The sequence below is a fragment of the Solanum dulcamara genome, chromosome 12 (assembly GCF_947179165.1).
Source record: "Solanum dulcamara chromosome 12, daSolDulc1.2, whole genome shotgun sequence".
Classification (NCBI taxonomy): domain Eukaryota; kingdom Viridiplantae; phylum Streptophyta; class Magnoliopsida; order Solanales; family Solanaceae; genus Solanum; species Solanum dulcamara.
Genome location: NC_077248.1, coordinates 25,442,025 through 25,514,113, shown reverse-complemented (window position 1 = coordinate 25,514,113; position 72,089 = coordinate 25,442,025). Strand labels below are relative to the sequence as shown.

General features: G+C 35.7%; 1 protein-coding gene across 3 annotated transcripts; it reads right to left on the bottom strand.

Moving 5' to 3' along the window:
- Positions 1–28,631: 28,631 nt before the first annotated feature.
- Positions 28,632–55,223, bottom strand: LOC129877355 (uncharacterized). Of its 3 annotated transcripts, none has more exons than XM_055952853.1 (8): positions 54,862–55,223; positions 51,204–51,283; positions 49,660–49,720; positions 49,441–49,498; positions 49,290–49,347; positions 44,524–44,596; positions 44,189–44,303; positions 28,632–29,085 (listed from the first exon to the last, which is right to left on the bottom strand). In XM_055952853.1, exons 1-7 carry the CDS (start codon positions 55,150–55,152, stop codon positions 44,211–44,213), a joined length of 714 nt encoding a protein of 237 aa, XP_055808828.1. In that variant the 5' UTR covers positions 55,153–55,223; the 3' UTR covers positions 28,632–29,085; positions 44,189–44,210. The 3 variants fall into 3 exon arrangements, with proteins under 3 accessions (XP_055808828.1, XP_055808829.1, XP_055808827.1); XM_055952854.1 differs by having other exon boundaries at positions 28,632–29,074; XM_055952852.1 differs by lacking the exon at positions 28,632–29,085 and having other exon boundaries at positions 43,940–44,303; positions 54,862–55,222.
- Between the last annotated feature and the right edge of the window lie 16,866 nt (positions 55,224–72,089).

The following is a 72,089-nucleotide window of genomic DNA, read 5'->3' as shown; positions in this document are numbered from 1 at the left end:
ATTTCTTGCCCTTGATTCATGTTGTGTTTAAATTCTAGCATTTAATATTACTTTTACTTTCCTGCTCAGTCGGCCTATGATACCTAGTGAGTACTTATTTCGGTACTCATACTACTCTTTATATCTATTTTCATGATGCAGGTGTAAGCACTAGTTTCCAACATTGAGATCGAGCCTGCAATAGTCTGATTTGGAGACTAAGGTGAGCACATGGCAATCTAGAATTCGTCTATCTAATTCTATATAAATGGAGTAATCTTTTTCTTTTTGATATAAGTATTTGTTTATATTATCTACTTTTGGGACTTGTTTTTATTTTGTAGCAACTCTGTACATATAACTTCTATGTTCTGGGAGGTATCTTTATTTGTATATATATATTTTTCTTGTTTTCTCTTATTCTCCGGTAATTTCTTAAAATTGATTATTTTGATTTAGCTTCTACACTTTATCTCATAACTTGTAGTTCCGAGATACGTGTAGTATTACCTACTAGTAGATTATAGTTGGTGTCATCATGACTCGATAAATCAGATCGTGTCAACCTAGTATTAGAGCCTCAGGTTCACCAGTCTTACTTGTACATAGCTAATGTCTACTAGAATCTTGTGGATTAGTGAGGAGATGTCTATAACTTATCTTTAGGAGACTATAGGATGTCGTTAGAAAGAGTTTCTCTTTTGTATCACTTTCATGCAGTGTGTTTGAGTTATTTTATAGAATCTCACTTATTTTATTCTATCATAGGATGCCTCACACACGCGGTTTAGTAGAAAAGGGTGATGTACTCATGCCCATGGGTAGAGCCACAACTAGGGGTAAAGGCTGACCCTGAGGTCACATGAGAGCTATATCACTAGCCTATGATAGAGAGAGGAATTCGGAGCTGGAGGCAGAGCCTCAGGCATCTTATGTACCTCCATAATCGGTGGGACTGGGACCAACCTAGCTATCACCCAGACTAGCTATATACCCTGATCTTCAGGCTGCAACTACTCCACTTTTGACTGTACTAGGGGGTATAAAATTGGACCGAGCTCCAACTATAGCTATGCCAGCACTGCAGGGTCAACCTATACTAGTGTTTCTAAAGTTTCAACCAACACCGACACACGCTACCTCCCAACCAGATATTATGGATGGATTCATGCCTTTACTAGAGCAAAAAATGCTTGTGTTGTTTATGAGATTGTCACCTCTGAGGTTTTCTAGGATGATTAGAGAGGATGCCCATGAGTTTCTCACTATTTTTTAAAAGAGGCTACATGCATTGGGTTTAATGGAGCCAAGAGTATTTGAATTCATCACGTATTAGCTTAATTTACTAGCCATATAGTAGTGGTGTTCATATTTAAAGACCATGCTAGTTGGGTCTCCACTAGTGTCATAGATAGAGTATTCAGAGGCCCTCTTAGCCAAATTTATCTCATTGAGCATTAGAGACTAGCTCCATGATCATTTTTTGATGTTGGAGTAGTGCTCTATAAATGTGTATGAGTATGAGGCTCGATTCTATGAGTTCTCCTATCATGCCACTATGATTCTACCTACTGAGGAGGAAAGAGTTTGATGTTTTGCTCGAGGTTTGAGACACCAACTTCAAGTAAGACTTAGTCTATAGTTTTGGTGAGCCATTTCTTCTGTATATAGTTGACCATGCTCGTACACTTGATTATCTCTATCGTGAGGCCAATAGGGGAAGTAAAAAAAAGGGCTCGACATGAGGGTAGCTATTGTGGGTTCCTTCTTAGGCTTAGGGATGTATACTATAAGCCTCGCCAGAGGTTTAAGCAGATTTAGTCTAGTAGTCTAGCCGTGTAGTTTAGGCCTTATTAAATGCTTTAGAAGGTAATCAACACCATCAAAGTGGTTCAAATATTGGCTCAAGTAAACGCTGAGGGGGTTCACATTCGGGTGCTTCAACCTGTAGTGGTCATTTATTTGTTGTGGACCAATGTTCACCAAATTGCTATGATTGTGGTGGGTTGGACCATTGGTCTAGAGAGTTCCCTATCCGTAGGATGTCTGCACAAGCTCTACAGGAAGCTTGACCAGCTCCAACAGTATCATCTCTAGCTAGAAGTGGAGGCCAGGGTCAAGACAGTCAAAGTGGTCATTAGGGTGCACAAGGTGGTCCTTAATAGGCAGGTCAGTTGGTAGGGTTGATGCTAGAGGTAAAGGCGCACAAGTCCATTTTGTTGCAGTTATAGTGAAGGCGAAGCATGGTGCATCACAGTATGTGATCACAATATGCCACCTTGTCTTTATTTGATCCAGACTCTACTTTTTCATATGTATATATTTATTGTGATCCTTGGCAGGGTATGTGTTCATGTAATGATCATCTAGGTCATTTCCTTTATATTTTTGTCTTTTCAGTATTTAGAGATTTCTTGTAGCGATCCTAAGTCATTTATATTTTGTTGGCATCGATAAATTTGTCGCCTGGTAATTCAATTGGTATTCATGCCAGTTTCTGTGTTTTGGAGCTCTTAGAGTTTGAATGATTCACTTCAGCCAAAACTCTAGGAAAATGGCCTCAAAATGAAATTATAATGATTCCATTAGCTTCAAAATGGTTATTTTAGGCTATATCATCGATGGCTTGAGTCTCGAGGCTTTTTGTATGAGTTTGAACCATTAATCATTTTAGTGTTCAAGCTTTGGCCTAAGTTTGACCTTGATCAATATTCTTTGAAAATGTTCTCGAATAAAAATTCCATCATCGTGGTTAACTCCAAAACGCCGATTTTGGTTTAAAACAACCTTTCATGTGTGTCATGAGTCTTCGAAAGCCCCCTTGTAGAATTTGGCTTAAAGTCGTACTTGGGCATAGGACCCATATTTTTTTCAAGATGACCTTCTATTGAAATTTTCACTGCACTATTGAGTCTGGAATGTCAAATTTAGTGAGGTAGCATAGTTCTTCTGTATTCACGAGGTTTCGAATGAATTCCAAGATCCCTTAGGGACGTTTCCTCAACTTTAAGGTGTATTGATGCACAATTGCTGGTGCAGACCAAATTTATTCTTTGCATTCACCGAGGGTTGCTGATTTTTTCTCCGTGTTCGCGGAGGGGTGCTGTGTTCGCAGAGGTTTGCTACTATGTTCTCTGTGCTCGTAGAGAGGTTTCGTGTTTGCGGAGGGTTGCTGGTTAGTTCTCCGCATTTGCGGGAGATTGCTGTGTGTGTTCTCTGCGTTTATGGGAGATGCTCCGATTTCACATAGGGTTAATTTTATATCAACTTAAAGTCTTAATAGACCTATTTTTATATTTTTTCTCCAAACTTCAAACTTAAATATCTCAGGTTCTAGAGCTTAATTTTGGGTGATTGAAAGTCTAGAGTGTTGGGAAGTTCGTGGCTATGTATTTGAGTTCTTGGGGATTGTTTGGGGGCCTCTGTTTGATGTAATTTTTACGTTTTTGGTGTTGCCATGGATCTTTTTTGTCAAGCTTTTGTTGAGTTTTTGTATGATGTAATTTTGGACTATTTTGAGCCCTAAATCGTGTTCTGTTATTGGACATAAGTTTGGGAAGGTAAAATGAATCTTTTCACGAAGTTAATTTTGGGATTTTTGATGTGAGTCCCAATATATCATTTTAGACCCAATTTTGGCTTCAATTAATGCAATATTGGTATTAAAAAGTCTCTATTGACATTATAATCAATGTTTTGTTAGTATGACAGATATTGAAGGTGATTCGGAGATGAAAAACTTTAAAATTGATAAATTCAGAGCGCTCATGATTGTCTTTGAGGTAGGCTACGATTTCCCACTTTGACTGAGTTTTATTAGACATTTTTAGTGTAAATTACATGTGATATGAGTATGTTTTGGTATTTGTTAAGTGGTGGGACATAACCCTATATTGTCTTCTACGGATGGGGATATGAGTCAGGAGTTTGTCAAGAGGTTATCTTTGCCAATTGGTTGGCATTAGAGCATTTGATTGCAGCTGGATATATGTATCCCTAGGTTGTTATCCATATTAGGGTCGTGGATCTGGCATGCTTTGAGGTATACATATATATAGTGGTAAGAGGCCTCGCCATCACTATAATGGTGACATTATTTGACTTCGAGGGGAGTATTAGTTTAGGAAGGGTCAACTTTCCTCTCGACCTATCAGGCCTATGGTGGTAGCACTGCATGTTTCACGAGGTTCTGAGACAGGTCATGGAGCCTACGATAAATAGAGTTCAGGTCATACTTTTTAGGGTGAACATATTGAGCCTGCAGGTGCTAGAGCTCATTCTATTCAAGCTAGGTCCTTCCAGCAAGTTAATATTAGTGACATTTTCTATAAGGGTGGTGAGGTAGACCACTTTCTAAGAGAGTGTCACTGGAGCCTAGTACCACCAACTACGGGTGGATCTCAAGGTATTAAAGATGGTCTATAGTTATTTAGGGAAAGCCTGGGGAGTTAGTCTCATTCTTCATGCCGATCTTCAAACTATAGAGGTTGCTATATTTGTGGATAGTTTTATCACTAGTCTAAGTGATGCCCCAGGTGGGAGATGATCTTCCAAACATTGTAGACTTCTCCTATTCCCCAAGCTAGAGATGTTGGACCTTATTGCATATATGGGGAGCTTGGTCACCGGTCTAGAGAGTGCCCCTAGTGTAGGACCATTGTATGGTTTTCTTAGCCAGATCAGTCTCATAGGTTTATATAGCCTCCAGTTAGAGGTAGTGCTCAGAGTGTTGTGGGTGGTACTTTAGGTGTTGAGGCCTAGGTCGGTCAGGATCTGTTCTATACTTTTATAAGCCAGTTAGAGTCCAAGGGTCTAGATATCAATTGTATTTGAGTAAATTTATTTTTTTGTTCTTCATTGTTTATATTTGGTGGTTTTTGGGGTTTATATACCTATATATGCCTATTTGACTTGTCTTTTATCTCATGACTGTGGTAGAAACCTTACTTAGACATGTGTATATGTGTTTTAATGTCGTAGGTGATTTCTTTTAGTAGTGGATCGACTAGGTAGAGTTTCTATATCTGGAGGTGGTGGTTGAGAAACTCTTCGTTCCTTTGCCTTGGTTGTTTGTTATGCATTTGTGGCTAAGATAGTTAGCTTTTTGTTATTTTTTCTCCCTTACCATTTGTTGTTGTTGTGATGCCTATCCTTGTTAAATAAGTTGCTAGTCCATTTTGTTTAGTTCTAGAAGTTGTTATGTTGGTTGATCGAGTCGGCTTAAAAGGTCGCCTTAGTTGTGTGCCTGTCTTTTAGTTTAGTGGTAGTTCGTAGATTTCATGTTGTTGGAGTTATGAGAAGGGTAATATATCCTTCTATAGTTTTGTGGTAGGTAGGGTTGTTGTTTCCTTCCCTTGCCTTAGTTTTGTTCTCTGCTCCCGAGGTGGTGTAGTGGTGGTTTTCTCGTTTCGTATGTCTATTTTGCCATTTCATGACGGATATGATGTTTGATATGATTCCCTCATTTGGTTATTTTGAACTGTATCTTTCGAGGGTTATAGTGCTTTAGTATCGTTATTTGGGATTTGAAAGTGTGGTTCCTTGATGTACCTTGTTATCATTGTGTTTATTTCTCCCCGCTTGTGTTGGTGGTTCTCAAAGTTTTGTAGTGATTTGGTGTTGGAGTAGTAATCTTTGTTTTTGGCTTCAGGTATAGCCTAAAGGTGGATAATGGGAAGTTTCTTAGAAGGATAATCTTCAGTATGCGATCAAAGTAATTCATGGAAGCTATACTTGATTCTTATTTAGAATGTGAGGTATGCATCCAGTTCATTCATTGGATTTTCACCACTATTTTTAGATGGCACATTCTTACAATTTTACTATTTTTAATCCTGTTTTAATGGGAGTCATACTACCAAGATCACCTTGATATACTTGTTTTTGAGACAGTAGTCATCGAGGATGTGCTCCTTTGCTACTGGCAGCATTAGAGGCATCTGGGATGTGCTTATCTTTTACTTGATTATCCAACGCGGCCTTTCCCTTTTATACATCATCTACATCCGCAATGCACTCAACCTTTACTTGACTATTCGGTGTGGTATTGCTTTTTTCTACATTGGCTTGGCTACTCACTCTCTAGTACCAGACATGGATATTGTATGTTATGTCTAAGACCTTGTTCGGTCCTTGGCAATGTATATAGACTTCCTATGTCCCCTATGAGCCCCTTTGGCCTTGAGTACTACTATACTAGATAAGGGACTTGCAGGTCCTACCTAACAGGCCAAGGGCCGGGGAGGGTCTATACACTTTGTTGTTGATGATTTCTGAGAGCTACCGATGATGCTACTTGTTTTTACTAGACACTTGCATTTGTACGTATCGCCGATCACTAGTATACTTGTTTGTTATTTGTTCACCTAGATTTTTGGGGGTCGGGGTTATATTTGTTATTGTTTATACCTTCTGAGGTTATGGGTGTCAAGTCGATTATTATTTGATTATTACTATGCTTATCTTATATTGTATTTGTAGTGGGTTAATAGGAGGTCCTAGTCTGGATTTGTTGTTGGTACTCCCTCCTAGGCTAAGTTGGATTAGTCCTTAGGTGATTAGGTGGATTGCGGTGATCGTTGACATTCTGTCCTTGATTAGTTGACTTCTATAGTGCTTCCATGTTATAAATAGGTTGTTGGCTTGTTCTTTAAGGTATGTTCCTTTACACTGTTTCCTATCCTCTGGCATCCTATTATTCCCTCTTATTTCCTATTCTATCTTGTACTATCTTCGGTATAGTTACTGTAACACCTCCTAAAAATGTTATATATAGTATTTCAATTCTCGATGAAAATGATATTTCTTCTGTATATTGGGCATAATATTTAATAGGATGGTCTAATTTAGGTGATTCAAATTTTCAAATAACCCTAACATCATTACCTACAACTTTTGTGAGACCATAGTTTAAGATTTAGAGGCTAACTAAATCAAATAAATTAATCTTTGCAAGACCTGGTTTAGTGATGAAATAGAGTATTTGTAGAAGAAAAATAATATCTCACTCTATGGTGATCCCATTAAATTTATTCATGAACGACATTAAAGGAGACTTCTAGATCTACATTTCATATGAGATACCAAATCGTAATTAGGAAGTTATCTTTTTCAAACTGTAGCTCCAAAAAAGGGTATTCCATAAAAAAAAGATTCATCTCACCAACTATAAAAGATCTAGATCCATTTGACATCACCAATGACATCAATAGCCCTCCATTTGACATCACCCATGACATCACAATCCTCCATTAAATTTTCATACTTTTCCTTTTAATTATTTTAATTATTGATAGGTCCCTCCTTCACACCTATAAATACCCACCTTATTTCATTATTTTGTTCATCAAGCTTTCTCACACAACTCTTTTCTCTATACACTTCTTTACTAATTCTCGAAATATAATTTTGGTTCTTAGTAGTGTAGAAATATTATTCTGGTAACTCATATACTTTGGTTAGTAAACAAAATGCTCCGGCGAGGAGAAAAGTCTAGAATTCAAGAATGTTCATTAAATCTTTCAATTCTTAGTAAAGATTCAGATTCCAGGTATGTAAAGCTTCAATGAGAGTATTCCTTCCATTCTCATTTCTAAAGTATTTTGATTATATGATGAATTATGTTTAATTTTTTTAAGCTTTACTCTAAGGTATGTGGGTGTTTATCCATGGGTTCTTCCACCCATGGAGTCCAAAACTCTTTCAACTAAATCTCTTGCTTTCAAATAAGATTTTCTAATGGGTAATTCTTATTTCTACATAATAGCATGAATCATGGTTAAACTATTGATTATTGGTCTATTTTGATGCAAAATCATTTCATATGTATGAATTGATGGTTTGCAAGTATTTTCTATATTCAGCTCTTTAAAGGTTCTTGAAATTCATGGTGAGCTATTTAAAGGATGATTTTTAATTGATGGATTTCAAAGTATTTATGCATAATTTCACGTACACTCATGTTTGAAAGTTGAAGTTATTTGAAACCACCTAGTAATGCTATATTTTCAATAAAGTTTGACTTGAAAGCTTTAACTCCAAATGAATATTTATGAAAGCAATGTATATGATCAAAAGGGAGTCTTATGAAATAAAAGAATGATGAAATGATATGAATGATGGATAATTTATGAAATAAGGATAATTCTTGCATATTTGAATTATCAAAGGTTTTAATGAGGTATTCTCCGAATATGATGTTTTGAATTCTCAAGGTATATGCTATGACTATTTTCAGTACTAAATTATTCCGTGGGATTGACTTAGCACTGAAGGTGTCATTGAGGTGGGATTTGGTAAGGGAATCCTAGTAGAAACCCCATGTCTCATTAACTATGTGCCAACTTAGGAGCCTTTGTAGGCTTAGTCTAATGGATCCACAAAAGCCCTTAAAGTTAAAGTTAAAATGTAAAGTTAACAAATTTCTACCCTAGGCAAGTAAACTTCCCAGCCAACATAGGGGGTTATTTTGGATTCCATGTAATAGCTCAAATGATCTTAATGTCGATTATAGTCAGCTTTCCATAAATGAACGTTTCAAATGTTATTTACATGATTACTCATGCATGTATATATCCACATATGTATGACTTAAATGATATCTACTTGATTGCTTATGCATGCACTCATTTATGTAGTTTACCTTATAAATGTCCTAAATGTTTTACTTTGTAATGCATGCCTACATACTTAGTATATTCAAAGTACTAACACATACTCTTTTGCCTACATGATATCACCATGTAGGAACCGGTGCCTCTCCTCGTTCTCCTCCACGTGGTTAGTTGAAATTTCATTTGAAGGCTACTTTTGGTGAGTTCCCATATTCCAGGAATAATACTCCTTTATCTTTCTAGTTTATGATATGTTGAGATCTTTAGACACTTACTATGACATTTATTTCTATTATAATTGAGGGTGAGCTAGGGGCTTGTCTTTTCTCATTTAAATCTAAAAGTTAGAGGTATAGTTGGACATATGTAAGATGAAGATTTACTATTATGATTTTTGCTTATTTATTTATTGTCATTACCTATGATAGGCTAAAAGAATGCTAAGAATCTTATTTGAGGTACTTTTTAGTTCCTCATTCTCCGTGTCACGTCTAGGCCATTGGCTTGGATCGTGATAAACTTGGTATTAGAGTCTGAGGTTTTGAATGGTCCTCAAAGTCCAACATACCGAATCAAATAAGATCTTGTTCATGGTTGTGAAACGTTCCATAACTATGAATAGGAGACTATGGGACATTTAGGAAAGTTTTCACTTCTTTCAAATTAATGTCATAGTTTAGAGTGTCCTAAGCTTTCCTCTAACTAACGACCCCTTTTGTGTTCTCTAGATAATTACTCATGGAAGAGCACCTCTAACAAGCGCAAAAAGGTGGCCAATGCACCAACCGCTTTTATGACTTGCATAGGAGACAATAGTTTGAGGATACACCCAATGTCGTTACCGGTATGTTAAAGGTCTTTGCTTTTGATGTGTATGCATTATTAGATCCAGGTGCAAATTTATAATTTGTTACTCCATTCCTTGCTAATAGGTTTGATGTGTCACCCAAAATTTTATTAGAGCTATATTTGGTGTCAACCCCCGTTGGTGAGTCGGTTGTTCCTAGAAAGGTCTGTAGGGATTATCCCGTGTCTATTTTTTTTATCTCATTGAGCTTGAAATGGTAGATTTCGATGTCATTCTTGGGATGGATTGGTTACATGCATCTTATGCTTCCATAGATTGTAGGACTTATCAATTCAAGTTATAATTTTCAAATGAGACCGTTATTAAATAGGAGGGTCGTGATTCGGTAGTGAAAGGTAAATTCATTTCTTGTCTTAAGGCCCAAACATTGATTGCTAAGGGTTGTACTTACCATATTGTGAGGATTAGGGATGTCGACTTTGAAAGTCCTCCCATTGAGTTAGTTCCCGTAGTCAATGAGTTCCCTGATGTCTTTCTCGATGACCTTCCTGATGTCCCTCCCAAAAGAGAAGTTGATTTTGGTATCAAACTTGTCCTTGATACCCAACCTATCTCTATTGATCCTTACTAGATGGCCCTGGTAGAATTAAAAGTGTTGAAGGAATAATTAAAGGACTTGTTAGAAAAGGGGTTGGGTCGCTTTGAATGTTCATAGACTACCGATAATTAAATAAGATGACCATTAAGAATAAGTACCCAATCCCTAGAATAGATGACTTATTTGATCAATTGCAAGGGGAAAGTCACTTCTCTAGTAGAAGCTCTAACTCATAGGCAACATTGCCAACAATCTTGATAATCTGGCAAGGACCAATGTAACAAGGACTCAACTTCCCTTTCTTCCCAAACCCAATAACTCCCTTCATAGGCTTAACTTTTAGATACACCCAATCAATTAGCTCAAACTCCAGTGTCTCCCCCTAACATCAGTATAGGATTTCTGATGACTTTGTGCAATCTTTAGCCTTTCTTGGATACTCTTTACTTTCTCTGTTGCTTAATTAACCTAGTCTGGCCTTATCAACTCAGCTTCACCAACCTCAAACCAACTAATTGACAATCTACATCATATCCCTTAAAGAGCCTTATATGGAGCCATTTGAATGCTAGAATGAAAGTTGTTATTATAGGCAAACTCAATAAGCGGTAGGTGGTCATCCCAATTACATTTGAAGTTGATAACATAGGCTCTCAATATATCTTCAAGAGTCTGAATTGTATCATCTACCTGTTCATCTATCAGAGGATGGAACACAATACTAAGATTCACCTTTGAACCCAAACCTTTCTAAAATAACTTTTTAAATAATATAGTGAATTGGGTACCTCTATATGAAATAATGGACAAAGGAACTCCATGATATCTGACTATCTCTTGAATATAAAACCTTGCATAATACTCAACAAAATCTGTAGTCTTAATAGGAAAGAAATAAGCTGATTTGGTCATTATATCCATAATCAAACAAATTGAATCATGTTGTCTTTGAAACGGCGGTAAACCTGTAATAAAATCCATATTAATAATCTCCCATTCCACTCTAGCAACTATATATTCTGAGCTACACTACTAGGCCTTTGATGCGCAACTTTGACTTGTCAGCAACTCGAGCACTTGGAAACAAACTATGTTATATCTCTTTTCATTCCATTTTACCAATAAATTTCTCTCAAGTCATGGTTCATCTTCATAGAACCTAGATGAATTGAATATCTTGGCTATGGAAACCTCATCCATAATTCAATCTTGAAGACCATCAATACTCAAAAAACATAGTCTACCTTGATACCTCAACACTCTATCCTCCCCTTTGGCAAAATCCATCACTTTAATCTTATGAACATAGTCTTTGAATTGAAGGAGGATATGATCTTGATCTTGCTTTTCTTTAACCTCGATAACTAATAAGGACTTAGCCCCATTTTGATCAGTACACCTCCTCGTCAGAGTCCATAGGATCGACAACTAAACGTGCAACCCTATGCACTTTTATTTCCCAGTCCTTTTTCTCTTCTTTATTCTGAGCGGTACTCCCCATGGATAAACTGCGAAGAGCATCAGCAACAATATTAGTTTTACCTGGATGATAGAGAATACTATGTCATAATCCCTGAGCAACTCAAGCCATATTCTCTGCCTCAATTACAAATCCTTCTGACTAAATATATATTGCAGGCTCTTATGATCATTGAATACATCCATGTCAAAGCTATATAGATAAGGACACCAAATCTTGAGAGAAAATACTACAGGTACCAATTCTAGATCATGAGTCTGATAATTACTCTTGTTGATCTTAAGTTGTCTGGAAACATAATCTATAACTTTGCCTTTCTGCATCAAGACACAACCCAATCAAAATCTAGACGCATCACGATAAATTTGTAGAAGTACTCAACCTCATTTTCAACTCTTGAAAACGTTTCTCACAAGTATCGGGGCCCTTTTTGAGTCAACATAGTCAATGGCGACAACATGGATGAAAATCCCTCAACAAGTCTTCTATAATAACAAGCCAAACCTAATAAACTTCTTATATCGGTCTGGGATGTGGGTCTGGGTCAGTTCATAACAACTTCAATTCTTTATGAATCTACTCAAATACAATCACCAGAAATAATATGGACTAACAATACTACACCTCCAAGCCATAACTCACCCTTTTAAACATAGTGTATAACTCCTTTTCCTTGAGAGTTTGGAGAACAATTTTGAGATGGTTGGCATGCTTCTCCTCATTCCTCGAATAGATTAGAATATCATTAATAAACAGGATAAAAAAATATGTCTAAATACTATTTGGATGCTCTATTCATGAAGTCCATAAATGATCCTGGAGTGTTAGTCAAACTAGAGGACATACCTAGAAACTCATAGTGACCATATGTGGTTCTGAGGTTGTCTTCGGGATATCACTTTCCCTTACATTAAACTATTTATAGCCTGATCTGAGTTCTATCTTAGAGAAAGAAGTGGCATCTTGAAGTTGGTCAAAAGGATCATCGATTCTCAAAAGAGGGTACTGATTCATTATGGTAACCTTATTGAAGTGATGGTAATCGATGCACGTTCTCAAGGAAAAATCCATCTTACACATGAATAGGAAAAGAATGACCCAAGGTGAGACATTCAGCCTAATGAACCCCTTATCTAGTGTCACGATCCAACCCCATAGGCTGCGACTGGGGTCTGACCTGGACCCCCGTATATATATCTATCAGCTGTGGTCAAGTCAAATTATAGACACGTAATGCATATAAATTAACTGTAGTCAAACCGGACTATAACAAACATGATACGTACATAAAAACCCCCATGGGTCATAGCATTTGACATATCTATAGCCTCTTTCATTTTTATCACAATATGAAAGGGCATGCAAGCCTACAAGGCTACCATAACACAATAACACATACAATTCATAATCTAGACCCAGCTGAACCATACTGACATATACAACCCACATATACAGGTTTGCAGACCTCTAAAAATATTAATGAAAATATTGGTGGGACAGGGTCCCCGTCGTACCCCTGAATAAATAAAAAAATGATATACATCAACGGCCAGTGCCAAAAACTAGGCTCCGATACAATGGAGCCTCTTTCAGCTAAGCATAACCGAATCCTAAGCTAGCGGACTCCCAAACATGTATTTGTCCTTGTGGGCATAAAACGCAGCCCTCCCCCCTCCCTCGAGAAAAGGGAGTCAGTACGACATATGTATTGAGTATGTAAAACATAACATAATACAACTGGAAGTATCTCTGAAATAGAGAAGAACGGGATAAAATATCAAATCAGAAACCTGTACATGTACTCAGTGAATCATAAAAGTATGAATGCTCAAATTATACAATATAGACGGCCCCATCAGGGATCCAGTGAATCATATCTGTAGGACCATCATAGGCCCGACTCCATCACCACCTTATTACAACACATCATCATATATATACTTACGTACCCGGCCCTCTAGCGAGAGACTCGGTGAGTTTTTCATATCATTGCATTATCATGTCCTTGTATAGTGTACCCAGTCCTTTAGTGAGGGACTCGATAGATAAAGCAGTGAACTGTGCACAAGAACATACCCTGGCCTAGGACTCAGTGATAGAAGGGTTACAGTATTCACGAGTAGAGTAGTGAGTAACTATATGCAGTTTAAATCATTATCAGAGACTCGATAAAATAAGAAAGTTATGTTTTTGCCCGAGGACCCGAGTAGTAGTGTATTCATCTCGTGCCATTATGGGCTATATCAATTATAATCTCGGGAACCCTAGACATGTATTAACGCAAAGTCAAATCGCTTATGGAACAAGAAAAACTTGTTAACATATAGTCTTTAAGACTTGGAGCATGTACATTTGTTACCTCTTTAACATATAGAAGTTTCCAGGGAAATAGTTCAATTATTATAGGAGTTAAATATTCAGAATTAAATAAGGGATGCTTAAGAATGGAATTACCCGGAGCTCATATCATATTTAACTTACAACTAAGACATGCCAAAAAGGGAAAGAGAATAAGCTCTATATAGTCTGTACTTCCCTTCATGTGGTCATCATATATATATTTCGTACCCGGCCTATCCTGGGGCTCAGTAAACAACCATGGCATCATAATCTTATTTCCATACCAAGTACATATCAAGAGAAAGGAGAGATAGCTTTCCACACACTACTTTTTAACACGTAGAAGCCCTAACAGGCAATACTCAATTCTTGGAGGAGTTCCAATACCAAGCAGTGGATAGGGATTATGATGCGTACTTGGAGTTCTTGGAATGGATTTACCCCCAAATTTCACACAATTCACTTATGGCTAAGACATGCCAAAAGGAAAGAAAGATAGCTTTACATACCTTTTACGAGTTACTCTTTGTCACGTTCATCTCGTCGTCCTTTAAACCTATTCAATCATGGATGAAATACGATTATCAACAACCCTTGACCTTTCAGCATCTTAAGTTGCATCCAAGTATTCACAGAACTCATTTTCTCGCTTGTCTTCTCGACTAGTTCTTTAGTTAGTTAAGGGGTTACCAAAAATCGGGCAGCACCTCCCCTATAACACGCCTTATCCGAATTTATAATTAGATCCCTAATCACTACAGCCAACCAACAACAACAAACTGCAGCTCATATACAAATAAAACATGGCAACATTACACAATACAAACCCCAATCAACTCGCTTAAAATTACGATACCAAAATAGGGTCTTTAATCTTTATTTCGTAAAACCTTTAACTATACGAAGCGGAGGGTCGCGTGGCTGCAACCAGCAGCTCCCAAACCTTTATTAGAACACTTTTAGGTCCTGCAACAAACAACCACACACATGCAGCAGCATCCCACACGCACAATGCCTCATTTCGACTACAATTTAACTATAACGACTCCAATTTACTTTGTTTCGAACGTTAAGCATCCGTATGACATTTTCATATTTCCAGACACCTATAAGGCATATAATACACTCCATAACCATCCCATAAAGTCCAAATTGAAAGGATAAATTTTACCTTACCCAAAATTGGCTAAAACTTGCCAAATTGTTCCTCGGAACTTCTCTGAACGTGCTGAAATTGAGCGGACTATTCGTATCACTTCCTTGCTGCCCCGAAATGGAATCTTATGTTATCAAACACCATTATACAACCGTGGGACACCTTAAATAATTTATTTACGGAATGAAGCTCGGAAGCTTAGCTTGGCAGCCCCTAGGGCATAGCCCTTCCACTTGGCTCTCTAGGTTCTTCTTTCGACTTTCTCTTATTTTTTACAAGTGTAAAGCTGAAGGCATGGTTCCGTAGGCATCATAATATACATATATACACCTTCATGTGGTTGAGGATCACTGTAGATAATTAATTTACGGAGAAAAAATTGAAAGCTCACCTTAAACTTAGCCAAAGCCATAACTAGTTTTTCTATAGCTTTCACGTTTCCTCTCTTTGTTCTTGGCTGAACTTTTTTTGGATAAAGAACTGAAATAAGAGTCATACATATACATATATGGGATGCCTTGGAGGTGACACGTGTCATCCCCATAGGGTGACACGTGTCCAACCCTTATTGGACGAACGTAACCATACAACCAATTAGAGACTGTCACATGTCCTTAGTGGGGCCCAACCCCAAGTAGCTGGGTCACCTACTTGACCCCAAGAAGGTGGGTCACCTGCTTCCACGTGACACCTTCCCATGTTGCCACATGGCGCCTCCTCTTGCTGCCACGTGTCATTCTCCCCTCTTCCTCGTGGGTTCGTAATCTTGTCTCATTTTAAGAACCTATGTAATCCTTGCCACGTAAGCTTGGTATGTACTGAAGTAACTTAAGTATGTAAGACTCCTATGTTAGTAGCTTACGTAGGTAAATCAATTCCTACGACTTATTACTTGGCCTTCAACTCCTTCCGACTTCTCATGACCCTAGTTCTAACCTTCCTTACCATGGGGTATCACATTCTCCCTTCCTTAGAGTCGTTTGATAGTATCGTCGCTTATGCGACTCACATGATAACTTCTAAGAGTCTTAAGAGACCTTCCGAGCCCAAGAGTGTGGGATGTAACATCCTTCCCCCCTTTAGAACATTCATCCCCAAACGTTAAACAAAACTTCCTTCAAGACGTTATACAGATTGTAGGGAGATTCCTTTCTATTGCAATTACACATACTTTCATCCAAGTAATTAATATACAAGTTTCAGGAGTTAGGGTTACCTGTATACATCGGGAATAGGTACGAATAGTTGTGTTTCATTTCCTCTTCATCTTCCTAAGTCATGTCTTCACGATTCCTATTTCGTCGTAACACTTCAACAGAAGCTACGTCCTTAGTCTGCAATCTTCTAATCTGTCGATCCCGGATGGAGATAGGTTGTTCTTCATAGGATAACTCTTTTATGACATTGACATCATTTATAGGACATACTCTGAGTTGATTACTAATACCCGTACGAAGCATCCCTATCTGATGGACTAGGTGTATCATTTCCCAATCAGGTGGTAATTCCAACTTATAGGCAATGTTGTCCATCTCATGAGCAACTTAATAAGGTCTAATGCATTTTGGGATAAGTTTCCTTTTCTTGCGAATCTTATTACTCCCTTTCTGGGTGACCCTGTTCCAAACACCCAATCATCAATTTGAACTCTGAATATCGATGTCAATTATCTACATATCATTTCTGCCGTCTCTAGACTACTATTCCATAGCTTGCTCAATCATGCCTGGGCCTATTGGCTTAGTCTTTTTAACATCGACCCAACCAATAGGGGATTTACACGTCCTGCCCTACTAGTCTTGTACGGGGTCATTGGGATACTAGAGTGGTAGTTATTATTGTAGGCAACTTGATAGGTGATAGATGACCATCCCAGCTACCTTCAAGGTTAACAACAGCAGGTTGCGACACATTTGCTAGCATTTAAGTGGTACACTTAGCCTGTTTATCTATTTTGAAGGTGAAAGGTGGTATTAAGACCTGCCTGTGTTCCCGATCTCTTCTTGGACCGATCTCCAGATGTTAATTATAATTGAAGTCCCTCTATCTGAGATAATAGCTGGGGGAACCTCATGGAGTTTAACTACCTCCTTGACCTATAACTTCACCTAGTTTCAACCGCATAAGTGGTCTTGATTAAAAGCAAATGGGCTGATTCATTTGCCTACTCACAATAACCCATATAGAACCCTACTCTCGTAGAGTATAAAATAGGTTCGTAATGATATTGATAATTTGGGAATCCTTAGCCTCATATAGTCCTTCTCGGCTCTTTTCAAAACCTTAACTGGCACTCTACCCTTTGGGTTTGGATTTTCAAACCTTAAAGTTGGCTTTCATAGTCGTTTTGTGCTACGTCTATCATTACCTAATATAATTCTGAAGAAATTTGGCATATAAGTTCGCCATCTTTTGGTAACCCGTTAGTTCTGTTCCCCTTGGTTAAACCAGTTCATAATTTTCTTATCCCAGCTTGTAACACTTTAAATACATTATCTCATGTCATCCTTTACTTTTACGAGAATATAAGAAGGTGCTCAACTTAATTTGAGAAATATCTTAGCGTTGTCTCACTAGGTCTCGTGTGTTACCTTGTCATTTTCTCCCTTATCCCACAATTGATGTCAGGGTAGATTTTTGGTCCAATCGTGGCCATGTCTTACTTTGCCCGTAGTACTAATTCCATCTCAGTAGTTTGGCTTAACCTATCTTCATATCTCTCGATAGGGTATTCAAAATATCATAACTGTATTGCCATTATTGAACCACTATTCCCTTTATCATGTACTTACTCACTTAGCCTGATGCTTATATATACATATCCGTAGGTTGCACAACCATTCGAACGCAACTTATAAGAGGTAGACGTAGTCTTTCCGTCTCCTTGTTCATTCTACTATACACATCTCACTCACATTTAGAACTTGCTTGTCCCATTTTGTTATACTTCTTTCTTTTCCCTTATTCACTCTTTGCTCTTCTCATCTCCTACCATAGGAGGTTTTCTATTCCTTTTCCTTGGTTATTTATCTATTGCAACACCACTTGCGACCAACTCTATAGCCAACATTTTGGCTTTTGGTCTAGCATGATGTCATTCAATGTCTTGTTAAAAACTTCTTAACACTGCCTTACATAGCATTCTGACTTTTATCCAATTATTGGCGGCTTCTAGACCTTTCTAACTTGGTTCAGCAAGGGATCATATTGAAGTGTGAATATCCATCTTAATTATGGTTCCATATCAATTGCCTCTACCTTACCCTTGCAATTTTCTCATTGGCTTCCCCCATTTAGAGGGTACTTATACATTTATCTACTTATGCCTTGCTCTATGTCTCTATGTCCAACCTCAATTTCGTCTAATCTCTTTCCCCCAATCTACTTGGTACTGTATCATGTCCCCGTCTTGTTGTATATTGAATAACCTGATTATCCGCGTAAGGAACCTTGGCTAAATCACGAAGCGACGAGAACCTTTCCATACCTAATGTGATATCTCATCCACTAATCTGTACTTGTAATGGTGTGACCCAGGGAACAACTCATCCAAGGACACATTCTACTTATCTTCATCAAAAATTAATTAGCACTTGTAGTCGTTCTAATTCGATTTGGAAGTACTAGTATTCCGATGATAATTTCCCAGGGTTCTCTTAGTGTAGTATCTTTATCCCAACCTATATCCTTTGCTTCTTGGGGTAAATGGAAGTTGTGCCATTTATTCCTTAAGTTTGCTGTCTTTGTCCCATAAGGATTCCATTATTTTTGGGATGTCATTATATACTTGTATCATTCCTTTATATCTTATGCCTCTTGCCCTTACTGTGTTCCCAACACAAGCTTTTAACTTAGTTAACACCTACCAAGCATGCCTTACTAGTGGTCCTACCTTATCCCCGTATTGTTGTACCTCACCTTTAAATTCATACTTACATATCCCCCCTTCAAATTCATACTCATGTTTAGTTCATGACCTCTCTCAGGGTGCTTCTGTTAGAACTTCTTTCTCCAATTAGTCGGTGGACACTAATAAACTACTATCATAGAACACTTTCCAGCCACCGTTAGAAGAAAACTAGGATCCTTTAAACATCATAGTATTCCTTAACACTTGACCCACATGGTCTCCCTCTAATTTATCCTCGAGTCATGAACAACTTATCTAATTTACAACTAGGAGTTGGGGGATTGGTACTTTTCAACGAGAGTAAAACTCAATTGATGGACATCTTACCCTTCAACCTGAGTTTTTTTTTCCTATAGCACAAATACGGCTGGAGATACCGTAGTCTGAACTGTACTGCTCAGATAGGCTTTTGTTTCTCTGAAATAAAATTCCCCAAGAAAAAAAGGTGCCCTTTATCGACGACATGAAGAGTACCTCTTACAGCTTTAGTTTAGCATAATATGGGTACTCGGTATCAACTTCTAGGACATTTTATGAAGCTATGTTTCATTCCCTTTTTCTTGCTCTAGGAAAATTTCGGCAGAGTTTCCTCTATACCCCTTACTATCCCACAACCTGCACGCAGAAAATACCAATAATGCCTCACAAGGCCAATATATATATATTCATATCATATCACAGCCGCATAGGTCTTTCAATATCATCTCATACCACAACCACACAGGGCTTTCAATACCAGCAATAATATAGAAATAATGGACTTACCTCGTGTGTCTATCTTCAAACTGCATTTGTTGCGCTTTTTTGTCTATTTTTCCCTTCAGTTTTCAACTTTGCATTTCAATTTTACTTCAATACCTTACCCAACAGATATGTTTCATGCCTTTACTTTACTTACCTGCGTGCTTTGTAACTTCCTATGTCGTCAATCACTTCCTTCTATTGATGTCGTCCTCCTGCTAAGGTCCAAGGTTAGTATAAAGAATTGTCATATGACTCGGATCTATAGCACGATCTCTGATATGAAAGAAAGGTAACATCCTAACTATCTTGTAGCTTCCTGTTTATAGATGTGGCGTGCAACACATCAATAATCAAGACTCTACCAGACATGGTCTGCACACAATCCAAGGATGAACTTCTCTGATACCACTTCTGTCACGACCCAACCCCCGTAGGCCGCGACTGGGGTCTGACTTGGACCCCCGTATATATATCTATCAGCTTTGGTCAAGTCAAATTATAGACACGTAATGCATATAAATCAAGTGTAGTGAAACCGGACTATAACCAACATGATACGTACATAAGAACCCCCATGGGTCATAGCATTTGACATATCTATAGCCTCTTTCATTTTTATCATAACATGAAAGGGCACGCAAGCTTACAAGGCTGCCATAACACAATAACACATAGAATACATCATCTAGACCTAGCTGAACCATACTGAGATACACAACCCATATATACAGGTCTGCAGACCTCTAAAAATATTAATGACAACATATGGTGGGACAGGGCCCCCACTGTACCCCTGAATAAACAAAACAATGATATACACCAGCGGCCAGTGCCAAAAACTAGGCTCCGATACAATGGAGCCTCTTTCAGCTGAGCTGAACGGAATCCTAAGCTGACAGACTCCCAAACCTGTATTTGTACTTGCGGGCATGAAACGCAGCCCCCTCCCCCTCCGAGAAAAGTAAGTCAGTACGACATATGTACTGAGTATGTAAAACATAACATAATACAACTGAAAGTATCTCTGAAATAGAGAAGAACGGGATAAAATATCAAATCAGAAACCTGTACTTGTACTCAGTGAATCATAAAAGTATCTATGCTCAAATTATACAATATAGACGGCCCCATCAGGGATCCGGTGAATCATATTTGTAGGACCATCATAGGCCTGGCGCCATCACCACCTTATTACAATACATCATCATATATATACATATATACCCATCCCTCTAGCGAAGGACTCGGTGAGTTTTTTATATCATTGCATTATCATGTCCTCGTATAGTATACCCAGTCCTTTAGTGATGGACTCAGTAAATAATGTAGTGAACTGTGCACGAGAACATACCCTGGCCTGAGACTCAGTGATAAAAGGGTTACAGTATTCACGAGTAGAGTAGTGAGTTATTAGAGACTCGACACAATAAGAAAGTTAAGCTTTTGCCTGAGGACCCGAGTAGTAGTGTAGTCATCTCGAGTGCCCTCTAAATGCCATTATAGGCTATATCAATTGTAATCTCGGGGACCCTAGACATGTATTAACGCAAAGCCAAATCGCTTATGGAACCAGAAACACTTGTTAACATATAGTCTTTAAGAATTGGAGCCTGTACATTTGTTAACTCTTTAACATATAGAAGTTTCCAGGGAAATAGTTCAACTATAGGAGTTCAATATTCAAAAGTAAATAAGAGATGCTTAAGAATGGAATTACCCTGGAGCTCATATCATATTTAACTTACAACTAAGACATGCCAAAAAAGGAAAGAGAATAAGCTCTATATAGTGTGTACTTCCCTTCATGTGGTCATCATGTACATATTTCGTACCCGGCCTATCCTGGGGCTCGGTGAACAATCATGGCATCATAATCTCATTTCCATACCAAGTACATATCAAGAGAAATGAGAGATATCTTTCCACACACTACTTTTTAACACGTAGAAGCTTTAACAGGCAATACTCAATTCTTGCAGGAGTTCCAATACCAAGCAGTGGATAGGGATTATGAGGCGTACTTGGAGTTTTGGGAATGGATTTAGCCCCACATTTCACATACAATTCACTTATGGCTAAGACATGCCAAAAAAAAAAAAGATAGCTTTACATACCTTTTACGGGTTACTCTTTGTCACATTCGCCTCGTCGTCCTTTAAACCTATTCAATCACGGAACTAATATGAATATCAAAAACCCTTGTCCTTTCAACATCTTAAGTTTCATCAAAGTATTCAAAAATCTCATTTTCTCGCTCGTCTTCTCGACTAGTTCTTTAGTTAGTTAAGGCGTTACCAGAAATCGGGCAGCACCTCCCCTATAACACGCCCTATCCGAATTTTCAATTAGATCCCTAATCACTAAAACCAACCAACAACAACAACCTGCAGCTCATATACAAATAAAACATGGCAACATTACACAATACAAACCCCAATCAACTCGCTTAAAATTATGATACCAAAATAGGCTCTTTAATCTTTATTTCGTAAAACCTTTAAATATACGAAGCGGAGGGTCGTGTGGCTGCAAACAGAAGCTCCCACACCTTTATTAGAACACTTTTAGGCCCTGCAAGACATCACCACACACCTGCAGTAGCATCCCACACGCACAACGCCTCATTTCGACTATAATTTAACTTTAATGACTCCAATTTAGTTTGTTTCGAACGTTAAGCATCCCTATGACATTTTCATATTTCCAGCCCTATATAAGGCACATAATACACTCCATAACCATCCCATAAAGTCCAAATTGAAAGGAGAAACCTTACCTTACTCAAAATTGGCTAAAACTTGCCAAATTGGGCCTCAGAACTTCTCTAAACGTGCTGAAATTGAGCGGACTATTCGTATCACTTCCTTGCTTCCCCAAAATGGAATCCTATGTTATCAAACACCATTATACAACAGTGGGAGACCTTAAATAATTTATTCACGTTTCCTCTCTTTTTTCTTGGCTGAACTTTTTTTGGATAAAGAACAGAAATAAGAGTCATACATATACATATATGGGATGCCTTGGAGGTGACATGTGTCATCTCCATAGGATGACACGTGTCCAATCCTTATTGGACCAACGTAATCATGCAACCAATTAAAGACTATCACGTGTCCTTAGTGGGGCCCACCCCCAAGTAGGTGGGTCACTACTTGACCCCAAGAAGGTGGGTCACCTTCTGCCACGTGGAATCTTCCCATGCTGCCATATGGCGCCTCCTCTTGTTGCCACGTGTCATTCTCCCTTCTTCCTCGTGGGTTCGTAATTTTGTCTCTTTGTAAGAACCTATGTAATCCTTGCCACATAAGTTTGGTATGTACTCAAATAACTTAAGTATGTAAGACTTCTAAGTTAGTAGGTTACGTAGGTAAATCGAGTCCTACGACTCATTACTTGGCCTCCAACTCCTTCCGACTTCTCATGACCCTAGTTCCAACCTTCCCTACCATGGGGTATCACATTCTCCCTTCCTTAGAGTCGTTTGATAGTGTAGTAGATTATGTGGCTCACATGATAACTTCTAAGAGGCTTAAGAGACTTTCTGATCCCAAGAGTGTGGGGTGTAACATCTAGAAGGTCTATCAACTACTCTTTTAGCTGTTTTGACTTTATGGGAGCCATTCTATGTGATAGAACAGAAATAGACTGAGTATCGGGCAGAATATTTATTCCAAAGTCTATCTCCCTATTGAGAGGGCTATAGGTAAATTTTCAATAAATACTTCAGGAAACTTAATCACTACAGAAACTGACTAAAGGGATAGTATCTCTACATTATCATCTCTAACTCAGACAATTTGGTGGTTACACCCCTTGAAGACTAACTTTTTATCCTAAAGGTATGAAATAAATCGACCCATAGGCAAAGCTGGACTACCTTCCACTCAATAAATGGCTTGCTCGGAAACTAAAACTTAACAATTCAGATTCTGCAATCAATTAATCATAACAAGCATAAAGTCACTCCATGCCAAGAATGACATAGAAGTCTACCATGTCTAAACCAACTAAGTTTTTAGAAGTATCTTAATGATAGATAGAGACTATATAGTCATTATAGAATATCTTAGATAGAATCGACTTACAAAGTGGAGTAGAAACACTTAATGGTTATAAGAGTCATTTAGGAAGAATTCTAAACTTAACCGCTACATAAGGAGTCCAAAAAGTGAAAGTAGAACCAAGATATAGTAATGCGTAAACACCATAAGAAAAGACTTGAAGCATACATGTGACAACACCTGGTGAATTCTCTAGGTCATGTAACCATAGCATAGATATGGTTTGTACCTACACCTGTTCCTGATGTAACCCCCCAACCCCTCTTATTACCTCTGTTGGGTGGTGCTACAAATTTTTTTTTAACTTTGTTGCCCTTATTACCCTTCCTATCTAAAGGACAATATCTCATGAAGTGACCCATTTGGACACACTTTTAACAACCACTAGTGTCATCTCGACACTCTTCCAAGTAGAGTCTACCACTCATACCACAAGGCGAGTTGCGTGAAGAAATTTGAACCATACTCCCCTATGACTGAGAGCCTCGAACTCTTAAATTTTGGTTAACTTGAGACCTCTGGTCATTCTTGTTATTAGTTGCAGGTGCACTACCTAAATATGGTGCATACCCGTAAGACCTCTTCTAAAAAAATGAGCAATTTCCATCTCCACCCTTTTGATGGTTGTCTGTGTTTCTCTTTTTCTTTCTTGTTATTCTCCTCAAATTGTTGGGCATACACTATGAGTCTTGAGGTGTCCATATCTTAGATCAATAAAGGTACCTGACACTCCCTCTTCATATGTCTGCCATGCCTGAAACAAACTTTCTAATTTTTGCTCTCATATCGAGAACCATCTTTGGAGCGTACCTGGACAAGTAAATGAATTTGAGGCTATACTCCTTGATATTCATCCCTTCCTTCTTTAAGTGCACAAACTCTTCCACATTTTCCTGCCTCAACTCTTGCGGAGAGAAATGGTCTCGGAGTGCATTCTCGAACTCATCCCTGATTGTAAGTTTATCATATTGTAATGACCTGCAAGGTCATTTCATTTCTTTTGCTTATTTTTAATGATTTTCCCCTCCTCATATCTTCTTTATATCCCTTGTGTGATGTTTGGATGAGTTGCATGCTCCTCGAGGTGGTTGGGTGAGATTGGTATGAGTTTTTCTCTTTATAGAGGTTTAAAGTGAAAAGAGTTGACTTAAGTCAACATCTGGATATTCGGTCATCATATGGAATATTTGATGGTTCTATCAGCTCTAAAAGGTCTATTTTGGTATTGAAGGAAGGTTAGTTTGGGTTTTGGAGTCATCATTTTGAGTTTATGTGATTTTTTTGTTTTAACTTTAAATTTTTAACCAAGTTTGACTTCGGGCAACATTTTGAGTTAACATGCTCGGATGAAAATTTTGTAAACATGGTTAGCTAGGAAACACCGATTTTGATCTAGAATGACCTTTGGTTCGATTCTTGAGGTGCTCAAAATGAATATTTTGGCATTTTGGGCATTTTCAGTATTTTCCTTAGAAGTGTTGACTTTGCCCAACATTTCGATGAGCTGACCTCCGTAGGTCATTTTGTCAATTCTGACGAGTAAACAATACTGTTTCCAATTTGTTAGCATGGTTTGTTTGCATTGATAGGATTCCAAATGAGTTTCGAGCCCTCGTCGGGGAAGTTTTTCCTCTTGGTGAAATGCTGATGCAGTCAACAGCTCTTGGTTGTTCTAGGTCGCGATTGTGGAGACATGCTGCATATTCCCCGTGTTCGTGGGCCTTTGGATGCCTTCACAGAGGGTTTTCTGTCCCTTCTTCACATTCACGGAAGAATCTCTTCATTCAAGGAGAAGACTCATCTACTTCTACGCTTTCGCAGAGCTAGCCTCTACATTCGAGAAGGCAAAATAGGCCTGTCACTTTAGTCCCTTTAAGACCTTTTTCAGCCTCATATTTTTCATTTCCTCCATATACAAAGCTTGATTTCTATAGATCCTCTTGACTAGTTTCAATAATTCTTGTTGCCTTGCATCGTGAATTCTTGTAGGGGCGTTCTAGAACCCTTCCTCATTCTAAAACCCTCATAAGTCTTGTTTAAATCTATTGTTTTCTTGCACTTTTGACCATCAGAGGGCTTGATTTTGGTGGGACTTATTTGAGACCTTCTAGTACTCAAATTATGCCTATATTTTGGGCAGAAGTTCCTTGAGCTATTTGGGACCTTGTGACGGAGTTGGTTTTCAATTTCATGCATTGGCCCCAATGCCAAATTTTGACTTGATTTTGATTCTATTTTTAATTATGGTAATATGGGTATCGTTGGTCTTGTTTTGATGTGTTCTCTGATAATTTGATAGAGTGGAATCATTCGAAAGTGGACCAAAAGGGAAAAGCTCTGGTTTAGCGGTTCGTGTGTGGTTTTGGCCTTGAGGTAGGTTATGGTTTCTTCCTTTTACACTTGACTCAGTTAGAATTGTATATATGAATAGTATCATTTGATTAAGTTGGTTTCTAGGTGTTGATAGACTTTTGGGCAAATTTGGAGTTAACGTCCATCGTTATTAATTAGCTTGGAGTTAGCCATTGAAGCATTCATTTAGGTTCCTTCTCATCTCATTTGTACCGTTTAGTATCCTTAGAAATTTCTCCTAGGTTACTTGAAACTTAGGATGCTGCTTGGTTGACTTGGTTGATTACATTTTCCCTTTTGGTGTGCTGGCGTTCCAGGTTAGTAATTTGATGCCCTTGGCAGGTGTTTCCCTCGGTTGTGAGTGACACTTGACCATTTTATGTGCTACTTGTTGTGTTTTCTCCACCATTGATTAAAATTGGGAAATTTTTCCCTTTAAATTGATAATTTTTTGAAAAGGCTATGTTTGGTTGATGGATGAGTATAAGGATTCGGAAATATTTGTAATCTTATTGCTTATAGTGTTTCCAACTATTGATGAGCTCGAGGTAGGATTTCGAGTGGCCTTTCTATTGACTTCGTGCTATACTAATATATTAATCGTTGATAAGCTTGAGGTGTGAATTCTGGGTGGCCTATTGATATATATTTTGGGTTAGTTACTTGATATTGTTAAGCTCGAAGGCTATTCCAAGCAGTCCATGATATTTTCCGATATATTTGTTTCATCATTTCTAGACTCCTTTAGTGTTCATACTTATATAGTGGGATTGTGTCAATTGTTGTGGCTATTTAATTGTTGTTAAGATGTTTTGGCTGCTGTATTTTGTTCCGATACAGCGTTAATTATTGTTTATGACTCACTCATGTTATTATTATTATTATTATCGTGATGCTTATATCTATATTCATTCTTTCTGAGATCGGTCAGCCTATGATTCCTACTGGGTATGCCTTGTTTTGGTATTATGTTGCACTTCTGCATCTGTTGATACAAATTTTAGTTTGAGTCAACCCCAGCGCGTGCCTGATCATCCGTACGTGTGCTAGATTTGGATAGTGGTAAGATCCCGACGTTTAGAGACTTCCTGCTTTCCATATTTTGTACAGACTTACACTTGTATATTTGGACAGTCAGCTCCGTATTGTATATAAATAATGTTAGCTTTTGTACTTATTAGCTCCTGTATAGGTGACACCGGGTCCGGGGATCGTTCTAGTGTTAGGTCATCATTTTGGTCACTTTCGAGCCTTTTGTATATTTTTTTATATCGTATTTACACATCGATACCATGGCTCAATCTCTTTGCTATATTATTCTTACTTCCTCCTTCTTATGTTATTACTTATTAATTTAAATTGATGTTTGAATTATACTTTTGAGTTGGTTTTGGCTTTTCTACTCAGGGGTTATAGTAGGCGCAATCATGGCATAGATTCGGGTCGTGATAGAGTGGTATCAAAGTTTAGGTTCACCAATCTCACCAGTACAAGAGCAGGTATCTAGTATATTCCCATGGATTAGTACGATGATGTCAGTATCCATTATTCGAGTGGCTATAGGGCATTGTTAGGAATTAAGTCACTATTCTTGTTTCTGACCGTGAACTAAAGATGATAGAAACCTATAAATCATGTTTGTTTCACTCTTTCTCAGATGACGAGGATGAGAACTACCATGGGAAGACGAGGACCTCCTGCGCCTGAAGAAAGAGCCCCAACTCAGGCAGAGGTCGACGTCGGGGTAGAGCCCAGGCCACAACACCGGTGTCGCAACAAAATATAGAGGTTGAGTAGTTTGAGTGTTGCTACCAAAGCACACACTAGTTTACGGTGTCTCACAAGTAGTGAAATGACTCTTTTTAGAGCCAAATTTTCAAACGCAAAAGACCTTTATTAGGCTTTTAATTTATTTTCAATGAATTAAAATAAATTTTGTATGTTGTAAAGAGTCAAGATGTTTTGTGACTTCTAATTTCAAACAATGGTAAAAACTACTACAAAATACTATTAAATGATTTCACTGGAGATTTAATTAGGTTAAAATGAATTCCAGGGCTGGAGCATTGATAGATGTCAGGCATAATATTCCTTACTTCAGTATCCAATAGGTCATTAAATTACTGATTTATAGGTTTGATATTACAATCATAGTCTTCCAACCTCTAATTGACTACATTTGTTGATAGCCTAACTACAACATTGAGTGGGTATAGGCGTGAACAAGCAAAAATGCATTAACATTATCATCCTGTTTATCAACCAAACATGGGGTATAGGTATGTGCCACGGGCATCCTATACACAAATAATCATAGTTAACCCTAGAACAAAACAAGTTCCCTACATTTTATGTTCTATCTCCTATTCGTCTTCCGAGTTCAACGTAGACAACAATTTATCCTAATGTTGACCAGACATTAAAATAGTAAAAATTTAAAATGTAGGAGTAATCATGAAGAATAACCCATTATTAACCAATGCGGAGTAATTTTATATGATAATCATGTGGCTACAACCCTAAAATAGGGAAAATTAGCCACTCATAGTTTGAATCACAATAAAAAATATTTGATGAACATTCAACAATTAGAAATTAAGAAAGAATATATAAAAAATAATAACACTAAGAAGTGTTCTTCACTGTTACCGTGGTTCTCCAAAAATAAAAGACTGACTACTCTAATAAAAATTACAAGTGTGATATTTACAGTCTCGAAATTTGCAAAAATCCATAATTGACACTGAAGTCCATGACACGGACTTGTTTCATTACTTAACAGTTCTGCAACCTTCATCTCCTCAGCAAAATTACATTACTCATCAACTCGCGGACCTGGCGCGGACTCAACTAGTTTGGTGAAGATTTCCATTAATTTAGGCCTTCATTCTAGGATCATCTGCGCGACGTGGATTTGCTTCATTCCAATACAAATTCTTCAATTTTGCTAGCCAACTTCACTTTTAAAACTCCTACTTTCCATCTCATGCTTTGATTTTGTCTTTTTAAGGTCCATTCTTCAATATTTAGCCTTGAAAGCACCTTATCATGTTGGTTAGCTCAATCACACACAAACAACTCAGAAAATGCAATGAACTTAAGGAATTCGTTCTCAAACTAGGCTACAAATATGGGTTATGTTGACTATTGGGTGCATAAATACGCCCAAGATCACCACCCCACACTTATAGTTTTGTTCTTCCTCAAACAAATTCTCATACTCATGCATACGATACTTTTGACACAACTTTACACAAGGCAATCAAACTTCGCTAAAAATATTAGCATAATAGGCTTTAAATCATACAAGCATGTTATCGAATTTCCACCAATAGAATGACTAGTCTGACACCTCCTAAACTCAATTCAAGGAAATTACCCAAGCTCACTCAATAGATATGCAATTTTATCAACAATGGGTACAGACAATTCAAATCGCTCACTGTGACAAAAATGAATCATAGCCTTGCCCTTGCTATAACGTGCCACTGATTTTAAGAATGTGGAAGCTCAAGATCAATTAGGACTTCATGGGTTGTAATATAGGCTAGAGGACGGGTAGGTATCATTTTAGATATGAATAATGACTCATTATCAAGCACTTTAATACACTACATATAACATATTCACACATTATCTTAACAACCTTATTTATGCCCCTCTTTTACTTCACTTTACCCATTTTTTTAAGCTACTTAATCTTTATTTTGTAGTTAGATTTCAACCTTTCAATCTTATTATATAAATATATATTTTTCAACCACAACTTGGTTTTCTTCATTCACTCCCTAACAACCAAATATTTATCATTTTCAACCACCTATGATTATTATTTCAGGGCCCCAACCTACTATGTCACTTTGCTTCACTTTTGTTCACCTAAAGCGCTTAGGAGCTTTAGTTCAAGTTTAAGGTCTAATAAAGCATAGGAAACAGGCTTGTATGAGGCTACCAACGTACAAGTCACAGGCTTAACGGGGTTGACTATGGACATGCATTCAAGGTAGGTATAAACAAAGAGGGTTATAAGAATAAGGCTATCAAGAAATGCCTATATCACTTCCTTAACTCGACATTCTTTATTACATTTTACAAATTGAAGAGCAAGTTCTAGTCATCAAAAAGTAGTCATGGAATAACATCAAAACCTAACATACATGGCACATACCCAACTCAAGTATGGAAATTATAGACTCCCAACCAAACAATCACATGAATTCAACATTAAGCATTCATTCATTGAGTTGAATAAAAGAGCCTAGGTGTCTCAAACTACTCACTCACTAACATGTCATGATATTCACAATTTGAACTAAACCCATACAATCTTGTAGCCAGCAAGACACCTTATATACAGACAGACACAAAGATGATGTATATCTTTAGGACGGTCGTCATCCATCAATCATAGGGTAACATTACTAAACTATGACCTTTATATAATCATGTAACACTCTAATTCTTATTTTGTACGATTCAACGGGGATTATTTATGGCCAAAGAATAAAAAAAAATGCCACGAAACCCAAAATAAACAAATACAACCCAATAAACAAAACTACATGTTAGAGTATTTACAATTAAGCAAGCATCAACCCTGACCCAAACTTAAAACTACAGCACTATGCCTAATGCGACAAAAAAGCAACATAAATTAAAAGTGAGGTAGGAGACTGGCCTATTTACTCATCTATCTTTGTTATAATGAAGGGTCCTCAAGGTCCAATGTCGCTACCTCTTCTCCTTTAAAATCGGACTCAACATTTAATTGAATCCGCAATTTATCCTCATTAGTGGGGAAATAATCAAAGTAGGCTCAAAGAATTGAGGCCCGATTCGTAGCATAACATTTGCATGGTCGTTGATAGGATATCTATTTTCCACCTCTCTTAATTCTTCAGCGGTGCATGGTAAGAACCTGATCCTGTGATGGAACATCTCTAACCCATACATATGGGCCATAATCAACTCATCTCGTTTTGCCTGCTCCATTGAATTAAGGGTGGGCCCATATGAGGTGTCTATACCTTTAGTCTTTGTAAGACCCCGAAAGATGAAAATTCGAACGAACGAAAATTTTCAGGAAAAATATGGACTGACTTCAAGTCTATGAGTCCTCTTATGAATCGTTAAATTGAGTAGGAGGGTGATTCCTTGAACTCATTCAGAACAATTCTAAAGAGAAGCCTTGATGACTCATTAGGACGAGTCTTCACCGAGTAGACGAGTCGTAACAACTACTCGTAGTGAAAGTCTTGTGACTTGAATATGTAGGTTCTAGGGACCTGCAGGACGAATGCACACTATAAGTCAAAGAAACTTTGACGACTCGTAGAGGCGAGTCGTAACAAAACTTTAGAGACTTATTTTTCACAATATTTTTAGGGCATGTAGGACGAGTCATAGGTATGACTCGTCACTGCCTCTATGACTTTTAGGTATGACTCGTCACTGCCTCTATGAATTGTAGAGTTCCCTCGTAGGGTTGTCCGACTCAAGTTTTAATGAGGGGTAGTTTAGTCTTTTCCTATTAATTATTAATGTATGTGGATGGTTTTAGGAATAGATTCATTACGTAATTTGTCCAAAATACTCCTAAACTCTTTTTATTTCCTCATTATTCCCCAAACAAGTTTAAGACTTCTCTCCCAAAGTTCCTCAAGAGTTCATCATCTTCATCAAGCTTTGGTTAGGGTTTCTTCAACATCAAGCCTTTTTTCTCAATTTCAAAGTTCAAATTCAATCAAGGTATATAGGGATTGATCCATGGGTCCATTTTACCCATGGAATCTCAAGGTTTTTACTCAAAATCTCATGAAATTCAATTACGTTTGTAACCCTAATTCTAATGAATTGCATTGCGTTGTTTCAATTATGTTTTAATAATTATAGATTGATCATTATAAGTATGTTTTTACATGAATTACACGATTTTAAGTTGAATTATGATTTTCCATGGATGAAGCAATTTTCAATGATGATATTGTGAAGTATGATTATGAATTCAATTATTTCAAAGTAGTATCATGGTTTTCATTCAAATTGACTACGTATATGAATTTTACTCTTAGTTAAAGTATGGATTATGATCATGAATTACAATTATGTTCACGATATGAATTTTATGCAAGTTATGAAGAAAGGTGACTTAGGGCCCTATGTTGTGACCTAGGAAACTAATGACATTAATTATGCAAGTATGATTTGTAATGATGAAAGACCAACACTCACATAGAAAGTATGTTATGAAATAAGCTACTCTATGAATTATGAAGTCTATGAACAAGTTATGATATATGCTAAGTATGTTTACTATGTTATGTATTTTGTGGGATTTGACTTCGCACCGAGTGGACTTTGAGGTCGGGGCCCTATCAAAAGCATTAGTAGCAGCCTCAAGTCATCTCTTATACCACGTGCCACCATAGGTTGTCTTTATGGCTTAACTAGTGGATCCACATATAGAATATGTACATGACTCGCCAAGTGGGGTAGAGTCTATCTTGGCAAGTAGATTCTCCTTTCTTTCGCTGTATGGGAAGACAACAGGATTCCATGTTATAGATCGCATGGTTTTATTGTCAGTTATGGTTCCTATCCCACATAGGTATATGTTCGTTGCGATCTTTATATTTTAACCATTCTTTCAAATGCTTTGATCACTATTGTTTTCTCATGACTTTTCTTATCCTATTTGTCATCTACTTAAATGATCATTCCATCATATAATTTATATTGCATGTCATTCCCTCATACTTAGTACATTCAAATGTACTAACGCATTTTGTTGCCTACGTTATCTCATAATGTAGTGGTTGAGGATCACATTCATACACATGGTTAGATGAGCTTAAAAAATCGACGGAGTTGTGGTCAGTCCTCGTCTATCAAAGGCTAGTTATAAGTCATTGTTTCATGATTCAAAAGACTTTGTTATTTTTGTATTATCAAGGGTGAGCTAGGGATGTCTTATCCACCGCTCTTCTTGATTAGTAGAGGCATTTATTGGATATATGTTTTAGAATCTATGTTGTAAGTTTCTATACCCTTTATGATTCATGATTTAGGCTTTTCTTATGTTAGTTCCGCACTTATTTTAGCCTATGCATGCTTAATGATATGTCAAGATGCTTGGTTGGAGCCTTTTGGGGTTTTGATAGCCGTGTTACGACTAGTTCCTAGGCCAGGTAAAGACAAACTTGGTATCAGAGCACAAGGTTTTAGATATCCTAGGGTGTCCAACATGCTGCGTCAAGTAGAGTCTTATTCATGGTTATGAAGAGCATCACATCTATAAATAGGAGGCTATAAGACATTTTAGGAAATTCTCACGTCTTTCCTTATCTATGTCATGTGATAGAGTATGTTCTAAGACTTCTTCTCTCTAACGATTGTCCTTTACGATTTTCAGAAAATGCCTTAAAGAAGAGCACCGATGCAATGAGAGGTCAATGCTAATGAATCCCAAGTTCACTGGTTCCTCAAGGTAATGGCCCTTTGCCCGAAGAAGTGACTAATGTAGAGTTTCGGACAACTTTAACCATGCTAGACCAAGTAGTGGCCAACCAAGGGGCTGCGGATCCTTCTAATGCTCTTACTCCATCCACTAGAATGAGGGACTTTGCAAGAATGAACCCTCTCAATTTACATGGTTCGAATGTGGATGAGGATACCAAAGAATTTATTGATGAGGTGTATAAGATAGTGAGTATCATGGGGGTAACTTCGGAGGAGAAAGCCGAGTAGGTGGCCGACCAACTCAATAGTGTTGCTCAAGTTTGGTACACTTAAATGAAGTTGGAGAGAGTTGGTGAAGGTCCTATTTAGTGGGAAGCCTTCAAGTTTGCTTTCCTTGATTGCATTTTCCCTCTTGAGATAAGGGAAGCCAAGGTGTTGGAGTTTATTAATTTTCGACAAGGCAACATGGGAATGAGGGACTATGCCCTTAAGTTTACTAAGTTATCCATGTATGCTCCTTCATTGGTTGTTGATCCATATGCCCGAATGAGTCAATTCATATCGGGAGTATCAAACTTGGTTGCTAAATAATATCATACCGCCATGATTGTTAAGGAGACAGACATATCTCGGCTCATGACTTTTCCGAACAAATTGAGGGAGAGAAACTCAAAGAGATGAGAATGAGGGATTCTAAGAGGACCCGGTATGATAGTGGGTTCTTTAATGCTAGGACCAATTGTGGTGGTAGTGATCGTTCTCAATAAGGCCAAGGTTCGGGAAAAATGTTTGTTAAAGATAGGGTGCCATACCGTAAGGTTCAAGGAGGAGGAGGTCTGAAGGCTAGTAGCCCTTCTTTTTCCAAGAGTGCAAAGTGTGGAAAGAATCATGGAGGTAAATGTTGGATGGGAACGGGTGCTTGTTATGGATTTGGTAGGATGGGTCATAAGCAATTCGAGTACCCTTATGTTGCCAACCAAGGTGGAGAAGGTCGTCCTCAAGGAGGCCAAGTGCAATAAGGCATCCAAGCTCAACCTAAGGGTGGCCAATGCAACAACTGATTCTATGCCCTTCATTCTAGGCAAGATGTTGATGAGATTTTGATTTACTCTCGAATTAAGGAGAATCATATCGGTCACTTGAGGGCTTTGTTGCAAACATTAAGAGATAAGAAACTATTTGCCAAGTTTAGTAATTGTGAAATTTGGCTAAGGGAAGTTGCATTTGTTGGTCATGTGGTGTCCAGTGATATTATTGATGTTGATTCAAAGAAAATGGAGGCGGTGAAGAATTGGCCTAGACCATTTTCTCCTTCGGATATTAGAAGATTTTTGGTCTTGGCCGAATATTCTAGAATGTTTGCTGAAGGTGACCCAAAAGAAAGTGAAGTTTCAATGGTTGGAAAAATGTGAAAAAAGTTTCCAAATATAGAAGGATCGTCTTACGTCGGCTCTTATTTTGACATTGCCCGAAGGTTCCCTCAGAACGCAACTCCCTTATAATTTGGGTTTATTTTTTGATGCAATATGGTAAGGTTATTGTGTATGTGTCTAGGCAGCTTAAGGTGAATGAACGATATTATCCAACCCATGATCTTGAACTTGCGGTAGTTCTGTTTACTTTGAAAATATGGCACCATTATCTTTATGAGGTGCATGTTGATGTGTTCACTGCCCATAAAATCTTGCAATATGAGATTATCCAAAGGGACTTGAACCTTAAATAAAGAAGGTGGCTTGACCTCCAAAAGTATTATGACATGAGTGTATTGTACCATCCAAGTAAAGAAAAATATTGTAGACGATGCTCTTACTCGGTTGTCCATGGATAGTGTTGCACATGTTGACGAAGGTAAGAAGGTTTTGGTAAAGGATGTTCGTAGATTGGCAAGTTTAGGTGTGCATTTGGTTGATTCCAATGATGGGGGTGTCTTTGTACGTAATGGCTCAGAATTGTCTCTTGTGGCGTATGTTAAGGCCAAACAAGACCATGATCTAGTTTTGATTGAATTGAATAAGGCAGTTGTTGAAAATCCATTGAGGCTTTCTCCAAAGGGGGATATGGAATACTTTGTTACCAAGGTCGTTTGTGTGTGCCTAATGTGTATGGACTAAGGAAATTGATATTGAATGAGGTCCATAGTTCTCGGTATTCAATTCATTCGGGATCCACCAAGATATATCGTGATTTGATGGAAGTGTATTGGTGGAATGGTATGGAGAAGGACATATCAGAGCTCGTAGCTAAGTGTCCTAATTGACAAAAATTTAAAGTTGAGCATCAAAACCCAGGAGGGTTAGCTTAAGACATTGAAATTCCTACTTGGGAGTGGGAAAATGTGAATATGGACTTTCTAACAGGTTTACCTAGTACTAGAAGGCAATATGATTCTATTTAGGTTGTTGTGGACCGAATGAATAAGTCAGCATATTTTCTACCGGTTAAGACGTCTTATGTTGCCGAAGACTATGCTAAGTTGTTCATTCTTGAACTTGTGAAACCTCATGGTGTTCCTTTGTTGATCATATCGAATAAAGGTACACAATTCACTTCACATTTTTGGAAGTTGTTCCAAAAAAGGACTTGGTATAAAAGTTAAGCAAAGTACCGCTTTTCATCCTCAAATCGATGGACATGCAAAAAGAACAATCCAAACTTTGGAAGACATTTTGAGGGCGTGTATGATTGATTTGAAAGGAAGTTGGGATGAACATTTGCCATTGATTGAGTTTTCTTTCCTTAATTGCTTTTTCCTCTTGAGATAAGGGAAGCCAAGGTGTTGGAGTTTATTAATTTTCGACAAGGCAACATGGGAATGAAGGACTATGCCCTCTAGTTTATTAAGTTGTCCAGGTACGCTCCTTCATTGGTTGCCTATCTACGTGACTGAATGAGTCAACTTGGTTGATAAAGAATGTCGTACCTCCATGCTTGTTAAATAGATAGACATATCTCTACTCATGACTTTTGCCGAACAAATTGAGGGAGAGAAACAGAAAGAGATGAAAATAGAGGATTCTAAGAGGGCCTAATATGAAGGTGTGTTCTCTAATGCTAGGAACGGTTATGGTGGTAGTAGCCGTTCTCAATCGGTTATTCCTGAATGGAAGGGTAATGATTCGGTGGTTAAGGGTCGATTCATCACATGACTTAAGGCTTGGAAAATGTTATCCAAAGGGTGCATTTATCATATAGTGTGAGTTAGGAATGTTTATTCCGAAACTCCTATTCTTGAGTTGGTCCTATAGTTAATGAGTTTTCTGATGTTTTTCCTGATGACTTGTCCAGTTTTCCTCCATAAATGGAAATTGACTTTGGCGTAGATCTCCTTTCCGATACTCAACCTATTTCTCTTCCTCCTTACCGTATGGCTCCAGTGGAACTTAAGGAGTTGAAAGAGAAATTGAAGGATTTATTAGATAAGATCTTTATAAGGCCAAGTATATAACCATAAGGAGCTCCCGTGTTGTTTGTTAGAAACAAGGATGGGTCGCTTCGAATGTGTATAAACTAGTGGCAATTGAATAAGGTCACCGTAAAGACCAAGTATCCAATTCCGAGGATAGATGATTTGTTTGACCAATTACAAGGGGAAACTTAATTCTCAAAGATTCATCTCCGTTCTAGGTATCATCAACCATAGGTAAGGGAGTGTGATATTCCCAAAACAGCATTTCGGAGAAGGTATGGTCATTTTGAATTTGTAGTCATGTCATTTGGGCTGACTAATTCTCCCGCTATCTTTATAGATTTGATGAATCGTATTTTCAAACCATACTTGGACATGTTTGTAGTGGTGTTTATTGATGACATCATGATTTACTCTCGAAATGAGGAAGATCATATGGGTCATTTGAGAATTGTGTTGGAAACGTTGAGAGACAAGAAACTATTTGCTAAGTTTAGTAGTGTGAGTTTTGGCTAAGGGAATTTGCATTTCTTAGTCATGTGGTACCCGGTGATGGGATTAAAATTGATCTAAAGAAAAGGAGGCGGTAAAGAATTGGCCTATACCATTGTCTCCTTCAGATATTAGAAGAGTTTTGGGCATGGCCAGATACTATAAAAGGTTTTTTGAAGGGTTTTCGTTTAAGGAGAGATCCCAAACTTCACAGCTACATAAGGAGTCACAAAACACAAAGTTACACCCAAATAAAGTAAAGGATAAACATAATAAGAAAGGACTCTACTCATACCAGTGACGATGTCTAGCGAGTTCTCTTGGTCTTGGCAACTATCCATAGCATACACAGAGTTTGAACCTTCGTCTACCCTTGAAGTAATACCTTTCTAGCCAACTCTACTGAAAGGTGTTGCTGAAAAAGGCTGGGCCTTGTTGCCCCCATTACCTTGCATGTCTGATGACCAATCTCTCATGTAGTGACCCATCTGACCACACTTATAGCATCCACTAATGCCATCACGACACTCCCCCAAATTCAGTTTACCACACTAACCACAAGGAAGCTTGCATGAAGAACGGGTTGGCCACACTCCCTTGAGATTGAGAACCTTGAGCCTTGAAGTTCTGGTTACTCTGAGACCTCTGTTGTTGTTGTTCGATGCCGGAGAACTTGTTAATGATGATTCATAGCTAGAATATCTACTCTTAAAGAAAGACCGGTTGCCATTACCACTCTTCTAGTGGTTAGCCTCATCACCTGCAGAAATCGTTTTCCTTTTCCGATGCTCCTCCTTATCTTTCCACTTGTTCTCCTAAACTATTTTGCATACACCATGAGTCCGTAGGTGTCCATGTCAGAAATAAGTAAGTTATCCTTGCACTATTTCTTCACATGTTTAACCAAGTCAAAGACAAAGTTAATCATCTTTGATCTCACATCAGGAACAATCTCTTGAGCATACTTGTATAGCTAGATGAACTTATGAATGTACTCTTTAATAGTAACCCAGTGGGGTAAATCAGGGACTTGAACTGTGAATAGAGATAACTCGGCTAAATTTAGGATCAGCAGCAAGATGAGCATAGAGGAAAAAACCCTAAACAGAGTGCCATCAATAAATCACTCCAAGCCCAAAAGAAATCCAACCTAAATCGAAGAGTGTCCTCTAAAGAAGAACTAAGTACATAGGAGCTGACGAAAGAAGGGAGTCATGAATATAAGGTCTCAAGATGGGTTATTGTCTATCTAAGGCTCAAACTATCAGAATTAAGTGTTCTATATCAGTCTATAGGGAGCTAAGACGTCCAAAGTGATATCGGAGAGATTCTAAGGCCAAAAAGCTCCAAAGTATGCAAGTTTTTGGGAAACACTAGTCTAATCATAGACTAAGGCCAATCATGCTTCCATAAAAACCACAAACCATATACAAGTCACACCACAAGGTAAGGATGATCAATTACAGTAATTGTAAGACCCCGAAAGTTCAAAGGACAGGAACAAGTACAAAAAAGAGAGCTAAATTCACCAAATGATTCGACGAACCGCCGAATAGGTTTGGCAAGCTCAAGAGTGACCGCCGAAAGTTACATAGAATTTGGGTTTTGACCTATGCTTAGTCGGTGATGGAAGGCAGCTCGGAAGACTGCTGATCCACTTGGCGATCTTGAAAGAGACCATCGAATGGACCAGAAACTTTTACCTCGAGGACTAGCCAAGTCGGCGATGAAAGGTAGCATTTGGTGAATCACCAAATGAGTTCGGCAGACTCGATCGACTTTGCTGAATTGACTCATTAGTTATTTTATTTGAGTTATTTCAGCATATTCCTACCCAATTAAACCCCAAGCTACGTCATTTTGGACTATTTATGAAGGACCTATAACTACCTAAACCCTTTGAATCCCCCTTATTCTCTCTCAAGCTATTACAATAAAAAATCTTCTTTCTAGAATTCTCTTCCAAGGTTATCTTCTTCCTCAAGCCAAGCTGGGGTTTCAAGATCAAGTACAAGCCTATGATCATGACTATAATATATGTCATTATGATTTCTATGCTATGTATGTATTACATGGGATTTGACTTAGCACCGAATGTGGACTTGAGGTGGGGGCTCGAAATATAGGGTCCTTATATAAAGTCTCTTGTCACATAACTACATGCCATTGTAGGTATAAAGGGATTAGAGACGAATACCCAAATCTCTACAAGGTGAGTACCCAAAATATCAAGGCTTGGAGGTAAGTACCTGAGTATAAGAACTAGGGGTACCCGATTCACACAATAGCTTAGTGGATCCACTTAGGCATGTAGGAGTCTACCTTGGCAAGTAGTCTCCCCCTTTCCTCTGATGTAGGGGTAACATTGGGATTCCATGGTATAGCTCGCATGGTCTTATTGTCGGTTATAGTTCCTATCCCACATATGTATGGTTTTTTTATGTTTTAAATGAGTAATCCTATCTTTTACTATATATGATACTCTTATGGTTTGTTATGCATTGATCCTTCTTAAAGACTACTTTTGACTTTTACTATTTCTCCTATCATGCTAATTAAAAATGGTCATTTGTACAAATATGGTTTTCTATGCATTGCATTGCCACACACTTAGTATATTCCAACGTACTAATGCATACTTTTTACCCTCATTGCCTCATAATGTAGGGGTTGAGGTTGAAGATTTTACTCATCTACGTGGCTAGTTAAGCTTTCCTATCCAGCAGTGTTTGTAGTGAGTCCTCATTTATCAGGGACTAGTCATCGAGCTGGTTATAGTTTCAAAGATTTTTGTTATGTTTCATATTGAGGGTGAGCTAGGGACATGTTTTAGCCCCCGCCCATACTCATGTGTAGAGGCACCTAGTTGAACAAATGTTTTGAGTCTATGTTGTCATGTGACATTCTTCATTTACTATTCGTGGTTTAGACTCTCTTATGATGTTTCCGCTTTTGCTTTACCTTATGTATGCTTATGATATGTACAAGAGGCTGGGTTGGAGCCCTTTGGGGTTTCGATTGCCGTGTTATGACTAGGCCCTAGGTCAGATCATGACAATTTTCTAATGATGTTAATGACTATGTTTTCATGAAATTCTGTTGGGATAATGACTAAGCACCAAGAAGACATTAAGGTGGGGTTTGGTCTAGTAGCCACAGTAGCTACCTAAGGGAATCCTAGTAGCAGCCTTTAGTCCCTAATTACGTTGCCCGCGTAGGTTTGAAGTTCAAATATGACATAGCTAGTGGATCAACATATAGCACAAAGATAGAGGAAGCACCATCATGGAGTCTATCCTAGCAAGGTAGCCTCCCTTTTCTCGATGTGGGAGTACATCAGATTCCATGTTATAGCTCGCATGGTCTTATATATCTGTTAAAGGTCCTACCCCATATCAAAGTTAATGAAAAGGTATAATTTGATGCATTGACCATATGATTATGATGTTTCAAGGTTCTCATGGTTTTACTCATGTTTTAAGATAATGGGCATGCATCCCATGTTCATATTGATTGTCCTATATTCATTGTCCATGCATACTTCTCACATACTTAGTGCATTCCATGTACTAACACATATTTTTTACCTACATTGTATCACAATGTAGGGATGAACGATCATCGCGCACCTCTTATTCGTGAGTAGAGTCGAGCTTGTGACTTTCACTTGTGCTGAGTCTCATGTTTCGAAGACATAGCACTTTATTTTTCGTGCGTCTTTATGACTTTTCTATCGTTTATAATTGGGTGAGTTAGGAGCTTGTCTTATGCCCCCATCAGTTAGTAGAGGCATGTTGGATGTTATGGAGTTTATATTGTCTTTCATTTGAGTTTGAGACTTGTTCTATTTCATTGAGACATTATTCCCGCTTTTATGGCTTAGCTTGATTTTTTTACTTACCTTATGTATGTTGATGTATGATATGCTAAGAGGCTTGGTCAGGATCCTTCAGGATTTCAATCGCCATATCGCACCTAGGGTCTAGCTTAGATCGTGACAGAAAGATTATGCCATATATTAGTGTTGAATCTTAGTCTTTCAATTATAGTTTGTGTATTACTGATGCTCAAATTTATAGTTCTTTTGATTGTTTGTATAATTGTTTATCTCAGTCCTTACCTTGCATACCAATACATTTCTTGTATTGATGATACTTTGTACTACATCATTTAATGATATATATTTCAACACTCTGATTTAGATTCGCAGGTAGACGTTCTACTAAGTTCTTTTACTTTTAACATAGTGGTGAGTCCTTGCATTTAGAGGACTTCAGTTATGAGTCTGTAGATATTATTTCTCATTTTAATTAACCCATAATATTTAAAATTTTTATAGTAAACATGAATATCACTTTCAATCAGTTTCAGAACATCAAAAAAATTACAAATCAAGAAATTATTGTTTTTTATAAGTATTTCAAAATATATACAAAATGGGCTAAATAGGTCAAATATGAAAATATGTTCTTGTTTTGATTATGAGTTTGAGATAAGTGATTGTCATGATCCAAGACTACCCTTAATCATAACACAGTGCTTAGAGTTACAAGTGACTCCAAGCTAACCTTTGATACTGGCATAAGTCATGGGCAACTAAATATAAACATGAATAAGAGCTAAAATGATTGAGAGGCGACATAATTATAGAATAAATTGGTTTAATATATTATTGAACAAAGTTCTGTTTACAGCAACTGCAATCTAAAAAGATACAGAAACTAAGTAGACTAAACAATGTAGGCAGAAGAGGTATGTTGTCAATACTTTGAATGTACTCAATATGTGAGATATGCACTAAAATCTATAAAACTGAATGTGATGAATCTGAGATGTTAAACCGAACATGGAACTGAAATAAACAAATTGATGCAATGACCAAGTAATAAACATGCAATTGATCAATACTGAACTAAAATAATTGAATACATGATCATGCAATATTTTGAGACTGAACTATGGAAGATATTAATAATTGACATACTCCATTTGAGCTAAACAGAGCCCAACATGTACCCTAGCTAGAAGGGCACTATGTACCTTGCCAAGGGCAAGAACACTGGTGGCGTGGATCCACTAAGTTGATATCCAAAAGGACTAAGGCGTCAAGCCTACATTGATGGGTGACCCTTATAACCTAGGGTGACACGTAGTTCTGGAACTTAGGGATTGCAACTAAAGGACTTAGCCTAATTTGGCATGTGAGCCTCCATCCCTACATTTGCACGGTGCTAAGTAATACTCCCAACTTATTTATACTAATAAATTAAATAATACTAATAATATTAGATAGCTTAAAAATAATTAAAACTAATATTTAAACAATAGACACTTTATTTGAAAGTGTCTTATACATGTGAAACTGAAGCAATGAATGCAAAATTGGTCATGAAAATTTTTGTATTCTGAATTAAGCATGTAATTTAAAAGACACAAGATTTCTGTGTTCTGAGGGTTCATGAAAATACACTTAAGTAATGATAGTGAAATTTATGGAAAACATGTATATATATTATCCATGAGAAGAAACTAAAATATAATGAAATTCATACTTTTCACAAAATCCTAGATCTTTTTGTAGAATTAAATAACTGAAAAACTAAGTTCACTTTTGGGACTCAATTGGTGAAAGAATATCAATCGATGGAATCCCACATACCTTGAAGGAAAAATCTTGGTAGAATCCTTGAACCCTAATTTTCTTGAAGATTCTAGAGCGATGAACTTTGGGGAACTTTGGGGAAGGGAGAGAATGAGAGGATCTTAAACAATGAAAACTTATTTTCTAACTCTCTTAAGAGTTTTAAGATCACTTAGATAACTCCCAAAAAAATTAAGATAAAAATACTCTCATCTAACACAAAATCGTTGAAATTTCCTGTTGTATTGTCGTCAGAGTGACGAATTGTCACCCGAACCGTCATTTAGTAGCTAATTTTTCAGCCTACTAGTTCACTATGATACCCTCTCTGATTGGCCGTCACTCGCGTGACATGTTGTCACTCGCTGACAAACTAGAACATCTCTGATAAATTATCATAAATTTTTATTATGGACTCAGATTAACAAACAATTAGTGGCATTGAAAAAAAGACTTATAGACCTTTAATTTGATAAATCATGAGCCACCTAACTCCTTATATTATGAGAGATATGGTTGTTTAAAGTTGACTCTTATATAATCTCATGAAAAAACTTAATCGCAAAAGAAGCTTTGAACTCAACTTTATGCTAGAGGTCTCTTACAACTCTAAACCACATCAAATACACTTTCTACACTTAGAAATTGATCTTAACACACAAACAAATAGGACATCACCCGGACCAAGATGATACATTTACGATGAAAGGTTCAGATCTTTAATATAGAATTTGTGAGGTATTACAGTGATATAAAGTGTAAAAATATCAAAATAAAGTAAAATAACAAAAATCAAAGGAATTTATGAATGTCAGAGCCTCCCCCATCCCTACCCCCAACTCATCTCAACCACAAAAAAGATACTTTAAAACGCATCAATCTTTAATGGTCAGCCATTAAAATCAGGAGAATAGCTGTTTATTATGGCTTAACCACAGTGCAGAATACTAGTCTCCCTCCGACCTGCTTTAGTTGAGGTTATAGCTTTGCAAAATAATAGATATATTGCTTTTTGAATATTGAATCCAGAAGGATGGATTATGGACACTGTTAATTCTTTCCTGAGTTACTATATGTAAATAAGAAAACTCTGACCATCGATATTTGTATGGGTAACACAGAGAAATTCATCATCAAAATAGAACCTGCTCAATTATTGTATTCTGCTTATAGAACTGTTATTGATACTGCAGCAGATCGGAGCTTCAAACCATCGTCGGTCCAATTGCTTTTGGGGGCAGTGGCTCCAGCAATGAAGGCCTGCAAAAATAAATTTACAACAAAATAATTTAAAAAATTACCAATTTTATTTTGATCCAACTAGAGATTCCAAATAATTCTAGAACTATTTCATCTAAGGTCTTTACAAAGTGCATTGATACAAGATATAGGGTACAACAATATAGCTCTAAAGACTCAAAAATTCTTGAAAGAAGCTACCCAAAAAAGAGCCCTTCTAAAGCAAAAGAGAATAACATACCTTTCCGCTGTTAACAGCAGCCACTAATGCAACATGTTGCTCATCTCTGACAAATTCATAAAAATAGTATGTCCTGAAATACAAAAATCAATGCTACTAAATATTTAAAGTTAATTATTGTGCTTAGGACTGTTCAAAATTGAACTGAAATCGATAGATCGAATTGAAAAAAATTATTGATTTATCGATAATGGATTATTGGTTTAGCGGTTTTAGTAATGGTTTTAATTTTTTTATTATTAGATTATCGATTCTTAACGATTTAAGAATTTTTTTAACGGGTTAATCGATAACCCGACAGTAACTTAATAATTTATATTATTATCATTCGGTATATAAAGTCGTTCACTTACCGTTTGGCCCCAAGTTCCCAAATATTCTTGGAAAGTTATTCTTGGGAGAAATTTTGGTCAACTTTCACCGTGCGTTTAGCCACAACTTTTTTCAAATTTTGGTGAAATTTAAAAAAAATATATTATTTTGTACCTGTAAGTTGTAAAAATTATTTAAAATACTCATAAGTTTATGTTATCATTTTATAATGAACATGTTCCGTTAAAAAAAATCTTATAACATAATTGATAAAAATAAACAACAACAAAATAACAATATAGGCAAGAGTAATACACTAATTGAATTAAAAACAAAGTATTCTTTTTTCTCAATCTTGTCACTCAAATTATTCTTTTTTGGATGAGGTAATAACAAACTATTTTTTTATAAAATCTTTCCACATTGTAGGAACAATCTCTTTCCGGCAAGCTTTCTGTAAAACTTCAAAAAAAAATTAAGCTAAGACCGAGTCATCTTTCATATGTGTATGGGGTTGTACCGAATGATTCATAATTGTTTGCATGTGTGGAGGTTAATTCTTTATTGTAAATAGATTTGGAGATGAATTAAGGTCATAAGGATCCTCTAGCACAAAGTCGAGTTAAAAGCTTCCTTACCGATTGAGTTTCAGTAAAAGATTTTACATGGGTCAATTTCAAACGATTATATCTCCTAGAATATAAATAATTAGGTGGACCATGACCTATTAAATTAAAGATCTTTGAGTCCTCTTTCCAACTCCACTAAATTTGCCTCATTTCAAATTTGGAGTAAAACGTTATGGAAATTTTACCAAAGACTGTCAAATCAGTATTTACAACTCGTAGAATGGGTCTTACGATCCGTAGAATGAATGACGACCCGTAGAAAAAAAAGTTACGATTCGTAGAAAAGGGGTTCGTAGTCCCCAAACCCAACCTCCATAGAATCCTACGAGTGCTTTCTACGACCCATAGAAAAGTCAACGAATCGTAGAAGCTTGGTCATAGACCCAAACCACCTTGAACCAGTGAGGTCCAATTTTGGGCCATAGTTTTACGATTGGTCTTCTACAATCTGTAGAAGTTTCTACAATTCTTGGAAGGACCCGTAAACAGCCAAAATTCAATTTTAATAAGGGGTATTCTAGTCTTTTCTCCATCATTTCCCAACCTAACCCACTGCATTTTGGGGCTAAATTCAACCCTTCTATCAGATCCCAAAGAGGTTTTCCTCTCTTTCACCTTAGAAGTTTTGATAGAAGAAACTAGAGAGAAGAAGAGCTAGGATTCAAGATCTACAAGCAAGGTCTTTGATTTTCAGCGAGATAATCTTCATTCGAAGTATGTAAGGCTACTCATAACGTTGGATTGAGTTGGTCCACATGCCCTACATCTTCATTGATTTGTGTTGAGTGAGTTTTGTGGTTCCATGAGTTGAGTTCTTGAAGCCATCTATAATTTTTATTGAGTTTTATATATAAACTCATATGTATTGATGATGTTCTTGAGTTGAGTATTTGAGGTATACATTCATGTCTTCATTCACATGAATCCTAATTGAGATTTTATTTTTTTTATATTTCATGCATTGATGGAGTTTTTAAAAGAATGATTTGTGAACGTTTTTGCATGAATTATTTTATGCACTATTTTGAGTTTAAAGAATGAATATTTTTATCTTTGATTGAGAAAGAGTTTGAGTATGAGTTGAGTTTGAGTATGAGTTAAGTTTGAGAAGTCTCTTAATTATTATTTTGAGCATGTTCTTACATTAAAACATCTTTGTGAGATTAAGTTGAGGAGTTAAAAATTATGTTTTTAATGCATTGATTGAATTGAGATTGTATCTAATTTACAGAGAAGAGTTTGAAGATTGAGATGAGTTGAGTTTGATGAGAGTCCAATAAAATTAAATGAGTTGATTTGATCATAATGATCGATTTGAGTTTTTATGAGAATACTGAGTATTTTATTCACTTGATGTATACGAGCATAATAAAATATTTTGGAAGTAGTATTAAGCATCGATATGGGGTGAATCCATAAACTACGTAGCCAGTGTACGATAGAGACTATGCCTCTAAGTCCCAAAATGATGACTTGATTGATTATGGATCTAGTGAGTTGAGCGTCCCTTACCCTGGCAAGGTATTGGACGGATGTGGCAATAGCAATTCTTAAGCGTTGTATCATCACTAGCTCATAAGTGATGGTTGTCGGTTAGAAAAACTCCAAGAGTAAAATATTATATTTTTATATACTTTGAGTTGCATATCTTACTTGCATATCATTTAAAGCATTGTACTATTTTACTTCATTTTTTATAGAGTTATTTCAGAGTGAGTTCCCTTGAGTTGAGTTGCATATTATTGAGTTTATTTTCAAAGCACTGTTTATTTTTAAACTACATGCTTCTTTGAGTTGAGTTGAGTATTTTCAGAGTTAAGTCCTATGAGTTGAGTTGAGTTGAATATGCTTGAATAAGTTTCCTTTCAACTATATTACATACTCGTACATCTCATGTACTGACGTCATTTGGCCTGCATTGTTTCTTGATGCACATACAAGTATTAGAAATCCTCAACAGGTGCATCGTTGAAGATCATTTCTACTCTCAGCTTTTGGTAAGTCCTCCTTGTATCCGGAGGCACTCTTGAGTTATTATCTTTCATTTTAAGTATTTTCTTTAGGGTAGCCATAAGCTTGTCATGGACACCTTCTTGATAGTGATAGAGTCTTCATAGACAGATAGATGATAGTGTCGAGTAGATGTCTTGATTTTTAAAACAATCCTCATGATATGGAGTTGATTTGACATTTATTTTAAATACATTATTCTTTTAGAAATGTTGATTTGGTTAGCCACTTGAATGTCTTTTAAATTCGTATTGAATCTTTCATTGAGTACATGAATGAATGAATGAATGAATGTGTGATTGAACCAAGTGGTTCGCCTAGGGACAAACAATGGTCTTCGAGTGCCCGTCACGCTTAGGGTAGCCTCTTGGGGCGTGACACTTTTATTTCTAGATTAGATGACCGAGAAGACGAAGCAATATTGTTACTTTGAGTTGATTGTTCATCATTTTCATCAATGATCATATCATCGCTTTCATATTCAGTGACTAATCCATCACTTCTTTGATTTTCACGCAAAAAATTATGTAATACGGCACAGGCAACTACTATGTTTACCTACATGTCTTAGTCATAGTTATTCATACCTTGTCGTAGTATTCTGAATCTAATTTTTCAGGCATCAAATGTTCTCTCAATTGCATTACGCAAAGAGGCATGTCTATGGTTAAATAGTTCTTTGTCATTCTTATGCTAAGTTTCATTAAAGAGAGTTAATGGATATTTTTATAGATAAGTTTTATTTAAGAGAGATTAATGGTATTTGTTAATCATATTAATAGAGTAAGTTCATAGATAAATATTTAGTTGGAATTAATAAATGATTGGTGTTTCTATAAAATATAAAAGTTTGGGATTGTTTTCAAATTTTTAAAATTTTCCAAGTTCCCAAGTTCTAGTTTTTTTAAAAACTTGGGGATTTTGCCAAATATATTTGCACAAGTTCCCAAATATTTTTCAAGTTTTTTCCAAAAACTACTTAGGTCCAAACGCTCACTTAGGGTTTAGTGTTTATATTTTTTATTTTTTGTTGTCTCAAACTCTTGGTTATTATATAATGTTTTACATTTGCTTTAAACAAGACGCAATTTATCAACTCATTTGCATGGTTTATTTGATTTTTGTCATCTTGTTTCTAAATGATTTTCAATGAGTTTTTTGATATCAAATCTTAACGGTTAAACTGATAACAGAACCGATAATAATCAATAACCAATAAACTGATAGTCAATTAGCCAATATCTTAGTGGTTCTATAATGGTTTGACATGTTTATAAATTGATAACCGATAAGTCAAATCGATAATCTTCAAAATCGAACCGAACCGATCGATACAGAGCCCTAACTGTACTCATAAAGGAATATATCATAATTATCGAAATACGAGACGATTATGAAAGTATTTCCATGATTTTATGTTGCGGAGAGAGAAACTATTTTACTTTTTTTATATATATAATTTTTTTTTAGATTATTGTAGTTACAGAGAAATAAACTATGATTATCGAAATGCAAGATAGTACGAGAAATATCTTCATCGTTTTATGTTGCAGAAAGAGAGAGTATCTTATTTCCTTTTTGATACAAATTTTTTTGATAATGAGTAAAAAAAACACAAAAATAGGAGATATCATGTAATATGAAGATGAGATCGATCAGCTTTAAAATACGTAATCAATTGAAAATCTCTGGATCAAAAAAAAATTACCGTGACTGATAAAATTTCAGGCTTTAAGTAATTGCTAATCTTTTGACATACAAGTAAAGTACGTAGTCATCCTAAAGAAGCATAAACATATTTTAGTATGAACATACCTGAAATTTTCATCTTCTTTAATTTTTATTGAGCGGGCAGAATATAGTGTTGAGCCAGCTGCCATACTATTAATCAGTAATTAAGATATATACTTTATTAAAAGCAACCCTATAAACCAGATGGATGTGTCAAGGCCATTTGGAATTATACCTGGAACAAATATTTTGGATGCCTCCTTGAGTGAACCTAAATCAGTAATATCTTTGGCCTGTTAAAGTTAATATAATCAGAATGATGCTATGTAGTATTACAAAGCAAGAGGTAATTCCATGAAACGAATCGGAGAATTGCTACATATACCAATACTGTAATATTTGCAAGATATAAGTTTACAGGCATCCACAAATATCAAAATTGACTTAGACAAACCTCTAAGAAGGTGATCTTCAGCTGATTAGATGGGCGAATTATGACACTTAAAACTTCGGATCTGTATATCACAAAATTGATAATGATAAAAAAAATATTAAAATATACGATTGAAGAAAGATTATTGAAGAGGTGAGATTATTCCATCACTCATCAGATAATGTATTTTCTTTCGCATAACAAAAACTGCTAGGAGGAAATAATAATGAATATACAGTACACAGAAGAAAAGAACCATAAAAAAAACAAAAATTACAAGATCAATTCTTTGAGAGGCAAAACAACACTGATAAGAATTCTGAAGAGTTTGTAAGACTATATAAAAATTTTTGGAGGATTTATAAAATTATATCAATCTATATCATTATGATAAGGATCTCAAAAATAAGTAGATAAGATATTACTACTCATCTTAGATAGACAGTATTTTATATTACATAAAAAAATATATTATGTACATTGTACAGCTTATGTAAATACTATCTAATTTTTCAACTGTTGAAAAAAATATTAATGTAAAATATTTTTAAAAAATCATCTCTTTTATATGTTTTCCTACAAAGCTTCACAGTTTAGATAACACAATCTTTTTATGAACAATAATTTTTTATTAATATTCTGAAGATATTTTTTTTTTCAATTTTTTATTGTATTAGTGTCTGGGCGCTAAGTCTATGCTTTGAACTTTATTTTTATTCGTTTAAGACAGGAGGGGTCATTCTTACTTTAGAAGAATAACCATTAGATTTTTGCATTTCTTGTTGTGTTTTAAGGCAACCTTATGAAATATTTCTGATAATTGTATAATCTAACAATCATCAGACCCAGGGAGCAAAGGAGAAAGGGAAAAAATCATTTTTTAACAAGTAATTTTGTAATTAATGAATAATATCATAAAATATTTTATATAATTTTTCTCATTCAAGTACAAAAAATATACATGTGTATAGATTTAGACACATTATCTTGATATTTGGACATGCCTCAATATACTCAAAGTCGAAAAATCAACTTGAATTTGATCATATTGAAAACATAAAGATTGATGTCAAAATCTATTCGAGTCTCCACCAATATGTTGATGCTTTGATACTATGTGAAAATAAAGAAAAATCTTCTCATAAAATTAATAAACAATATACAAAAGGTGTTACTTAAATTAGAGTCTTTGGTTATGGATAATATGGTAAGTAATTAACTTCTATAATAAAGTAAGTAAATATTCATAATCAAATTTTGCATATCAAAAGTATTCAATGAAATGTTTAATATGATTTTCTTTGCTTAAAAACAATGTATTTAGAATTGTCTGAATTTAGACACATTTTAATTTGATATTCTAACATATGACAAATAGTCTAGTGATATTTGTGCCAAATAAATTAACTATGACCAGATGATGCTTTAAAGTATCAAAATGTGTGAAATATTATAATGAAAAAAAAAAAACTCCAAGCATAAAAATTCAAATAAAATGATTTCAAAGAATAAGAGGGAAAAAACAAAGAGCAAACAAGAGTTGGAGATTCGATTGAAATATCTACCCATCAGAAGAAGCAAAACGCGCTGCAAATTTCTTGGGCTTAGCCTTATCTCCATAGAGTGATAGGCCAGCATTATAATCCTAGAAAATCATCTCAGCCTTTTAGTCAATCAACCTTTCTGAATTTAAATATAACATATTTTCTCATTAAAAAAACAAATCAGTCTAAGGTTAAATATAGTCAGAAGCTTTTAATTGGGAATTCTTGATTCTAGACTATGCAGAGAAGTTTTTTTTCAATTTTATTTTGTAAATCAAATTTTTCCTTTTAGAAAGAGACATTTTCAAAGGCCAAATATCATACTATCGTTTAACCTATACTTGAATCATTTCATACTAATAAAAAGAATGTTATGTATCACATGTTTTCAAAGGTTTTACTATACACCATCAAGTCATTTAGAAGTTGACCAGAGATCATTGTTTATATTTGAGTTAATTTCCTAACTAGTCATCCAAATTTAGAGAAATTGTCCTCAAGTATCACTTTGATATCATTTAGGATCAAAATATCACTCAACTATCATTATTTTCCTAAAAAAAATACTAAACACCTAAAAAATCTCCTTCTCGCCTAGTTGACATGCTATATCATTAAGGCCTCATTTTTTAAAAAAAAAAAGACTTATTTAATTCATTTAAACAAATTTATAATCTAGTTCTTTGTTTTAAAAAAGTAGATTACTCTATTAAGAAGAAATTTGGATGCTTAAGAATCTTTTTCAGTACTTAAACTTTATATTATTTTTCTAAAAATAACTCATGTTTTGAAAATTGCCTACAAAAATCACTTTTATTTTTTTAAAGATAATAATATCACTCAATTATTACTATTTTCTCAAAAAAAAAAATACTAAATACCTCAAAAATCTCCTTCTACTTTAGTTGACATGTCATGTCATGCCATTAAACCATCATTTTCTTTTAAAAAAAATAATAAACTTATTCAACTCATCAAACTCATGTCTCTACAAAAATATATATAAATTACAGAGAAATTTATTTGGAGATTATACAAAAAAGTCAAAAATAATCTAATTTCCTGCATTTGTTTCTACCAAACAAAATTCAATGAAAAAACTTTTGTTGGTAATTATTACATGAGGATTTTTAAAATTCCTAAGTGAATTCTGAAAAATTTAAGCAAGTAATTTTTTCATAAAAATATTCAAATAAATTTGTAAGGTTGACACAAAGAAAAGTTCATAAAAAAGTGAAATCTATTATTTAACTTTAATTTTTAATTTAATTCTTTGTTTTTATTCTTTTATGACTATTAAATAATATTTTATCTTATTATATAATTAAACACCAATATATATTTTTATCTCATTTCAAATTCATAAAGCATAAGTAACAATTAATGGAGTCGCCTATTTTAATTCATTGACAGACACATTATACGAGGTAAATATGTTCATTAATAAAGGTCAAAATTTTATCGTCTTTAATCGTTGTGGTATAATGATCTTTCTCCTGCTTCATTATTCATAAAACAAAGATACAAATATTATTAACTTTCTATTTATTTATTTTAAAAGATATTGCAAGTATGACTTTCAAAGTATACAATTAATTTTTAAATGGTTAATTTACCTTTAATATCATTGATCCCTTATACAATAGTATGATTATACTATTAAATAATGTACGTTAACGTTCATGAAATGGTTTGCATATTATGGTTCAGTTTGAATATCAATTGAATCTTTTAAAACAACAATATTTAGAATACATTATTGAATAACGTAATAGACTTACGCTTTTCTTTTCTTTTAAAATATATTTACGTACGTTATGTTGAAATTTGACATAAGATTATTATGTTAAATTTTTTGTTTTGTATTTAGAACTTATATTATTTTTTTGATTTCATTTATTTTAGTAGTATTGACTTAATATTTTACATTGCAAGTCATTTATTTTTAGTTAGAATTGATAAACTATCCTTTTGTCAAATAGTTTAATAATTTTATGACATTACATTTAGGCCTAACCCATTAACAGGCCCCTAAAGTTTGCACTAAATTTCACTTAGACACCTTAATCAAACTTTATTTATTTTAAACACCCTATGTATAGCCGCACTGTGTCATTTCGACACTTTTTTATATTCTCAGATCCAGTTAAGTGTGTATTGACAAACGCCTCTAAGTGGAAAAATAAACCATTCTGTATGTGACACGTGGATTTTTAAAAAAGAAAAAGAAAAACTTCACTTTTAATTCTTTTTTTCTCCAATCTCTAATCCCATGGCCCCACACCCCCTTTCTTCATCTTCTTCTTCCCAAACTCGAGCATAAACACGAGAATCTCCAGCAATTTCATTCTTAGTTTTCGTTCTTCATCTTCTTCTTATTTTATTCCTTGAAATTATTATTTTTTTTCTTCTCAGCAATTTCATTCCTGTTTTTTTATTTTATTCTCTTCTTCTCCATTTTCTATATATAATATCCCCTTCTCCCAACTCATTTCCTCCATCTTCTTTCTTCTTCTGCTATTATATATTTTTTGTCCTTTCTTTTCAATTTTACGAGAAGTCATTATAATTGCAGCGGAAGATATTAGTATTGAAGGATGGATAAAAAATCAAATTTGATTTTCAAGAAAGAAGAAAAAAATTTAGTGTACAAACTCAACAAAAATTATAAATTTTCTCAAAATTTGTGTGGTGATGAAGGGTGGGTCTATGATGGCAGAGAGAAAGAGTGAGGAAAAAGAAGAAGAAAAAAATTGAATGGAGGGTGATGTAAGGCTGCATAGAGAAAGAGTGAGGAAGAAGAAGAAATAGAAAAAAAATGTATACAAAAAAACTTCTCAAACGCGCTTAATATTCGTGTTGCACACACACTATGCTGAGTCAGCAAAAAGTGTCAAAATGACACATCGGAATCTTACTTGAGGTGTCTAAAATAAACAAAGCTTAGTTAAGGTATCTAAGTGAAAGTTAGTGTCAACTTTAGGATTCCACCGATGGGTTCCACCTTACATTTATAAGATTAATCTTTTTATTAAACATGCATTTCATGATGTTATAGAAATTTTGTACTTTTAATTTTTATGATTAATTTAATCAAAATATATTAATTTAAAAAATATAGATTAATTATTTTTTATAATATTAGTTAAAAACATATATTTATTAATATATTTTCAAAGTATAAATGCATATCATAAATATTTAATTTAATATCATTTATATAGATCATTCTTTGTCTAATATAATTTTTTAATTTTAGATATTAATTTTTATTTTTAAAATTAATATAACCTTATGATTGCAGTTATGCAATCAAATAATACATTTATAATTAGGTTGTGACAAATAAATAAGTCATGGAAATTATTGCATTAATAATTACTATCCTACTAATTGCACCATATAATTTTAAAATTCAATATAACTCTATGAATGTACTTAAGACTGCAAAACAATATACTTATAATTATATTACAATTACTTTATAGCAAACAAACAGATCTATCATAATTACATCAATTCCAGTTACAAGTGTTTTCCATACACAACCTAGGAATTGACTCTTCATATTAGGCATGAATTAATAACAAGGTGAATTAGCTACAACATACTGAGTGTGTAAAATTCTTCACTGCATAAGTTAAATCCTTGTTGAAAGGGAAAGGGGAAAAAAGCATACCTCAGGCTCAGTGAGGTCCTGAAATTCAGGTGGGACACGAATGGAAAAACCGTCCCCGTAGAACTGGAACCAAGATTTAGTATTGACAATGCCTGAAAGGAAAGTTGAGGAATTGGTGTGGGCGTCGGCGGATATTGGAATTAATACAGGGGATTGAGAGAGGAATAAAGTAGAACCAGTGAGGAACACTAATCTTCTGGAAAGAGAATTGGGTTGGGCAGAGATTGAATTGGGTTTTTGCAGAGGTTTTGATGGGTGGATAGAGAGGGAGAGGACCATGGGCATGGCCATGAGAGCGTGGACTTGGGATGCTATGCAATTCCATGGCTGCTAATTAATGCTCTCTACATAATGTGGGGACACCCTACACCGTTTAGTTTTTTTTTTTTTTTTTTTTTTTTGGATAATATTTATTTGCAAAGCTGTATTTTTCAAAATGCATTAACTGGTTTTAGATGTGGCTAATGTTCCTTTTTGTTTTTTTGGTAAGGATCTCATTTATTTTAAATAACCGTTATCCATTTAAATCGAGTATATCTTAATAGTTTATCCTGTTAATTAGAAATTTGGATTCTTTTAATTTTTAAAAATGTATTTGAAAAAAATACATCTAAAAATGTCTATTTATATTTTTTTAAAATCTAAAAGAAAAATTTCAACAATCTCATCTATATATATACACTAGATGTGCTTTGCCGGTGCAAGGCACGGGCTAAATGAAGAGCTGAAGATTTTTCAAGGGAATCTCTGTAATTTCATTCCCTCAAGTTAATAATTTTGATATGGTCCAGCTGAAAGAAGAACCGAGAATGTTTGGTTCATATATAAATGTATCTTTTGAAACATATACATGCTTCAATTGCATCATGTCATTTGGTTTTCAATAGAATGAACATCTGAAAAATGATTTCATGAACTAACCAAAAAGTGCATTCCCCAACCAAAATCAACTGCAACATATAAACACCAATGACTTTGGTGAGGGTTTTCACTCCATTAGATATCAAAGATATGAAGACTCCAAAGCTATTGGTAATGTTTTCATCACATTCCATATTAAATATAGCAAACCAATCCATTCTATTTGTTCTCCCCGTGGAGTAAGCTGAGAAAATAGGATTGGCAAGATCGGATTCCTCAAAAGGTTAAATTGCTATTGAACTCCAAGAATTTCGATACACCTGGGGTAGCTTGTTTGAATTAGAATGACCTTGTCTTGGCTTCCTTAAGCTGAGTAAAACTGAAGGACCATAGGAGCTGAAAAGACAAAAGAGAAGATAAACAGTTGCAGTCCAACGGAGTTCAAATAATCATATGGGTATCTAAAATTGTACAAGAAAAATTCACTAAGATGCCATCCTAGTGAGCTCGGGAGATTTGACTTCTATTACTAATATTTCGTGCAAAACTCTCTAAACAAAATTTGAATCTCTATATGCTATGAACATTTTTCATATCAAAGGCACAAAGAGCCAAACTTGGGAGGCATCAACTCTAGAAAACACTAATTAAAATTAAGGTTTACCTTATTTGTGTCAGTTCGTAAGAAGCTTAATAGAAGAGTCCCTTACATTTTAGTGGAGCTTCAAAGAGTGTTTTACCAAGTTCAAGTTCAACTTAAAGAACTGGTAATAATACATAGATTCAGGTTCGTCACAAACAAATGAAGATTGCAGGTGGTAAAACTAGTAAAACATAATTTCAAGTTCCTTCACAAGCAAATGAAGATTGATGGTGGTGAGCACTACCTACTAAATTATATGACAAAACAGAATAGATGGCCGCAAAATATGTGGAATTTCTTTGGAAATCCATCTCTGTTTTACTGAAAGTTAAAAATTGGTTTCTTTTTGTTGCCTCTTGATGCAAGATAGTGGACTTCTCCAATAAATAGCACCTCAAAGCAGTAGATGTTGATATTTTGCAATTGCTATGCAGTATCAATAGATTTTCCCCAAAATAGCTTCTTAAAGTTAGTTATCTAATTATCTAATATTAACATCTTAAACAGAAATTAAACTGTTTGAGCAGAGAGTATCTACATCTCCAATTTAAACTATAAATTGGAGGACACCACAGTGATGAACATTAGCACTTCTCTGAACATCAATAGGCTAAACATTAATGCCTATTCGATAGCAAAAATATGCCAGAAAAAAAAAACTAGATCATCTAGGTTTTCCAAGATTGTCAGACACTCCCCTTAAAGAGAGAAAATGGTAACAAGCTGATGCAGTAGAAACCATAACATGTTTTTTATGAACTAGATGCCAATGTGTCAAATTAATCCCTATTAGGATAAAGAGCTGAACACATCTGAGCCAAGAAGTGGATATACGACAGCGTAGATACTCTATGATTCATCAGAGGTTCAACACTTCACGAGCCAATATTTCAAATAAGGATGACGAAAGGTAGCGACTTCTACAATTTAGCTGGTAATAGTCTTCCAATGTTCAAGCTAAGACACTTTGCACACCCAAGTCAAACCCGAAGAGGCATGCCATAGAAATTAACCAAAACAGCCTCAGATGTTTTGCAAGAACAAGTTGTCTTGTTCATAGTCTCACAACAAGAAATACATCAGACTGGCAGGTGTTGTGAAAAGCACTCACCTAGTGTTTTTGCCTCCGTTGGGATTTGAACCTGAGAGTTCAAGGAAAATTATAAAAAAACTATTTACTTGTATCTTGCAGCCATATATAATATTACTGATCAAAAGGAGGAACGGGAGTACTAATCAAGAGCACACCATTGTCCATTCCCACATTCTTTAGGTTACAAGCACCAGCAATTGTTATAGGTAATTAGAAAGACTTCAAAGAAACTATCTATGGAAGTCGATATACAGTGCTAAGAAGTTGCAGTTGGTTCATGGGAGACTATTACGACCCAAAAGAGTTGGATAGTGTGAAGGTGAAAGATATTTGGGTTATTAACAAGACTATCAAGAAAAAGGATGTCGAGATTTGAATAGAGCATCACGATCTAGGTGATAGAAGAAAAATATGGGATTGTGGGATAGCATACCTTTAAGCTATTTGGATGTAAGTAGAAGTAATGTTATTTCATACCAAGACTGTCCTTTTTGCTCAAGACCATCAGTGTTGACTCCAAGATTGCTTGTGCTGAGAACTCCATTCTCATAGTCTCTTCCCCAGAAAGACTTCAGAAAAAACATATTTAGGTAGGAGTGCATGTGTAAAATCACCATATTGTGTAATATCTGTAATAATTTTTGTCAATTCGATTGCATAGAACCTATTGGGATAGCATGCTACAATATTTGTAACTGGTTCAGTGACGACAATCACCAAAAAAGGTAAAACTGGTATGATATTATTAGCAAACAGCAAAATCAAGTACATGACTCACTCAAATTTATTGCAGTATTGAAAAGATTGGAACCTCAATTTCTGCAAAATCAAGAAGAGTAGCCGGAAACTCCTAATGCCAATTTTTTATTTTTTTAATGTCCTATAAATTTCAGGTCTTCTAATAAAGCATAAAAGTGCTTTTTCCATCGACTCCCCATTAACATGGGATGTTGGAACGAAAGAGTTAGTAAAATATAAAAGTGGCATCCTTTTTATATGGACAAAAACTGAAAGCAAAAAACATAAATTAAAACAGAGGGAGCATCGTATGTCTGAGAATGCTGTGTTTGTAATAACAAAGCAACATTTCCAAGCAAGCATATTACTCAACTTATCATATATCTGAAATCTGTGTTTGTAATAACAAAGCAACATTTCCAATCAAGCATAATACTCAACTTATAAACAGACAAGTAGCAAACTGCAAAATAATTCTCAAGATTACTACAGAGTAACACAATGCAAAAAGCTTGAAATAAACAACTATCTTCTCTGGAGGAAAATTACAACAACAACAACATACCCAGTGAAATCCCACAAGTGGGGTCTGGGGAGGGTAGGATGTACGTACACCTTACCACTACCTCATGGAGATAGAGAGACTGTTTTCGAAAGACCCTCGGCTTAAAAGTTGTTGGTGCATAGCTGAAGATAGCTCTTAATTAACTTACTAATGAGTGGCCCGTATGCCTTCCCATCATCACTATGAAATACAACCTGGCATAAAAATTAGTTCATGAACTCAACTATAAGCACCAAATTAACAGAGTTGAAAGCCTCCAAAAATCAGTTCAAAAGACACCACTTAAGGGGTATAAGCCTTTTAAAGGAATTTAAACAGGCAATCTGCAGTGGTCATGTTCACATTTGGAAGTATCTTAAAATCATTCACTGAATATTGAATTGAAAATGATACATGCTGGTATGTCGCTAACTTCTAGTAGAATACAGGTCCCATCAGAGAAGTAGGACATATTGCACTAAGGATCTAAAGATCTTATAGCACAGCCATCAGACTCTCCCTCTACGACTACCCTCATCCCAAATCAAATATGTAAATTATCAGTCAAACTCCCTCCGAGTACATGTGACTTTCAAAAGTATCATTTTATTGCTGGAAACTTCATATGCTAAGGGTAAATGGAAGAAAGACAAGACCACCAATCTTGGCTAAATCTGGACAACATTTTATCATGGTCCAGTATTACTAGAAGCATAAATCAGAGCATGGAACTATTTGGATCATGAATTGACAAAAACCAAATAAGTAACCTCTGCTCATTCGACACTTGCAAAATTCAGCAACTGTATCACTACTTCCAGTTGTTAACAAGCTAGATGAACTTTTCTCTACCAGTTTTGGATTATCATACCGTGTGCCAGCTATCTCCGAAGCTTTTGATATCAACCTGCTTGAAGTTAAACTAAGGATATGAGGAGATATTGTAATAATATTAATTTATATTACGTTGCATAAGCTGACTATTGTTTGGTGCATCAGGATGTAAGATATGCAAGACAATGTATGCGCCCAGCTTATGTTTGGGATCAAGTTGATTGACACTACAATTCTCCAGCTTACGTTTGAGATATGGTCTCAATTTAATGGTATTGGCAACTCTATACTCAAGGGAATCTCATCCTCCAAGTCTATCTACTAAGCAAGTATTATGTGCCACCTAAAATAAATCAAGATCCACTGTTAGTAACACAATGATAGTTCAAGACTAAGGATTCCTTGGTATCCAAGTGAAGCCTTTAAAGAGAGGTGAAGCATATACAAATATTGAAAAAAAAAATTGGTAGAACTCATATATATTAGGATAACAGAATTATTATCTTTCAGGATAATCAATAGCAATATCTATATTTTGTGCAAATAGTGATTAAGGATGTGCAAAATATGTTAATTGATGTGCTTCAGTATGTGTTTTTAAGAACCAGACCAATTTCATAATTACCAGTCATCTCAAGGTCAATCCATACAACTGGCAATTAGAACTCTCCCGAGTTGTCATCTTGTTCCTTGGCTTTATCGCAGAGTTCACAAATCGTCATTTTCGCGCAGGCATAGCTAAATGTTTGGGTTTTTGGTACTAAATGAATGCTGAGGACTGGGAATTAACTATTACCCCCTCCTTTTCCTATTGACCATTTAAATTAATTTCTTTGAAACAGGTAACTTTGCTATTGACCACTCAATTATTGAACTATTCTTTTTGATACAGCTATTGATCTACAAATCTTAGAATGACACAGACACTTAGTTACAAATTCGGTTACCCAACCTTACCTCTTCATTTACTGTCTCAGTTTCCCCAAGAGTTTCTGTGTCATCCTGGCGATCGGCGAAATCCAAATTCAGACATCAGAAGCCGAAGCCATTAGAGAGTTGATTCATTCTGTGAAAGCCTAGGATCATTAAGCTCCTGAGGAATGAAAAATAGGTTAATGTAGAACGATGATGTTTTTCCCTTAGGAACTAAAATAAATAAATCAAAGAAAGCACTAGTTTCAGCAAAGGTGAGTACTAAAACTTCTGAGACAGATCAGCTTTTAAGAATCACCGAAAAGATCATGCTTAGTTGCACTCATCATGTCAAGTTCCACCATAGAGACCCCAAGTTCGTAATAGAGCATATAAAATAACACAACTCCTCCTATCACCATGCCCTCATGAGTTAATCATGAATAGGTCTCTTTTATACTCAACGCTTGTTTTCGATTGCACAAGAATATCCAGAGGGATGGGAGAAGAATAATCACTTCCATGCTAAGAGAATAAGCTGACAAATAAAACACGAAAGAAGGGAGTAGGCACACCAGTAAGCCCTCGGCTTATATCAATTTTTCTATATAGAATTATGCATATATATTTCCTGATAACCATGGTGTCCCGGTCAGCTTGCACACACCTTAACTAATTCCACGGGATACCTCCCACCTCTTAGGTAACTATGTCCCCCAAGGTTAGCACAAGAGGAAAGAAATCACCTAATGTCTTTGTCTCTCCTCGGATTTGAAGCTGACAACTTATGCATATTTTGTTGCCTATAAGATTTTTCTCTGCCTTGTAGGTAACTATGTCCCCCAAGGTTAGCACAAGAGGAAAGAAATCACCTAATGTCTTTGTCTCTCCTCGGATTTGAAGCTGACAACTTATGCATATTTTGTTGCCTATAAGATTTTTCTCTGCCTTGTAGAGCTGCTGAAACAGTTGTAATCCTTCCTCCATTTTCCAATCATGGCACCTTCTCTTAAATCTGATGTCTCACTATTGACCTGTTTTAATTGAGCAGCACTTTCAATTGCAGCACTTTCTACTGCATCATCATCCCTTCTCTTTGCTGGATATGTGGGAAACCTCATTTGCAACATTCTTTTAATAGTGATAAGATAATTTTCATTCGATCACACTTACATATGCGCCTTAATTGAATTTGAGAAAGGAGAACTAATTCAATTCCTTGCCTTCATTTGAGCTCATGTGTGCACTTCTTGGTCCTTTTTCCTTTGATAAGATGCCTTGGCTCTAAGATATTCAGGTGTCTTGGATCCTGTAATAAAGATTCAAGTGATACATACTGATGAAGGCTAAAAAAGAACAACTTCCCCACATTCACCTCCTGATGTGCTTCCCCGGGTAGAAATCAGCTTTTTCTCTACATGATTCCAAAAGATATAATATATTGCATCTTACTAATAATGCTGACAACTTTCCCTTAACATTACGCTTGTTGTTTCCTTGGAGAATCTATTTGAATTGATAGAAAGTAAACATTTTACATCAAACAACCAATATCCAAAGAGCACACAAATGAATATCCAGAAGAGCCGTTGATTCAGCCAGCAAATGTATCATGACAGATAAAGTTGCAGCATTACCAAGTGGACAAGGGTACTATAGCATAATCGCATTAGAACAAGTGCAGAGGGATGGATGTGGTATGACTCAACCTATTTGTAAGGGTCACAAAAAGTTGTCTTGTAAGAGGCTAAGTAGAGAACAACACTTTCTATCTTCTACTCATGCACATCTACTTACTCATTCAAGGATGGGTTATCTTTAAAAGAGACACAAATCTCTTCAAATGTGAGGCATAATGATATGTAAAGATATGTAATGAACATATATAGCAAGCTTCTCGGAGGAGATATCATGTTGTTTCTTATAGTTAAAGATTCTCCCCATCTTAAGAAATTGAATTCTGTGATTCTACAAAATAATAAAAGCAAGTCTTTATCATAAATTTAGATAGCAGGGGAGTAATATCTCAAGATGTCTGACAACTAAAAACAAAGTAAAGAAAAGCCACATATTCTCTCCAATTTTTACAGCCAACGTTTACTTTCCTCAAATCAAAACCCACCTAGAAAACATGAAGAAAGAGGGAAATTCCACTATTTGTATATATCAAATATCTAAAATCATAAACGTTGAACTGAAAAATAAAAGAAAAAAGGATTCTCAAAGGCAGAATTCGAATTGCATATCAATAATCTCAAATGAAGATCAGAAGTCAGAATGAATGTAGAAATACAAACCAAAATGGAGAAGCTCTTAAATAAATCCATAATCAACGGCATAACAACCTAGCAGGAGAAAAGAAAACGAAATCAAAGAATGCATGAGAGAACTAAAGGTAAAAACAGTTGCCCAAAATGGAAACTTATTCATGTTGGAACTTGTTCTTCACCATCTCTGGAATAAGGGTTTCATTTTCATCTTTGTTAAAATCTCAGGAAATTTAATAAAATTAAAAATTGATACAAAACTATCTTTTATCCAACTTTTTTTTTCAAATATCCTTTATGTCAATTTTTTGGTTCAAAAATATTTTTAATATTAATTTTTTGGCTCATATTTGCTCTTATTTTTGACCACTCTCGTAACGTAAAATCATTAAATATTTATTTATTATGTTGCCTAATATGATTGGTCAAATTTAAATCATTCTCAAATAAATAACAAAAATCACATATAATTCATATTTTGACCTAATACACTTGAAAATAATATTCAAAAAAATATTAATTTCATGATATATTTCTATTGGCCTATTTTAGATTAATACCAATTCATTATAACTCAATTCATAACTGGAAATCTATCTAAAATTCGCACATGAATGTCCATTTAAAAAAATATTATTATATTTTATTAACATCAAATTTTCTACTAATTATCCAATTGTCTTATTCATTCCCTCTTTTCATTCCTTTTTAATCTCTTGTTCTTAATTAGGATATCAGAGACTCAAACTTGAAATGAACCTAGATGTTCATATTCTTTTAATTTATATTATTATCATGGTGGAGATAGGAGAAAAAATTATTTTTTATTCATTTATTTTGAATTTTGGGTACACACAAAATAAAATATATTATTAAATTATCTTCTATTGAACTAATTATTTCTATATGAATGTCCTCACTATCTTCTTTCTTTTTTTTCTCCCTTATTTTGTCATAAATTTAAAAAAATTAAAATTTAAAATTGTGGACAAGATTCCAAAAAGAAAAAAAGTGGAAGAGAGAGGAAGTGAAGGAGTGAGAAGGTAATTTTACTATTCAACGGATAAGGGCCTAAAATATCCTTAAACTATGGGTCTTGGTACAATATTGCCCTCTCATCCACCTAATGAATGTGGGTTGTTAAAAATAAGAGTATTTTTAAGCCAAAAAATTGACGTCAGGGTATTTGAGAGCCAAAAGGTGGAGGGATGATAATTTTGTACTAATTTAAATAGTTAAAGGGCATTTTAGGCCCTTCTCCATCAATAAAATGACAAATCAAATTAAGAAAAAGGAAGAGAGAGCAAGGGAGTAATCGTATTGTGTTTTTTCTCTTTTCCTATGTTTTTACATTACTATCAATGTCCTTTTACAAGCATCAAGACTTGAAGTAATATGTCATCCATGACATCCACCACATAATAGGTGACATCATCCATGACATCCACCATATAATAGGTGAGGTCATCGATGACATCCATCATATATTTACAACACTCCCTCTTGAATGTCCATGCGTAATATGTCTCATTAAAAATTTTACTAGGAAAAATTCAGTGGAAAAATGCTTAGTGAAAGAAAAGACTACATATATGTTGTAATACATCTTGAGTGCTGCCTCATTAAAAATCTTATCAGAAAAAAAACCCAGTGGGACAAAACCTTGGTTAAGAAAAAAAAAGAGTATCGCGTGTATTTTACTCCTCCTGATGAAAATTTCATTTGCTATCTTGGAGACGACGCATTTAAATCTTATATCTTAGCTTCTCAAATGTTAATGTTGGCAATGCCTTAGTGAATAAATCTGCAAGATTATCACTAAATGAATTTGTTGAACATCTATCTCATCATTTTGTTGAAGATCATGTTTGAAAAAGAACTTAGGTGAAATATGCTTTATTTGGTCTCTTTTATCATGACACGAACTGAGGTCAAGCCGCAACACGACGATCGGAATGTGAAGGACCCTAACCATAAGCCATCTTAGCATATATAACATATATAAAGTGGACATGATAAAGATAAGCAGAAGCAATCATCACAAGGGAGTGGGACTAATGAAAATCAACTCAATAGACACTCAAACCAAACTATATCATAAGTCATCTACGTATGCCTCTAGTCTAGTCTTTGATGGGGGCTTAGGGCTTAGGACAAGCTCCTAGCTCACCCGAACAATAGAAGTAAGTCAAGCAATAAAAACAAGAAGCAAAGTCATTATCCTCGATAAGATGAGGACTCACCAACTCTTGATATCTAATCAACTCTAGCCATGAATAGGATGGTCGTAAATGTCGTCCGTCCCTACATTATGAGACAATGTAGGCAAAATATGTATTAGTATATTTGAATGTACTAAGTATGTGAGGTATGCATGAACAAGTAAAGGAACATAATCAGTATGCCATAAGATGCATGACCAATCATAATGAACATAAATAGGGCTTAAAAGCATTTGAAACATATGAAATTCATAGTCAAGGCATATCATAAAACTTCATCATATAACTCATAGCTTAACTTCAACTGGTGTGGGATAAGACCTTTAATTGACATCTAAGATCATGCGAGCTATTCCATGGAATCGATGGAACCTTATCGATAAGGGGGAGACCTCCTTGTCAGGGTATACTCCGTCATGTTACTAATCTCAACTCAATTCAACTATGCTACATGTGGATCCACTATCTAATACATGAAGTCAATCTTATGCGGGCAATGTAGTTTGGGACTTTAGGTTGATACTAAGATTCCCTTGGGTAACTAACTGTGTTACCAGATCAAACCCTACCTAGAAGCCCACTCGGTGCTTAGTCAATATCTCAACGGAAAATCATAAAAAATGATCATAACATGATAGGGAAAGATAGTAACTACCTATTAATCCATCTTTATAAAACATATTATGAATAGCTCATTCAACTTTAGTGATTCATAGAAATCCATAACTTCGGTGAAAATTGTACTTATCACCATCCTTAACATAAGTGTGTGAGAATTAGACTTATCACACCATAATAACTATCTTTGATCATAGCTTGATCATCATCATAACTTTATCATTAAAATCATAATCTCAGCTTTAAATCATGAAATCTTTCCTTGAAAATCTTTAAACTCATAATCAACTCATGAAAATAATTTTTAACTTCATATTCATAACTTGAAAATAGCTTTATGCATGTGAATTCATAATTCAACTTAAAATCATGTAATTCTTGTAGAAACATGCCTAGAATAATTATTGATAGTAATTCAAAACGAAATTAAAATAACCCAATGCAATTCATCAAAATTAGGGTTCAAATCTAAAATTGAAGGGAACTTGAGAAAAACTTTGGGACTTCATAGGTGAAAGGAACCCATGAATCAATCCCCACATACCTTGCTTGATTTTACTAAGAATTAAAGAACCTTGAAGAAATCTAGAAATCCTAGCTTAAGCTTGAAGAAGAAACCTTATGATACTTGAAGTTCTTGCCTTAGAGAAACTATAGGAGAATGAATTGAATAAGAGGGAAATTTGAAGAATTGAATATATATAGGCTTTGAACTTGGCCATAATAGTATCTAGGTTCATTAACCAAACTTTGGAAACAACATAATTACCCCTCATTAAACTTCGGACTTTGGACCTATGAGACCCTTCCTACGGGTCGTAGAAGAATTGACGAGTCATTAAAATGACTCGTCCTATAGGTCTGAGAAAAGTCCTAATTATCGAGTCTCTAAAGTTTGCAAATAGGTCATTTCTATGACCCGTAAACTTTATTACGGCTCATCAAATCCATCCGTCCTACAGGTCCCAAAACCTGGAAAAATATAGGTAACTTCTATGAACCGTCCTATCAAGTCGTAAACTTGACCCCGAGGGACTTCTGAAACATAGTCTCAGGACTCTTCCTACGAGTTGTATCTACGGGTTGCCAAAAAGATTACAGGTCGTATACATGAGTCGTTAGACCCTCCTCTGAGTTTGGTCATGATCAACTGATAAGGGTCACTCCACTACTCGTTCTTATGAGTCGTAGGACTATCTAGAGGTCGTAGAGTGACATGTAAGGTTGAAGCCAATCAAAATTTTGAGGATTTCTTTTAGGCTCTAACTCTCTGCCTTCTGGGTCTTACAATATCTCCCCCTTCAGAATATTTTTCCTCAAATGAGATTAGTTTATCATAGGGAGGACACGGAAAGAGGACTAGGAAACCAATATGATCATGATAACACCTTAAATGCATAGAACATGAAAACTTCAACTTAACATAAAATCATAACTTTAAAAATCAATCTTTCATGAACATGCATGCATATGAATGACACAGGAGAAACTGAATACGTAAGAGATTTAATTAGCCTTGAATAAGAACAACTTACTACCTTAGGCTTGAGTAGAGGGAAAGAGGTATGGGTATCGTTTCATCATATCCGCCTCTGCCCCAAGTAGCACTTTCTACTTGCTGATTCCTCCATAACACTTTGAAGGATGTAACTTCTTTGTTCCTTAACTTTTTAACTCTAAGATTTCCACCGGAACTTCTTCATAAGTCAAATCCTCTTCAACAGTTACATCTTTCAATGGTACTATGGAGTTTGGATCACCCAAATACTTCCTTAACATAGATACATGAAACACCGAGTGAACCATAGCTAACTCAAGTGGCAAATCTAACTCATAAGCCACATTGCCAACACGTCGCAATATCTTATAAGACCCAACATATCTAGGACTCAATTTCTCTTTCTTACCAAAACGCATTATACCTTCATGGGTGAAACCTTCAAATAGACCTAATTATCCACCTTAAATTCAAGGTCTCTTTTCCTAACATCGGAATAAGACTTTTGACAACTTTCAGCCATCTTCAATCTCTCCCTTATGACTCTAACCTTGTCTATAGCATCTATCACCAAATCTGGACCAATCAAGGCCATCTCACCTACTTCAAACTATCCCACTGGGCACCTACATCTTCTCTCATACAATATTTCAAAAGGAGTCATTTGGATGCTAGAGTGATAACTATTATTATAGGCAAACTCAATCAATGGAAAATTTTCATACCAACTTTCTTTAATATCAATAACACACGCCCTCAACATATCTTTTAAAGTTTGGATTATTCTTTCGGCTTGACCGTCGGTTTGAGGATGGAAGGCAATACTTAACTTAACCTTTGTACCGATACCCTTTGGAAGTGACTTCCAAAAGTGTGAAGTACATTGAGTACCTCGATCCGATATGATGAACAAGGTCACACCATGAAGTCTTACCAACTTACAAACATACAACTTAGCGCAGTCTTCGTCACCATAAGAAGTCTTGACCGGTAGAAAAAGAGCCGACTTAGTCATCCGATCTAGAACAATCCAAATGGAATCATGCTACTTCTTAGTATGAGGCAAACCCATTACAAAGTCCATATTCACATCTTTTCAATTCCAAGTAGGAATTTCAATATCTTGGGCTAAACCTCCTAGTCTTTTATGCCCAACTTTAATTTGTTGGCAATTTGGAAACTTAGCTACAAATTCCGCTATACCCTTCTTCATGCCATTCTACCAACACACTTTCCTCAAATCATGATACATCTTGGTAGAACCGGATGAATCGAATATTGGGAACTATGGGCCTTATTCAATATCAACTCTCCCAACCCATCAGCATTAAGTACACACAATCGGTTTTGGTAACATAGCACCCCATCTCTCCTTTAGGAACAAGCCTCAATGGTTTTTTCAGTAACTGACTTATTTAAATCAACTAACACCAGATCATGGTCTTTATTAGTCTTAACCATCCGCTACAAGAGATGATTCCGAACTATTATTCACAAAACACCTCCATCATTAGAATCAACCAAATGAACCCCTAAAAGTGTCAATCTATGAACATCTTTGATCAATTCTTTCTTATGTTTCTCAACATGTGCAACATTACTCATGAAAAATCTACTTAGTGCATCAACAACCACATTAGCTTTGCCCGGGTGGTATAACACACTCATGTCATAGTCCTTCAACAATTCAAGCCATCTTTTTTGTCAAAGGTTCAAATTTTTTTACTTTAACAAATATTGTAAACTCTTATGGTTGGTGAACACATCCACATGGACACCATAAAGGTAGTGTCTCCAAATCTTCAAGGCAAACACAACTTCCGCTACTTGAAGATCATTGGTTGGATAGTTCTTTTCATGTACCTTAAGTTGTCTAGAAACATAGGCTATCACCTTATCATGTTGCATCAATACACAACCAAGACCAACCCTTGAGGCATCACAATATACTAAGAAACCGTCAGACCCCTCTAGCAAGGTCAAGATAGGGGCGGTAGTGAGGCAATCTTTCAACTCTTGAAAAATCTTTTCACAAGCTTCCGACCATTGAAACTTCACCTTCTTTTGAGTCAACTTGGTCAAAGGTGACGAGATTGATAAGAATCCTTCCACAAATCTCCTATAGTATCTGGCTAGTCCCAAGAAACTTCTAATATCTGAAAGAGATAACTGTCTAGGCCAATTCTTAACCGCATCGATTTTCTTAGGATCAACCATAATCCCTTCACCGGACACAATGTGACTAAGAAAAGCCACCTCCCTTAACCAAAACTCGCACTTATTGAGCTTAGCAAATAATTGTTTGTCCCTTAGAGTTTGCTACACAATCCTCAAGTGATTAGAATGCTCCTTCTCATTTTGAGCGTAAACCAAAATGTCATCAATGAATACAATCACAAATATATCTAAATATTATTTGAACACCCTATTTATCAAGTCCATGCATGCCACTAGGGCGTTAGTCAAACCAAATGACATAACTAGGAACTTATAATGGTCATACCTTATTCGAAATGCCATCTTAGGAATATCACACTACCTCACCCTCAATTGGTGATAATCGGAACGAAGATCTATCTTAGAGAAGTAACTTGCCTCTTGCAATTGATCAAACAAATCATCTATCCTAGGAATTGGGTTTTTATTCTTGATGGTTACTTTGTTCAATTGCTGATAGTCAATTCATATACGTGATGAACCATTCTTCTTTCTAACAAACAAAATGGGAGAACCCTATGAGGATATACTTGGTCTAATGAAACCTTTGCTTAACAAGTCTTTCAATTGATTTTTTAACTCCTTTAATTCCGCTAGAGCTATTGGACAAGGAGGAATAAAAATAAGCTGAGTACCCAGTAGAAGATCTATGCCAAAGACAATTTCCCTTTCGGGAGGAACACTGGGTAAATCCTCGAGAAACAAATCCGAAAATGCATTCACAATGGGTATCGACTCAGAGTAGGGCTTTGGAATTTTCATCCCTAACCCTCACAATATGATAAATGCAACCCTTGGAAATCATTTTCTGATCTTTAAGGCACGAAATGAATTAGCCATTGAACACATAATTACTACCATTCCATTCTAGGATCGACTCATTTGGGAATTGGAACTTAACCACTCGGGTTCTACAATCAATAGAAGCATAGCATGTATATAGCCAATCCATACCAAGGATAATATCAAAACTAGTCATTTCAAGCTCAACTAGATCACATAGAGTAACTTTATGGAAAACCAAAATCGGACAATTCCTATAAACTCTTTTAGCCACAACCGACTCACCTACGGGAGTATATAGGGGATAAGGCTCTAACAACATTTTAGAGCTAACGTCAAATATCATGGCCACATAAGGGGAAACAAAAGATAAATTTGCACCCAGATCAAGTAAAGCATAAACATCATAGTAAAAGACTTGTAACATATCGGTAACAACATTAGGAGTCTCCTCCACCTCTTAATTACCATGGAGAGCATAAAACATATTATTGCGTTGACCGCCCTTTGGTTGCACTTGAGCACCTTGAGTAACTTGGCCTTGAGGACGAGCATCATTAACATTGCATTTCTTAGTATAATGACCCGGCTTACCACACCAATAGCAAAAATTCAACCTGGCTAGACATTCATCCTTATGGTTCTTACCACACTTCTTACATACGGGAGTAACTTGACTAATAAGAGCACCTTCCTGAGGCTTAGGGTTGGGCACCCCATCTTTGTCAAACCTTGGAGTAGTGGCATTAGAAAACCCTTGTCCAGAGTAGTTTTGGCAAAAATAAGGACATACACCACTTTCGAACTTAGCATGAGAGAATTCACCATCTTCGATTCTTGGCCTCTTAGACTCCTTATTCTTCACCTTTAGCTTCTCACTCTCTATTAACTATGCATAGGTCATGAGTCTATATATATCCATCTACTGAATCAACATAGCCATTTTGCACTTCATTGAGACCATATTCGATACACCCGATACAAACTTTCTCAGATGAGATCTTTAGTCGGCAACCATGAATGGAGAATATTTTGACAATTGAGTAAAATTGAGGGCATACTCCTTGCTTAAGGTTGATGAACTCTTGCACTTTGGCCTCCCTCAACTCCAATAGGAAAAAACAATCAAGAAATACTCCCTTGAAATCGTTCCAAGTCACAGGATCCGCCTATCTAGGACTCTCACTTTTCCTTTGATCAAACTAAATTTGAACAACACCCCTCAATTGGTACGTAGCTAACTTCGCCCTCTCAATCGGGCTAATCCCCATGATCTAAAAAATCTTATGGATTCTATCAACAAACTCTTTTGGATCCTCATCAATTTTAGAACCCCAAAACTCTGGATTCATCCTCATGAAATCACAAACTCTTGTTGCAGCCGTACCAACATTCAGGTTCAAGAAGAAACCACTTCATGATTTACTTGAGTCGTTGTGGCTTGTGCAAGTACTTGGAAAGCCGCTCAGAACTCAGTATTGGAAATTTGATTATTCAAAGGGTCATTCGGAGCTTGTTGCTCCTCCTCAACTACATTCCTTCTAGCGAGGTATCTTCATGGAGGCATACTCTGAAAATCTCAAGGAAAAAGCATTAGAGGAAAAAGACTTAATCACTCTACCATACGATACAGATCATGAAAGAAATGAGACTTTTTATTAGACATTTCGTATCCTCTTATTTATGAAAGTGTCAAGCTTCTCACTAATGAATAAAATTCTACTTAACGCAGCATCTTAGACTTTCTAAAATTCTTTTAAACCTTGTACTCTGATACTAAATTTATCATGATCCAAACTAAGGTGAAGCCACGACACGACAATCAAGATGAAAGGGACCCCAACCATAAGCCATCTTAGCATATATGACATACATACGGTAAAGGACATGATAAAGATAAGCAAAAGCAATCATCATAAAGGAATGACACTAAGGGAAATAAACTCAATAGACATCCAAACTAGACTACATCATAAGTCATCTAAACATGCCTCTAGT

Bases quoted from the DNA above. Each gene is read 5' to 3' on its own strand.
- LOC129877355 (XM_055952853.1), bottom strand. From the start codon at position 55,152: ATGGCCATGCCCATGGTCCTCTCCCTCTCTATCCACCCATCAAAACCT. The intron at 51,284-54,861 runs GTATGCTTTTTT...ATGATTTTCTAG, and splicing joins AGGACCTCACTGAGCCTGAG to GATTATAATGCTGGCCTATC. The intron at 49,348-49,440 runs GTATAATTCCAA...ATAGTATGGCAG, and splicing joins ATCCAAAATATTTGTTCCAG to CTGGCTCAACACTATATTCT.